The sequence below is a fragment of the Triticum urartu genome, chromosome 4A (assembly GCF_056163025.1).
Source record: "Triticum urartu cultivar PI428250 chromosome 4A, HENAU_Tu73, whole genome shotgun sequence".
Taxonomy (NCBI): Eukaryota; Viridiplantae; Streptophyta; class Magnoliopsida; order Poales; family Poaceae; genus Triticum; species Triticum urartu.
In genome coordinates, this window is record NC_141876.1 from 137,761,063 (window position 1) to 137,833,151 (window position 72,089).

The following is a 72,089-nucleotide window of genomic DNA, read 5'->3' on the forward strand; positions in this document are numbered from 1 at the left end:
ATCATTTACCTACTCGAGGACGAGCAGGAATTAAGCTTGGGGATGCTTGATACGTCTCCAACATATCTATAATTTTTTATTGTTCCATGCTATTATATTATCCATCTAGGATGTTTTATATGCATTTATATGCTATTTTATATGATTTTTGGGACTAACCTATTAACCTAGAGCCCAGTGCCAGTTTCTGGTTTTTTCCTTGTTTTTGAGTTTTACAGAAAAGGAATACCAAACGGAGTCCAATGGACGTGCCAATTTTTGACGATTTTTTATGGACCAAAAGAAGCCCCCGGAGTAAAAGAGTTGGGCCAGAAGAGTCCCGGGCCATCCACGAGGGTGGGGGCGCGCCCTACCCCTCGGGTGCACCGCCCTATCTCGTGGACGACTCGAGAAACTCCCTGACTTGTTCCCGACGCCAAAAATTCCTATAAATACTGAAACCTCTAGAAAATAACCTAGATCGGGAGTTCCACCGCCGCAAGCCTCTGTAGCCACCGAAAATCAATCTAGACCCATTCAGGCACCCTGCCGGAGGGGGCAATCCCTCTTCGGTGTCCATCTTCATCATCCCGGCGTTCTCCATGACGAGGAGGGGGTAGTTCACCCTCGGGGCTGAGGGTATGTACCGGTAGCTATGTGTTTGATCTCTCTCTCTCGTGTTCTTGATTCGCATGATCTTGATGTATCGCGAGCTTTGCTATTATAGTTGGATCTTATGATGTTTCTCCCCCTCTATCTCCTTGTGATGAATTGAGTTTTCCCTTTGATATTATCTTATCGGATTGAGTCTTTAAGGATTTGAGAACACTTGATGTGTGTCTTGCATGTGCTTATCTGTGGTGACAAATTGGATATTCACGTGATCCCCTTGATGTATGTTTTGGTGATCAACTTGCGAGTTCCGTGACCTTGTGAACTTATGCATAGGGGTTGGCACACGTTTTCGTCTTGACAATTCGGTAGAAACTTTGGGGCACTCTTTGAAGTTATTTGTGTTGGTTGAATAGATGAATCTGAGATTGTGTGATGCATATCGTATAATCATACCCACGGATACTTGAGGTGACATTGGAGTATCTAGGTGACATTAGGGTTTTGGTTGATTGGTGTCTTAAGGTGTTATTCTAGTACGAACTCTAGGATAGATCAAACAGAAAGAATAACTTCGTGTTATTTTAATACGGACTCTTGAATAGATTGATCAGAAAGAATAACTTTGAGGTGGTTTCGTACCCTACAATGATATCTTCATTTGTTCTCGCTATTAGTGACTTTGGAGTGACTCTTTGTTGCATGTTGAGGGATAGTTATATGATCCAATTATGTTATTATTGTTGAGAGAACTTGCACTAGTGAAAGTATGAACCCTAGGCCTTGTTTCCTAGCATTGCAATACCGTTTGTGCTCACTTTTATCATTAGTTACCTTGCTGTTTTTATATTTTCAGATTACAAAAACCTTTATCTACCATCCATATTGCACTTGTATCATCATCTCTTCGCCGAACTAGTGCACCTATACAATTTACCATTGTATTGGGTGTGTTGGGGACACAAGAAACTCTTTGCTATTTGGTTGCAGGGTTGTTTGAGAGAGACCATCTCCATCCTACGCCTCCTACGGATTGATAAACCTTAGTTCATCTACTTGAGGGAAATTTTCTATTGTCCTAGAAACCTCTGCACTTGGAGGCCCAAGAACGTCTACAAGAGAAAGGTTGTGTAGTAGACATCACGGTGCTCCAGGATATTTTATACTGCATCTCACTCGGTTGGTGTTAATAATGTGTGTGGGATTTACTTGTTTTTTCATCTTGATTTGAATTACATAATGGGGTCATAGCGGCAATGGACGGTGTTTGAATTGCTAGAACTTTTATGTGCAGTGAACATGCAACTACATGTGTGTCGTAAAAAATTTGGAATTATTCCGGGTTTGTTGACATTTTGTACATTAAATTGGTTTTGTAGCCATTTCAGGTGCACAATTCAAAATTAAAATACATGCACATGCTCCGGTGCACCAACATGAGTTGTAAAATCATATATGCATGTGTCCATGGGTTTATGCTTATGTCCTGATACGTCCATTTTGCATCATGCTTTTATATCGATATTTATTGCATTATGGGCTGTTATTACACATTATGTCACAATACTTATGCCTTTTCTCTCTTATTTTAGAATGTTTACATGAAGAGGGAGAATGAAGGCAGCTGGAATTCTGGGCTGGAAAAAGAGCAAATATTAGAGACCAATTCTGCACAACTCCAAAAGTCCTGAAACTTCACGAATGTCAGTTTTGGAATATATTGAAAATATTGGGCGAAGAAAGCACTAGAGGGGAGCCAGCCACCGTCCACGAGGGCGGGGGGGGGGGGGGGGCGCCCCTGCCTCGTGGGCCACCTGGCAGGCCTCCAATGCCCATCTTCTGGTATAAGGTGTCTTTTGCCCTGAAAAAAATAAGAAGGAAGCTTTCGGGAGAAGCGCCGCCGTCTCGAGGCGGAACCAATCTAGGGCTCCTGCGGAGCTGTTCGGCCGGGGAAACATCCCTCCGGGAGGGGGAAATCATCACCATCGTCATCACCATCGATCCTCTCATCGGGAGGGGGTCAATCTCCATCAATATCTTCACCAGCACCATCTCCTCTCAAACCCTAGTTCATCTCTTGTATCCAATCTTTGTCTCAAAACCTCAGATTGGTACATGTGGGCTGCTAGTAGTGTTGATTACTCCTTGTAGTTGATGCTAGTTGGTTTATTCGGTGGAAGATTATATGTTCAGATCCTTTATGCATATTAATACCCCTTTGATTATGAATATGAATATGATTTGTGAGTACTTACATTTGTTCCTGAGGACATGGAAGTCTTGCTATAAGTAGTCATGTGAATTTCGTATTCGTTTGACATTTTGATGAGATGTATGTTGTCTTTCCTCTAGTGTTGTTATGTGAACGTCGACTACATGACACTTCACCATTGTTTGGGCCTAGGGGAAGGCATTGGGAAGTAATAAGTAGATGATGGGTTGCTAGAGTGACAGAAGCTTAAACCCTAGTTTATGCATTGCTTCGTAAGGGGCTGATTTGGATCCATATGTTTCATGCTATGGTTAGGTTTATCTTAATTCTTCTTTCGTAGTTGCGAATGCTTGCGAGGGGGGTTAATCAAAAGTGGGATGCTTGTCCAAGGAAGGGCAGTACCCAAGCACCAGTCCACCCACATATCAAATTATCAAAGTAACGAACGCGAATCATATGAGCATGATGAAAACTAGCTTGACGATAATTCCCATGTGTCCTCGGGAGCGCTTTCCTTTATATAAGAGTTTGTCCAGGCTTTTCCTTTGCTACAAAAAGGATTGGGCCACCTTGCTGCACCTTTTTTACTTTTATTACTTGTTACCCGTTACGAATTACCTTATCACAAAACTATCTGTTACCAATAATTTCAGTGCTTGCAGAGAATACCTTACTAAAACCGCTTGTCATTTCCTTCTGCTCCTCGTTGCATTCGACGCTCTTAATTATCGAAGGACTATGATAGATCCCCTATACCTGTGGGTCATCAAGACTCTTTTCTGGCGTCATTGCCAGGGAATGAAGCGCCTTTGGTAAGGAAAAATTTATATAGTGTGCTGAAATTTACTATCACTTGTTACTATGGAAAACAATTCTTTGAGGGGCTTTTTTGGGGTATCTTCACCCCGACCAGTAGAGCAAAGAGTTTCTCCTCAACCTACTGAACCTGCTGAAAATGTTTACTTTGAAATTCCTTCGGGTATGATAGAGAAACTGCTAGCTAATCCTTTTACAGGAGATGGAACTATACATCCTGTCGTGGGTTTGTCACGACAGATGTCCTTGTGAAAGGACTTAGTCGTGGAGCCATCGCTATAGGTTAACTCAAAGGGGTTAAACCGGACAAGGGGACATGGGGAGTTTTATACTAGTTCGGCCCCTTCAAGGAAGGTAAAAGCCTACGTCTAGTTTTGATTGGTATTGCTAGGGTTTCAAAGGCCAGGGAGCGAATCCACTTTGTCTGGCTCTTGAGTTGTTGTCTGTCCCTAAACTGCTGCCGGGTCGTCCCTTTATATACATAGGTTGACGCCCGCCGGGCTACAGAGTCCCGAAGCCGGATCATAAACGTGTTCGGTTCGGTCCCTATCCTTCATATCTTACAATACAAGTTACATGACTAGGTCGGTTTACATTTACATGCTTTAACCCGCCTTTGGGCCTTGGGCCTTCGTAAAGCGCCATCATCCTTGCATCTTCTTGGGCTTCTAATCTTCCAGGAGTTAATCCGGCTACGCAAGGCTGGTTTACATCCAGTAGTAATATCCCCAACATTAGGCCCCAGATTGGTTTGAACTTGTTCATGTCAATCTTCTATACTTAGAAAAATTCCTCCCTCATATCTTCACCTTGATCTTGTAAACCGCCGTGACGTCATACTTCAAGATTATGATAAACCGCCCTGACGTCATCCATCCGTTGATGTCGAAGATTACCTTCATTTAATGTGTATTCATTCACCGAAGCGACACCCTTATTAACTTATCCATTTTTGGGCTCCTCGATTCCCGCACTTGCCGTTTCATCGCCTCGCCTTATAAATAGGGGCAGAGGACCCCTTTATTTTCTTTCCACTCTCCTTTCCTCCCTTCTTCTTCCTTGCGACGTCTTCGCACCTGAGCACCGCCGTCATCGCCAAGCCTCGCCTCTGCTTCACCGTCGGCTGCTGCATCGACCTGTTCGCACCAGAATTCCGCAGGACCCCTCCGCTGCTTCCGCAACCGCAGTAAGTCCTTCCCCCCTTCCTTTCTAGATCCATTAGGGTTTCCCTGCTCTTCGCGGTTCTTGAAGTTCATCAGAGCTTTTGGTGTTGTTCTTCCTTGGCCTATAGATGAATACTTCGTACTTATCATATCCCTTGTCGTGATGAATCTTCTGTTACCCTCACAAATCCTTATGCGCAAAGAACTGTTGTAGTCCTTCATAAACTGTTTCGGGTCTTACCCTTTTTAGGTCAAAATATTTTTGCTTTTCTTTCTTACCTTAGATCCGAAATTTTCATATGTCTCTGTGAAATCTGTTTCTCCTCACGCCAACATAGGCGGTTTAACCTTGTATAAGAAATCTATACCATTAGCCCTCTGATAAACCGGAGGAGGCTTTTACCTTCATAGTTATACTCCGGTTTAACAGTGTCTGAGTACTCCTGTCCTGGTATTACCTTTTATCCCTTATTGCATTGGTCTCCGCTTTATGCCATTTCGCATATCAGTATGTTTCTTACTCCATTGTATCTTGCATATCATCATGAGTGATTTATAAACCGGCCTTTCATTTTCAGCTTGTTTGTTTCGCAATGGCCAAACAATTCACTGCTTGCAACTGGGCTCGTTCCCGGGTTACTGAGACTCAGTTGAATGAGATGGTCAGCATCGGCTCCCTTCCTAAGAAAACTGAAATTAAATGGCGAGTTCCAAGAACAGAAAATCCTCCGACCCCAAGGCAGGGCGAGGTGGTGGTCTTTGTTGACCACATAAGCCGTGGCTTCAAACCGCTAGGATCCAAATTTTACCAGGATGTGCTTGCCAATTTCCAACTCCATCCCCAAGATATTGGGCCAAATTCAGTATCCAACCTATGCAACTTCCAAGTCTTCTGTGAAGCATACTTACAGGAAGAACCAACTGCATAGCTGTTCCAGGATTTCTTTCACTTAAACCGGCGCACAGAGTTTGTAAATGGCCCGAACACAGAACTTGGTGGTGTCTCGATTCAAAAGCGGAAAGAAGTTGAATTTCCTCATGCCAAACATCATATCCACCCAAAGGAATGGAACCAAACTTGGTTTTATTGCAGAGACACTTCGCCTGAAGATGAAAATCCCCTTCCAGGCTTTCCTGATCACCGGCTTTCCAATACCCATCCGATGCCGCAATGCTTGAGCTCCGCCGAAAGGGCGAAATATGCCCCTCAACTCGCCAAACTCCTGGTCTTTATGGCCAATGGTTTAACAAGTGTGGATTTCGTGCGCTGTTGGATATCTTGGAGCATGTCGCCTCTAAGCCGGCGTCCCGGTTTAATGTGTGAATATACCGGTGAGGTTGACGACCCTCAACGCCATTGCAACCTTCAATTATCTGATGAAGAAGTCACTGAAGGTGTAAAGAAAATTCTGAATGAATCGGAACTGGCCTGTAGTCAAACCGGTTTGAGTCCCTTCTATGCCAAGAACAAACCGCCTGCTGTAAGCATTATACTTCCTTTTCATCTTTATATTTTTATCGTATGCAACCTGTAATCCTTTCTCCCGTGTATGTATGTATAGGGTGTTGACCCCTTCTGGAAACGGAAAACCGTAGAAAAATGGTAAAACCAACTGGGGATAAAGCGGTCAAACCATCTCGCCCAAAAACCAAAGCTGTCAAACGAACATCAAAACGGAAAACGGCTGACCGGATCAACATGGAGCTTGATGATGACACTGATGATCCGGAAGTTGAGGTAGAACTTGATTCACTTGTCTCTCTTTTCATGCATCTCATTAACAATGATCTTCCTCGGGAGGACGCAGAAGCTAGTCAAGCTGATGATGTAGAGGTAATTACCATTTCCTCCGGTTCAGACTCTATGCCAACACAAAAAACCCGCCAAGCAGTCCAGAAAGTAAGCTTTTCTCATCCTCTTGCTCACTTGGATCCAACTTTTATTTTGAAGACTCAGCAGCATGAAGCTCGCCGGACAACCCGGCACAGTGGCCAACAGGTCACTTCAGCCGGTTTACCTGATACCCCGGTTCGGAAGTGCCGGTCTGAGGTCTCCCCTTCTCTTGACCATTCTTACCCCAAGGCAGGTTATTTCAGACAACCTCTTAATCCATCTGATTCAAATTATCAGGTGACACCTCCCTCATCATCTGGCGAGTCAACAACAACTCAACTCCCTCCTCTGAAAATAGTGGTCGGGTAAGTTGTAAAACCTTTTCCTATAATGCATCATAGAACTTGAACAAGATATTAATCCTCTTATATTTTTTGCAGGGCCAAAGCTAGACCCAGCAAGAAAGCTCGGGTCACCAATCCGCCCGAAGATCCAGCCACTTTTGAAGAAGAACCCAGAGGTGAACCGGAACAAACTTGTGAACCGGAGGGCCTTCATCCTGAAGCTGCCTCTGGTGAACCGCCCCTTCAAGGCCAAAACACCGATGAACCAACTGATGTTGAACCTGCTGCACCTGATGTTGAACCGGCAGAACCAAACCGGGCTAGTCCGATGAGAAATGCTGATGCTCCATTATCACCAGCCAAACATACTGAAGGTCAAGGAGACGATGTCATCATTACTGGAATGGGCCATAGCTCTCCTGGCCATCCCGTCATCTTGGCCCAACATAGTGCCAAAGAAGAGCAAGCTGCTAAGGAAAAAGGCAAGTGGAGCAGCGATTTATCAAGCTATGCTCATTTCAATGCTGAAGAGCTTCACTCTAGCTTCTTGAACTGTCTGCACTCAAACCGGGACTATGAAGCCGGTTTGGTGAACTTAATGAAAGAGTGATATGAGGTAAATTCGTCTCCCTTTGTTTATTGATTCATAGCTGAGGCAGTAGCCCAAGTAGCCCCCAAGGGCGGTTTTATGATGTTAATCATAAACTGGGTCTTTGTAACCAAGATTCATCTTTTAACAATTAGATAACTTTGTGTAGCATAGCCCCCAAAGGCCGGTTTAATTGGGCAAATTAATCCGGGTTTTAATCCATGCATCCACTTTAGAAGAGACGCACATTAGCCCCCAAGTGTCCAGGATAATGCTTGTATTGTTCTGGAGACTTGTATAAAATGCAGCACTTTAGAGCGAACAAGCATTAGCCCCCAAGTATGAAGTGCATAACTTGTTATACGCTTTGTACTTAGAACATATAGACCCTGTTGCTTAATATGCCTTCAATGTTGCAGGCTGAACTGAGGAGCAAAGATGCTTGAAACTCTGACTTGCAAGAAAATGTAAAGTCACAACAAGCAGAGGCTGCAAAAGCCAAAGAGGAGCTGACCCAAACCCTGGCCGTAATGGAGAGGCTGAAGGAATCTTTCAACAAGGATCGGGCTAACTTGGAAACCGAAAAATCTGGTTTAACCAAAAGAGCGGAAGACACCGAGGCAGCCCTGAAACTAGTTGTAGATGAACTAGCTGGTTTGAAACAAAGTCCAAGCTGCTGTCGGCCTTGCGCTTACCGTTGTTCCCATGGCCTACCAGATTATGCTGCTGACCCTTGGCGTTGCCATTCTTCTTTCCTTTCCCTGATTTATCCTCCTCTGAATCCGGGTCCTTGGTATTATCTGAATCTGCGTACTTAACAAAAGCGGCCATGAGTGTTGACATATCATTGCAGTGACGTTTGAGCCTTCCTAATTTCTGTTTGAGCGGTAGGAAACGGCAATTGCCCTCTAATGTTAACACTGCGGTGTACGCATTGATATGATCTGATGAGTGCAAAATCGCTGAGACCCGTTTGACCCAATGGGTTGTGGACTCCCCTTCCTCTTGTACACAAGCGGCCAGATCCATGATTGACATTGGCTGCTTACAAGTATCTTTGAAGTTCTGGATAAACCGGTGCTTCAACTCAGCCCATGATCCGACAGAGTTAGTTGGTAAGCTCTTCAACCAAGTATGAGCTATTCCTTCCAACATCATGGTGAAATATTTAGCACACACTGCCTCATCCACATCTAACATCTCCATTGCCATCTCATAGATTTCCACCAACGCCTCTGGTTGTAAATCGGCGGTGTAATTTGGTACCTTACGAGGTCCCTTGAAGTCCTTGGGCAGTCTCACATTACGCAAAGCAGGGGTGAGACACGGCACTCCCAAGGAACTAAACACCACACCTGGCTCCACTGAAGCGCTACGGTGAACCAGAGTATGTTGTCGTGCTCCGTGTCGAGCTGCTAACTCGGCCTCCCGACGTGCGCGGCCATGGTCCACAACATCCTGCGCATTAGCACCTCCCCCTGCCGGGTTGTTTCCTCGTGGTGAATTTCGCCGACGTGCACTGCTGGACACGGCCGGTTCATCCTCAATGTGTCTGCTATAGCTCCGGCTTGGATGGGGAGTGGAATGAATCCTCTCACAACTGTGTGAGTATGTCTGCTATTGATTTAGTGCTGTTTGAAGGAGATCCCTGGCCCGACGTGCTTCGAACGCAACTGGTGACTCGCCGTCGGTTGGGAGGGCTGCCAGGCGTGAAGCGGCGGCCACAATATTGTCCAACGGGTTGGAGTAATGCCCGGGAGGTGTTGGTACATACTGTGACACCATGTTGTTCTGGCGAGGCGGGTCCATCGTGCGCGGTTGAACCGACGCTCCTGTTCCTGGTGCCTCCGCCCGGTTTAGTATGGGTTGGTTACCAACTCCTGCTCCTGGTGTGTTGAAGAGATTTTGTGTCTCATAAATCGACGGGAGACACGATCGGTACCTTCTTCTCATGACTTCCTTTGAAGCATTCTGATCCAGCCTAATCCGGTAGGCCTGTGCTTCCAATTCAGCCCGTTCTGCAGCCATCCTGGCGTTCTTTGTCGCTAGGTCCACTTTAGCCTGAGCTATCTGATCTTCACCTTTGCAATCTCTGCATTGTGCTGATCCCTGGCCGCTGCATCCACCTCCGCGGCCATCAACGTTGCCAAAGCGTTGAACAAATTAGACAGGACTTGGGCTGGTGGCGGCACAGAGCTTCCTGCCCCTGTCGATGTGGCCGTTGTTGAACCGGAGAGTATTGCTGCGGCGGCCGATGAATGAGGCGCTGATTGTGTGCCGGCCATGAAGATGGCAGCCCGGTTTGGTAGATCAGGGGAATCCGGAATACTGTTGCCCTCGGATCCTCCATCAATCCGGCCGTCCTGTAACTGGTAAAGCGATTCGGTCTCTCCAGAAGACTCATCATCAGAATAGACCACGGTCTCTCCATCGGACACCGGCCCGTCCTCGTATCTCGCTCCATGGATGACACCTACGAAAACGTGCTTTGCCACGGGCTGAACCGGCGAAGAACTTGCACGCCGAGCCATTTCGATGATGTCGATGCAGATGTCCGACTCAGGGGCCGGTTCACCGATCTTGCTGATGAAGATATGAATCCCATCGAAGGGGACCCGGTATCCGTACTTGATTGAATCAGCCTCGGGACCCCATCCTGCATTGTCGATGTAGAGCTTGCCGCGACGACACTTCGTCATCCAGCCCACAACGTATCCCTTAAGTCCATCGAAGTTGCCCTTCAAGAACTCAAAACCATCGTGCGATGGCCCCACGGTGGGCGCCAACTGTCATGGGTTTGTCACGGAAGATGTCCTTGTGAAAGGACTTAGTCGTGGAGCCATCGCTACGGGTTATCTCAAAGGGGTTAAACCGGACAAGGGGACACGGGGAGTTTTATACTAATTCGGCCCCTTCAAGGAAGGTAAAATCCTACGTCTAGTTTTGATTGGTATTGCTAGGGTTTCGAAGGCCAGGGAGCGAATCCGCTTTGTCTGGCTCTCGAGTTGTTGTCCGTCCCTAAACTGCTACCGGGTCGTCCCTTTATATACATAGGTTGACGCCCGCCGGGCTACAGAGTCCCGAAGCCGGATCATAAATGTGTCCGGTTCGGTCTCTATCCTTCCTATCTTACAATACAAGTTACATGACTAGGTCGGTTTACATTTACATGCTTTAACCCGCCTTTGGGCCTTGGGCCTTCGTAAAGCGCCATCATCCTTGCATCTTCATGGGCTTCTAATCTTCCAGGAGTTAACCCGGCTACGCAAGGCCGGTTTACATCCAGTAGTAATATCCCCAACACATCCCGATATGCACCTAATCTATGTGGATGAAGTTTGTGGATTATTTAAGCTTGTAGGTATGCTCGAGGATGTTATCAAGAAGAAGGTCTTCCCTTTATCTTTGAAGGGAAAGGCATTGACATGGTTTAGGCTATGTGATGATACTAGATCGTGGAACTACAACCGATTGAAATTGGAACTTCATCAGAAGTTTTATCCTATGCATCTGGTTCGTCGTGATCGTAATTATATATATAATTTTTGGCCTCGCGAAGGAGAAAGCATCGCTCAAGATTGGGGGAGACTTAAGTCAATGTTATTTACTTCTGTGATCATAATATTGGAAAGAATTAAACGCAACTCTGAATATTGGGAACTCGACGAAGGTAAGGAGTCAGGTATAACAGCTAAGTTTGATTGTGTTAGATCTTTTATGGATACCGATGCTTTTCACTAAATATGGACTTGACTCTGAGATAGTAGCTTCTTTATGTGAATCATTTGCTACTCATGTTGATCTCCCTAAGGATAAGTGGTTTAAATATCATCCTCCCGTTGAAGTAAAAGTAGTTAAACCTATTAAAGTTGAAGAAAAGACTATCACTTGTAATGTTGATCCTATTGTTCCTACCGCTTATATTGAGAAACCATGTTTCCCTGTTAGAATAAAAGATTATGCTAAAGCTTCAACTATGGTTCGTAGGAGTAATTCTAGGACACGTACACCCCCTGAGAAAATTAAAGTTGAACCTAGTATTGCTATGGTTAAAGATCTCTTGGTCGATAATATTGATGGGCATGTTATTTACTTCTGTGATGACGCTGCTAGAATTGCTAGACCCGATACTAAAGATAAACATAGACCTGTCGTAGGCATGCCTGTTGTTTCTGTTCAAATAGGAGATCATTGCTATCATTGCTTATGTGACATGGGTGCTAGTGCGAGTGCAATACCTCATTCTTTATATGAAGAAATTATGCAGGATATTGCACCTACTGAGATAGAAGGTATTGATGTTACTATTAAGCTTGCCAATAGAGATACTATTTCACCAGTTGGGATTGTTAGAGATGTTGAAGTCTTGTGTGGGAAAGTTAAATATCCTACTGATTTTCTTGTTCTTGGTTCCCCACAAGATGACTTTTCTCCCATTATATTTGGTAGACCTGTCTTGAATACTGTTAATGCTAAGATAGACTACAAAAAGAATATTGTTTCTGTTGGTTTATGGGATATGTCTCATGATTTTAATTTTGCTAAATTTCGTAGACAACCCCATGATAAAGAATTGCCTAGTAAAGATGAAATTATTGGTCTTGCTTCTATTGCTGTGCCTCCTAATGATCCTTTAGAACAACATTTGCTAGACCATGAAAATGATATGTTTATGAATGAAAGAAGGGAAATAGATAAAGTATTCTTTAAACAGAGACCAATTTTGAAACACAACTTGCCTGTTGAAATTCTAGGGGATCCTCCTCCAACCAAGGGTGACCCCGTGTTTGAGTGTAAACCATTACATGATACTCTTAAATATGCTTATCTTGATGAAAAGAAGATATATCCTGTTATTATTAGTGCTAACCTTTCAGAGCAGGAAGAAGAGAGATTATTGAAAACTCTGAAGAAACACCGTGCTGCTATTGGATATACTCTTGATAATCTTAAGGGAATTAGTCCCACTTTATGTCAGCACAAAATAAAATTGGAGAAACACGCTAAATCGGTTGTTGATCACCAACGACGGTTAAATCCTAAGATGAAAGAAGTGGTAAGAAATGAAATACTAAAGCTTCTGGAGGCAGGTATAATTTTATCCTGTTGCTGATAGTCAGTGGGTAAGTCCTGTCCATTGTGTCCCTAAGAAGGGAGGCATTACTGTTGTTCCTAATGATAAAGATGAATTGATCCCACAAAGAATTGTTACAAGTTATAGAATGGTAATTGATTTCTGCAAATTAAATAAAGCTACTAGAAAGGATCATTACCCTTTACCTTTTATTAATCAAATGATAGAAAGATTGTCCAAACATACACATTTTTGCTTTCTAGACAGCTATTCTGGTTTCTCTCAAATACCTGTGTCGAAAGAGGATCAGGAAAAGACCACTTTTACTTCCCCTTTCGATACCTTTGCTTATAGATGTATGCCTTTTAGTTTATGTAATGCACCTGCTACCTTTCAAAGATGTATGACTGCTATATTCTCTGACTTTTGTGAAAAGATTGTTGAGGTTTTCATGGATGATTTCTCCATGTATGGAACTTATTTTGATGATTCCTTAAGCAACCTTGATCGAGTTTTGCAGAGATGTGAAGAAACTAATCTTGTCTTGAATTGGGAGAAGTACCACTTTATGGTTAATGAAGGTATTGTCTTGGGGCATAAACTTTCGGAAAGAGGTATTGAAGTTGATAAAGCCAAAGTTGATGCTATTGAAAATATGTCGTGTCCTAAGTACATTAAAGGTAAGAAGTTTCCTTTGTCATGCCGTTTTTTATAGGAGGTTCATTAAAGACTTCTCAAAAATTTCTAGGCCTCTGACTAATTAATCTCTTACAAAAAGATCTTCCTTTTGTCTTTGATGATGATTGTGTAGAAGCATTTGAAATACTTAAGAAAGCCTTGATTTCTGCACCTATTGTTCAGCCACCTGATTGGAATTAACCCTTTGAAATTATGTGTGATGCTAGTGATTATGCTGTAGGTGCTGTTCTAGGACAAAGAGTTGATAAGAAATTATATATTATCCAATATGCTAGTAAAACTCTAGACAATGCCCAGAGAAATTATGCTACTACTAAAAAGAATTTTTAGCAGTTTGTATTTGCTTGTGATAAGTTCAGACCTTATATGTTTGATTCTAAAGTAATTGTTCACACTGATCGTGCTGCAATTAAAAATCATATGGAAAAGAAAGATTCTAAACCTAAACTTATCAGATGGGTTCTCTTGCTACAAGAATTTGATTTGCACATTACTGATAGAAAGGGAGTTGAGAACCCCATTGTAGACAACTTGTCTAGGTTAGAGAATGTTCTTGATGACCCACTACCTATAGATGATAGCTTTCCTCATGAACAATTAGCTGTCATAAATGCTTCTCGTACTTCTCCATGGTATGCTGATTATGCCAATTACATTGTTGCTAAATTTATACCACCTCGTTTCACATACCGGCAAAAGAAAAAGTTTTTCTATGATTTAAGACATTACTTCTGGGATGATCCACACCTTTATAAAGAAGGAGTAGATTGTGTCATTAGACGTTGTGTACCTGAGCATGAACAGGAAAAGATCCTTCGCATGTGTCACTCCGAGGCTTATGGAGGACACCACGCTTGAGAAAGAACTGCACATAAGGTATTGCAATCTGGTTTTTATTGGCCTACTCTTTTCAAGAATGCCCGTAAGTTTGTCTTGTCTTGTGATGAATGTCAAAGAATTGGTAATATTAGTAGAAGTCAAGAAATGCCTATGAACTATTCACTTGTTACTGAACCATTTGATGTTTGGGGCTTTGATTATATGGGACTATTTCCTTCCTCTAATGGGTATACACATATTTTAGTTGTTGTTGATTACGTTACTAAGTGGGTAGAAGCTATTCCAACTAGTAGTGCTGATCATAACACCTCTATTAAGATGCTTAAAGAAGTTATTTTTCTGAGGTTTGCAGTCCCTAGATACTTAATGACTGATGGTGGTTCACATTTTATTCATTGTGCCTTTCGTAAAATGCTTGCTAAGTATGATGTTAATCATAGAATTGCATCTCCGTACCACCCACAGTCTAGTGGTCAAGTAGAGCTGAGTAATAGAGAGCTTAAATTAATTTTGCAAAAGACTGTTGATAGGTCTAGAAAGAATTGGTCCAAGAAACTTGATGATGCATTATGGGCCTATAGAACTGCATATAAAAATATTATGGGTATGTCTCCGTATAAAATGGTTTATGGAAAAGCATGTCACTTACCTCTCGAACTAGAACATAAGGCATATTTGGCCATTAAATAGCTCAATTATGATTTCAAACTCTCTCGGTGAGAAGAGATTATTTGACATCAACTCACTTGATGAGTGGAGAACCCATGCCTATGAGAATGCCAAACTGTTTAAAGAAAAAGTTAAAAGATGGCATGACAAAAGGGTACAAAAGCGTGAGTTTAATGTAGGTGATTATGTTTTGTTATACAACTCTCGTTTAAAAATTTTTGCAGGAAAACTCCTCTCTAAATGGGAAGGCCCTTACGTTATCGAGGAGGTCTATCGTTTCGGTGCCATAAAAATCAACAACTTCGAAGGCACAAAGCCGAAGGTCGTGAACGGTCAAAGAATCAAACATGATATCTCAGGTAATCCCATAAATGCTGAAACTAATTTTATTGACACCGTAACCCCAGAGGAGAATATAAGGGACACTTTCCATAATGTTTCAGACTCCGAAAAGGAATAGGTATGTGGTACGGCAAGTAAACCGACTCCAAAACAGTTCTAATAGCAATTTTTCTCCGTTCTGGAATATTTAAGAAAATAGGAAAATAAGAAGTAGTCCGGAAAGGAAACGAGGCGTCCACGAGGGTGGAGGGTGCGCCCTACCCCCCCCCCCCTCGGGCGTGCCCCCTGCCTCGTGGGCACCGCATGTGCCCTCCGGACTCTGATTTCTTGCACGATACTTCTTTTGGTCGGTAAAAACATTATATAATCTACCGAAGGTTTTGACCACCGTACCACGACACAATCCTCTGTTTTTGTTTTTAGTTGTTTCTACAGCAGATTTAGAGCAAGTTGTCATCTCAAGACCCCAACGGAGAGAGCTATGTCTCACATCTCATTGCTGACCCAAACACCTATGGGGACCTATCTCCTTATGGTCGAACTACGGATGATGAGGAGGATGATCATTTTATGAGGATCGATGATTCAAGATCGGAGGAGGAGGATGTTCCTCTACCTCAACCCGGGGATATGCACATGAAGTTCAAGAAGTCTAGTCTCCCTAAGAGGGCAAACCAGTCTAATAATCGATCTATTCCTTCTTGTTTTCGGCAGAAGAGCAAAGGAGATTTATGTGACAAGATCTTGAAGCTGGAGTTGAAGGTCGATGATTTAAAGGAGGAAATTGCTCTCCTCAACTACAATATGAAAAGGCTGAAGGCACGATTGTCATTACCACCACCATCTTCTTCACCACCAAAGGAGAACAGATTATCGGGTATGGGCACTCCCCTTGGCAACTGCCAAGCTTGGGGGAGTGCCCTGGTATCGTATCACCATCACACTTCTATCTTTACCATTTTTCTTAGTTCGATCCTTTTGATTATATCTTGATCTAGTAGAATAAAGTTTTGTATGATCTAGCTTTGAGTTTTTTGTGTTGATCCTTATCTATGGAATCGAGTCCGTGAGCTATATATAATAAAGATTAGTTTTGAGTCGAGGGCTTGGTTATCCTGCTATGATCTTAAGGGAATAAAAGAAAAAAAGAAAAGAGAAAGAATAAAAAGAAATAAAGAGATCATATTGATCTTATGGAGAGTAATGACTTCACATATAAAGAGTATGATGAATAAAAGTTGTTGAGAGTTGGCAAACATAGTTTTGGTCATCGTTGCAATTAATAGGAAGTAATAAAGAAAGAGAGGTTTTCACATATAAATATACTATCTTGGACATCTTTTATGATTGTGAGCACTCATTAAAATATGACATGCTAAAAAGTTGATGTTGGACAAGGAAGACAACGTAATGGTTATGGTTTCTTATATCCGAAATAAATTATATTGTCATGGATCATCCAACATGTTGAGCTTGCCTTTCCCCCTTATGCTAGCCAAATTCTTTGCACCAAGTAGAGATAGTACTTGTGCTTCCAAATATCCTTAAACCCAGTTTTGCCATGAGAGTTCACCATATCTACCTATAGATTGAGTAAGATCCTTCAAGTAAGTTGTCATTGTTGCAAGCAATAAAAATTGCTCTCTAAATATATATGATCTATATATGAGCTTGTGGTATGGAAGAAATAAAAGCGACGAACTACATAATAAAGGTCCCTATCACAAGTGGCAATATAAAGTGACGTTCTTTTGCATTAAGATTTTTTGCATCCAACCATAAAAGCACATGACAACCTCTACTTCCCTCTCGAAGGGCCTATCTTTTATTTTTGTCTTATACCATATACAAGAGTCATGGTGATCTTCACCTTTCCTTTTTGCATTTTATCCTTTGGCAAGCACGATATGTTGTAAAGATCCGGATATATATAGCTAATTGGATGTGGGTTTTCATAAAGCATTATTGTTGACATTACCCTTGAGGTAAAAGGTTGGGAGGCAAAACTATAAGCCCCTATCTTTCTCTATGTCCGATTAAAACTTCATACCCATAAGTATTGCGTGAGTGTTAGAAATTGGGAAAGACTAAATGATAGTTGAGTATGTGGACTTGCTAAAAAGCTCTTATATTGACTCTTTCCGATGTTATGATAAATTGCAATTGCCTCAATGATTGAGATTATAGTTTGCTAGCTTTAAATGAAGTTTATGATTCATACTCGACATTGTGAATATTGTTACTTTAGAATGATCATGATGCCATCATGTCTATATTTTATTTTATCGACACCTCTATCTCTAAACATGTGGACATATTTTTCGATTTCGGCTTCCGCTTGAGGACAAGCGAGGTGTAAGATTGGGGGAGTTGATACGTCCATTTTGCATCATGCTTTTATATCGATATTTATTGCATTATGGGCTGTTATTACACATTATGCCACAATAATTATGCCTTTTCTCTCTTATTTTATAAGGTTTACATGAAGAGGGAGAATGACGGCAGCTGGAATTCTGGGCTGGAAAAGGAGCAAATATTATAGACCTATTCTGCACAACTCCAAAAGTCCTGAAACTTCACGAAAGTCAGTTTTGGAATATATTAAAAATACTGGGTGAAGAAAGCACCAGAGGGGAGCCAGCCACCGTCCACGAGGGTGGGGGGCGCGCCCTACCCCCTGGGCGCGCCCCCTGCCTCGTGGGCCACCTGGTAGGCCTCCGATGCCCACCTTTTGGTATAAGGTGTCTCTTGCCCTGGAAAAAAATAAGAAGGAAGCTTTCGGGATGAAGCGCCGCCGTCTCAAGGCGGAACCTTGGCGGAACCAATCAAGGGCTCCGGTGGAGCTATTCTGCCGGGGAAACATCCCTCCGGGAGGGGGAAATCATCACCATCGTCATCACCATTGATCCTCTCATCGGGAGGGGGTCAATCTCCATCAACATATTCACTAGCACCATCTCCTCTCAAACCCTAGTTCATCTCTTGTATCCGATCTTTGTCTCAAAACCTTAGATTGGTACCTGTGGGTTGCTAGTAGTGTTGATTACTCCTTGTAGTTGATGCTAGTTGGTTTATTCGGTGGAAGATGATATGTTCAGATCCCTTATGCATATTAATACCCCTCTTATTATGAACATGAATATGATTTGTGAGTAGTTACATTTTTTCCTGAGGACATGGGAGAAGTCTGGCTATAAGTAGTCATGTGAATTTGGTATTCGTTCGATATTTTGATGAGATGTATGTTGTCTTTCCCGTAGTGCTGTTATGTGAACGTTGACTACATGACACTTCACCATTGTTTGGGCCTAGGGGAAGGCATTGGGAAGTAATAAGTAGATGATGGGTTGCTAGAGTGACAGAAACTTAAACCCTAGTTTATGCGTTGCTTCGTAAGTGGCTGATTTGGATCTATATGTTTCATGCTATGGTTAGGTTTAGCTTAATTCTTATTTCGTAGTTGCGGATGCTTGCGAGGGGGGTTAAACATAAGTGGGATGCTTGTCCAAGGAAGAGCTGTACCCAAGCACCGGTCCACCCACATATCAAATTATCAAAGTAACGAACACGAATCATATGAGCATGATGAAAACTAGCTTGACGATAATTCCCATGTGTCCTCGGGAGTGCTTACCTTTATATAAGAGTTTGTCAGGGCTTGTCCTTTGCTACAAAAAGGATTGGGCCACCTTGCTGCACCCTGTTTACTTTTATTACTTGTTACCCATTATGAATTACCTTATCACAAAACTATTTGTTACAAATAATTTCAGTGCTTGCAGAGAATACCTTACTGAAAACCGCTTGTCATTTCCTTCTGCTCCCTGTTGGGTTTGACACTCTTACTTATCTAAAGGACTATGATAGATCCCCTATAATTGTGGGTCATTATGTCCCAAGCAAGAAATGGGGATGAATTTCGAACACCATGGCACCGTGGCTCTCCAACAAACATTGAGGTACTTGCTTTTGTAATTCTAGTAAATCCAAAACTCGTTGAAATTAATGAAACACGGCATGCTATCATGGAGAGGCATCAACATGCCGTGGTAAATTTTTTGTCCCATTTGGGGCAAGTTTGGCTTTAAACTTCTCACAAACCAGAGCTTCTCACAACAAGCCTGATGGTTTCGGTACAGAACGTGCCACCTTTGGGGACGAAACGATATCCGTTGCCTCTTATTGCTTTAGAAAAATAGTGTCAACATAGAACAACAAGAGTGTTGTGTTAAATTTTGGAATTTTTCGGGGTTCATTTGGACATTTTTATACATTAACTGGGTTTTCTAGGAATTTTATGTGCACAATTCAAATTTTAAAAATATGCACATGCTCTAGTGCATATAAATTGGTTGAAAAATCAAATGTGTGTCCTTGGGTGCATGCCTAGGTCCCATGCAAGAAATGGGAATGAATTTCAAAGACCCTGCCATCGTCACTCGGCCCCAAACATTGAGATACTTGGTTTTTAAATTCTAGTAAATCCAAAACTCGTCTGAAATTCATGAAACTTGGCATGCTATCATGGAGCGGCATCAACATGCCGTGGTAAAAAATTGTCCCATTTGGGGCAGGTTTGGGCATAAGCTTCTCACAAACCAGAGCTTCTCACAACAAGCCTGATGTTTTCGATAGGGAATGTTTCACCTTTGGGGATGAAATGATATATGTTGCCTCTTATTGCTTGTTGTGTTAAATTTTGGGTCAACATAGAACGTTTCGATAGGGAACGTTTCACCTTTGGGGATGAAATGATACACGTTTCAATTTTTTCTCTAGGGTCAACATAGAACAACTGGAGTGTTGTGTTAAATTTTGGAATTTTTCGGGGTTTGTTTTGACATTTTTATACACGAATTGAGTTTTCAATGCTTTTATGTGCATAATTCAAATTTGAATTACATGCACATGCTCCAGTGCATATAAATTAGTTGAAAAATCAAATATGTGTCCTTGGATGCATGCTTAGGTCCCATGCAAGAAATGCGAATGAATTTCAAACACCCTGCCGTCGTCACTCGGTCGTAAACATTGAGATACCTGGTTTTTAAATTCTAGTAAATCCAAAGCTCGTCTGAAATTCATGAAACTTGGCATGCTATCATGGAGCAGAATCAACATGTCGTGGTAAATTTCTTGTCCAATTTGGGGCAGGTTTGGGCATAAGCTTCTCACAAATTAGAGCTTCTCAAAACAAGCCTGATGTTTTCGGTAGGGAACGTTTCACCTTTGGGGACGATACAATATCCATTGCTTCTTCTTGATTTCATTTTTTTCTCTAGTGTCAACATAGAACAACAGGAGTGTTGTGTTCAATTTTGGAATTTTTCGGGGTTCGTTTCGACATTTTTATACATTAATTGAGTTTTCAATGCTTTTATGTGCATAATTCAAATTTGAACTACATGCACATGCTCTAGTGCATATAAATTGGTTGAAAAATCAAATATGTGTCCTTGGGTGCATGCTTAGGTTCCATGCAAGAAATGGGAATGGATTTCAAACACCCTGCCACCGTCACTCAACCACAAACATTGAGATACCTACTTTTTAAATTCTAGTAAACCCAAAACTCGTCTGAAATTCATGACACTTGGCATGCTATCATGGAGCGGCATCAACATGCCGTGGTAAAAAATTTGTCCCATTTGAGGCAGGTTTGGGCACAAGCTTCGCACAAACCAGAGCTTCTCACAACAAGCCTAATGTTTTCGGTAGGGAACGTTTCACCTTTGGGGACGAAACGATATCCGTTGCCTCTTCTTCATTTCAAATTTTTTCTCTAGAGTCAACATAGAACAACAGGAGTTTTGTGTTAAATTTTGGATTTTTTTGGGGTTTGCTTCGAAATTTTTATACACTAATTGAGTTTTCAATGCTTTTATGTGCATAATTCAAATTTGAACTACATGCACATGCTCCGGTGCATATAAATTGGTTGAAAAATCAAATATGTGTCCTTGGGTGCATGCTTAGGTCCCATGCAAGAAATGAGAATGAATTTCAAAGACCACGACACTGTTGATTGCTGGCAAAACATTGAGATACTTTGTTTTTAAATTCTAGCAAATCCAAAACTCGTCTAAAATTCATGAAACTTGGCATGCTATCATGGAATGGCACCCGACATGCTGTGGTATTTTTCATGTCCATTCTGAGAGAAGGCGCACTCGAATAACAGCCAACAAAGGCATTTTGAAAAAATAGCTGCCACTTTAATATCTCAAACATTTGTATAATTCAAATCGTGTGCGTTCTATTAACCATTCACGTGAAGCCACATGTCTTGGTTTTAATGGCTATAGGAGGTGTCATGTGGACAGCTGCTTGACTGAACGGGAGGTGTGCGAGCGCAGTCCGGTGAGCAGGCTGACCGGGAGGCGTGCTACCTTGAAGACTTCAACAACGGCATCCCGGAGGACGACAACGACAATGACGGCGCGGCACACCGCCTCCGCCGCCGCCAGAAATAGGTTTTTTGGGGTTTAATACTGTATCTCGAATTCTCGATCATATGAATATAAATTTGCAGTGTGACTGAATGAAAGATATGGTTTGAACGAACTTGCGTTTCTCTCTCTCAATGTACATACTTATCAAACGATTTTCTTTTGAAAATAACGTCAATGGTTTTTAAATATAAAACACTCATCGCAAACTTTTTAGTTAGAACACCCCTATGCAAACCGACAGCTTCCCCAGGAAGCCTAGGGAAAATGTGTTGAGCAAGATTTGTGCAACTCTTGATCGCAAATGTTTTACATAGAACACTCATATGCAAAGTGAGAGCTATGGTCTTTCCCCTTAAGTCATGGGAAAATACGCAGCACAGGATTTGTGCATCCCTTCAACGCAAACGGTTGTTTTGGATGACCCGTGTGCAACCACGTACAAACAATTTGGTAAGATTTGCGTTTGTCATATTGGGTATATTGCCATTTGTCAAACTGGAAAGATTAACATTTGTTGATCTAGTAACAGTGCCATTTGTTATCCTTGTAACACTGTGATTTGTCAAAATATGCAGCTAAAAATCACTAGCACTATCTAATTTTTGCAACTAAAATTCAGTAATTAAGCATAGATTTTATTCATAGATTAAGCAGTCATTCTTTATACAAACAGTTCAACTCGACAGCTGAACGGGCCAAACTTTACCCCAATCTTTGCCAACCACGTACTGAAATAACTAGTTCAACTATATATACTAGCTAATTTTAAGTACGTCGTACAGGTCCACCACATATATAGTCAGATGAACTGAACAAAATAGCCCATAACTACTACTACTACGGAGGGGCTTTGTACTACTTCCGACAGCCTCTCCTCTGCCGAGCGCGCTCAGTAAGAGGTAGAGGAGGAGGAGCCTACCGACGAGCTGGACAACTGCAATACGGTGCCTGCCGCTGCTACAGCTTCAGCGATGCTCACCTCGAACACCCTCTGCCGCTCCAGATGACCCCTCTCGAAGCGGTGGTTCTCCTCGTAGATCTCTTGATTCCTCACCTCTGAGGAGGCGTGTGTCGGGGCCACGGCGACGGTAAGGCTCTTTGTGTGCTCGACAAGGCGCTCCTCCTCCTCCCGCAGGAACTCGGTGTAGCGCGCAAGGTCACCGACGCACGTGCGGGCCTCCACCTCTGCCTCCCGCCTTCGGGCGGCGGTGGCGGAGCGGGTGATGAGCCCGGCAGTCAATGGTCGGCTGGTGGCCAAGGGGGCCGACGATGGGGTGGCAGCCACGACCACCACCTCCTGCCTTCGGGCCACGGCGGCGGAGCGGGCGATGGCCCCGGCTTTCAACGGTGGTGTGGCAGCAACGGCGGCCAGCAACAGCTGTCGACGGGCAGCAACGGTGGAGCGTGTGGTGGGTGTTCCACGCACACCCAGCAGGGACGCCACACGCACTACACTACGCCGGGGACTGCGTCGCCGCCGTGGTGTAGCCTCCCAGCTGGAGCTTTCCTCTTATGAAGGCGGAGTGGCTGAGCGACAACAACGAACCGGTACCATTGGCGATTTTGGGAGAAGCAGACGAGATAATCTACAGGGAGGGAGGGGAAAATGCGACGCAGAACTCGCCGGCCATGAGGGTTTATATAGTAGGCCGGTAAGCATTGGGACTTTGAGGGATTTCACCGAGTCGGGCGGGAAGCTTACGAGGTTGCACGGGAACGGGCTCACCGATAATTCATTGGCGCCACTTCGAGCCACCGTTTGGCCAAAAGAACGCCCCCGCACTGCGCAAGCTTGCGTTGTAAGCCATCTGCGGCAGCGGGGTGACAAGACGTGCGGGAGGAGGACGAAAGGCCACGTACACATACGGTTAATACAAAAAAAATGTTTGCGATTTAATTACCTACTATACCCCCATCCTGGTTTATAAGTAGGATTTAACTAATAAAACACGAATGCATGTCACCAAAGATTATATAGTTGGATTCATATTTCAACATAGTTTCCAATTATATAATTTTTATAACATGCATTACAATTTTGTTGGTTAAATTTAAGGGCAAAGTATGGCACAGAATATAAAGAGGACTGTAGACCAAGATGAAGGTGGTAGCACATGGCCGCTCTCTACGCAGCGACGCAACTGTCGATCGGCTTGTAGACGACCATTTCCTGCATGTTCAACTGCTCTATGTGTGTGGTTGCTTATGGTTGAGGCTATCGCGGCGTGCTCTGCAAGCGTCTCACCACGCATGCTTTGCTCTCGTGTCCCTCCGGGTGCTCTGCCCTCGTCCCTCCACGTGCGCTGCCAGTGTTTGGGGACGACGCACGATCACGCACGTTCGTGTGCATGCGGTTGCGCCGGGCGCGATGCGACGATGCAGTTACCCGCTGCAGAGACTACCATGCGGACGCTCCGAGAATCTAGGCCGCCCAGCCCCCTTTTATTCCGGCAGTCATTTACCTTCATCTCTCGCATCACACGACACAATAAGCACACCCATGACGAAACATATAGAGAGGACATCCAGCGGTTCCAATGGCACTCGATGTGGCTCCAATGGCGCTCCCAGCAGCCGCCGACGACAACGGCGGGCAGTTCACCACGCATCACGTAGTGGACACCCATGTGAGGGGGAAATCCCTCTTGGTGGTGTACACGAACGATCCGGTCTCGATGGAGAGCTCCATCCAAACAATGGTGCAGTTCCTTGCCGAGGACAAGTACCAAGTGGTCGGCTTCGACCTCGAGTACACCATCGGTCATGCCAGGCACGATCAGAAGGTTGTCATCGCCTAGTTGTGCGTGCGACATGACGTCCTCGTCTACCACTACCACCTGACCACAAGGCCTTGCGAGCGTTTCTCCGGGTTTATCAATAGCTCCAACTACAGTTTCGCTACGGTAGACACCACCAACAATCTAAAAGCGCTCAAGGTTTTGGGCTTGAAATGTTAGAATCTTGTCAACATCCAGCACCACTACAAGGTCTGGGGCAGCGACAACAACAAACCGAACTCCCTGGTTCATCTCGCCCCGGCCATCATCGACCCCTACTAAATGAAGATGAAGGATGAGAGCAAGAAGGACAAGATCGCCTGGCACAGTGTTTGGCATGAGAGACTGGATGAACAACACGCCAAGTATGTGGCCAAGGATGCGTACACAAGCTACGAGATGTACAGGCGGATCATTGACATGGGGAAGTGTCCTATTCCCGCCCCAGATGAGGGACCGAGCCATAGAGCAGTGGCAGAAGCATCACAAGAAGTAGATGACTTGACAATCGTTTCTCCTACTTTAGAATGCATGCAATTTATTAAGGTGTGTGCAAATGATCTGTATAGTCACTTATATAATTAGATGTTTATTTCAATTATATATACATGTTATTCTTTTGTAGACAGAGCAAATCACATGGCTTGTTAGCAGCAATCGTCTGTGTTATTATTGGTCCTCGCACACATTTCTGATTACGGACCTGTTTGTCGCATATCACACACATCTTGTTCAGTTGAACCGTTTCCATTGTGTTGCCTAATCACACATAGTTCATCCTAGTGAACTGTATGCCGTATATCGCACACAACCTCATCTGCCTGCCCATTTCTGTTGTTATGCATCATCGCAAATAGTTCTTCTAGATTAACCGTTTGCCACTCATCCCACCCGCAAATCTAATATGAACCGTGTTTTATGTCGCCGCCATCGCAAACGTTTCGCACCTTTTGACGATTTTTTACACCATCGTTTGCGATTATTGCATCGCACACAGTTTCGTCGAAGGGTCTCTGATTCGACTGTCGCGTCTGGACCATCTTGCAGTAGTGTACGTACGCAGTCCGTGTAGTTGCTAGCATCATCTTTCAACTTAGCTTTCTCTAGGAACGCATTAAAATTCAGGGGAATGGTAGCACGGGCCATTGATCTACAACATAGATATGCAAAACTATTAAGACTAAGTTCATGATAAATTAAGTTCAATTAATCAAATTACTAATGAACTCCCACTTAAATAAACATCCCTCAAGTTATGTAAGTGATACATGATACAAATCAAATAAACCATGTTCGATCATCACGTGAGATGGAGTAGTCTTCAATGGTGAACATCTTTATGTTGATCATATCTACTATATGACTCATGTTCAACCTTTTGGTCTGCAGTGTTCCGAGACCATGTATGTACATGCTAGGCTCGTCAAGTTTAACACAAGTATTCTGCATGTGCAAAGCTGTCTTACACCCGTTGTATGTGAATGTAGAGTCTATCACACCTGATCATCACAAGGTGCTTCAAAACAACAAACTTTGGCAACGGTGCATACTCGGGGAGAACACTTTTATCTTGAAATTTAGTGAAGGGATCATCTTGTAATGCTACCCCCGTTCTAAGCAAAATTAGATGCATAAAGGATAAACATCACATGCAATCAAATATATGTGACATGATATGGCCATCATCATCTTGTGCTTTTGATGTCCATCTCCAAAGCATTGTCATGATCTCCATCATCACCGGATTGACACCTTGATCTCCATCGTTGAGTCAGGGTCATCTCGCCAACTATTGCTTCTACAACTGTTGCTAATGCATAGCGATAAAGTAAAGCAATTACATGGCGCTTGCACTTCATACAATAATTAAGAGATAACCCTAAGGCTCCTGTGGTAGTCGATATTACAAAACATGATCATCTCATACAACAATGTATATCACATCACGTCTTGACCATATCACATCACAACATGCCCTGCATAAACAAGTTAGACGTCCTTTACTTTGTAGTTGCATGTTTTACGTGGCTGCTACGGGCTTCTAGCAAGAACCATTCTTAACTACGCAAAAACCACAACGGTGATTTATCAAGTTTGCTATTTTAACCTTCTTCGAGGACCGGGCGTAGTCAAATTCGATTCAGCTAAAGTAGGAGAAATAGACACCCGCCAGACACCTTTATGCAAAACAAGTTGCATGTCAGTCGGTGGGACCAGTCTCATGTGCGTGGACATGTAAGGTTGGTCCAGGCCGCTTCATCCCACAATACCGCCGAATCAAATTAGACGTTGGTGGTAAGCAGTATGACCATCACCGCCCACAACTCCTTTGTGTTCTTCTCGTGCATATCATCTACGCATAGACCTGGCTCTAATATCGATGTCTACTATGCAACTTTATTCTTGTAGACACGTGTTGGGCCTCCAAGCGTAGAGTTTTGTAGGATAGGAGCAATTTTCCCTCAAGGATGACCTAAGGTTTATCAATCCGTGAGAGGTGTAGGATGAAGATGGTCTCTCTCAAACGACCTTGCAATCAAATACAAGAAATCTCTTGTGTCCCCAACACACCCAATACAATGTCAATTTGTATAGGTGCACTAGTTCGGCGAAGAGATGGTGATACAAGTGTAATATGGATGGTAGAAATATATTTTATAATATGAATAAATAAAAACAGCTAGGTAGCAAATAGTAAATGGGCACAAAAACGGCATTGCAATGCTTAAAAACAAGGCCTAGGGTCTGTACTTTCACTAGTGCAATCTCTCAACAGTGCTAATATAATTGGATCATATAACCGTCCCTCAATGTGCAACGAAGAATCACTCCAAAGTTCCTATCTAGCGGAGAACATAAGACGGAATTGTTTGTAGGGTACGAAACCACCTCAAAGCTATTCTTTATGATCAATCTATCACTGGTGTGTGTCGGCCCTAAACAAACGGTTTTTAACCCCTTTCCGCGATGTCATTTGGAACCGTCGCCAAGTGAGTGTGGGCGATAGGGGGGTCCTTCCCACAAGACCCAGAAACCATCGGGGATATGCCCTCCTGGCACACACATTCGGCAAAATGAGGTCATGTGCGACCAGCGAGCACTCAAATACGGAAATACATACAGTAGAGCTAAAAAATACAGTTATATGGTGAAATTGTTTCCGGTCGCAAGTACATCCCACACAGTCAGTCCCCGCTAAACATTTCTGTTCGTATGCACATCCCACAAAGTCGCTCCAAGGAAAACGTTTCTGTTCACAGGTACATCACACACAATTTTTCCCGTTAAATCGTTTGCGTTATTGAATGTATCACACACGGTCCGTAGAAGAAACTGTGTGGCAAAGGCTGTCCATCACACACAATTTTTATGTGGTAAACATTTGCGCAAGGTGGCCTAACGCAAACAGTTTTCAAGAGAAAGTCATGTGTGATTGTTCATTGATCCAACAAGGTTTATTCCTAGAAACTGTGTGTGTTGCCTGAGGTCATCGCCCATGATATTATTTCAACAACCGTTTGCAATAGCAAAACCCAATTAGCATGCAAATTCGCCATTAGCAGGCTAATTATCCGATTATTCATAATCCATTTATTAATCTAATTGACAATTCATATTAAGCACATAATATATTTCATTTCCATATTAAGGAAGCAGAATTTCATAACTGAAATACATCAGAGTACAACATGATATAGCTTCAGCACTCAGCTACCCCATTACACAACTACACCAGCAGCAAGTTCCACGTGCAACATGTAGAACCTTTCAAAATTAACATCATAGACGGTATATAGACAGATGCATCTCATCTGGAAAACTGCTGAAGTGGAAGGTGAATATTGAGCCTTCATTCATGTTAAAGGTATTTGCAACTTTAGGCCAGTGCCTGTGGATGATTGACCGTCCGTCCTTTGTTCTCTTCAGGAACACTTCAATATTTAACCGTGGGTGTTGTATGAAAACCTTCCTCGCCTCCTGAGCATAGAGGTGTTTGAGAGGTAATCATCAGTGACCTGCTTTGGAAAGGCCTGAAAACAAGGATATGCATAAATATCTTTTCTATACTGAAAATGGGGCAAAGGAATAAAAAAGGCAAGGTATAATAGTTAGTACCATCTTGTAGTGAACTGATGTCTTCTTCATTGTGCGGACAAAGATCTTGGTGTTTTTTGTCGCTAATTTTTTTATCATAACAATCTTTTTGAGTTTCTTGATTTGATTGATATTCATGGACAACTCATTTCCCCATATGCAAAAAGGGTCGAACAGTGGGTCAAAACCTCTGATAGCAGGACCTACATGTGCAAGACCAAATTGTTTAAAACCTAAATATTAGAATGGTTCCTGCAATTGCACAATAATGTGCTATTATACAACGGACCATGCACGTGCTAACCTCGATTGTAAACCTCAGTGCTTCCCATTGTTTCCCTACAACACATATAAGGTAGTCAGTCATCAGGTTAAGTAAGGGTTCGCATGCTATCAGTAAAATATGTTGATGAAAAATAAGCACATTGCAGATTCATCAGATTAATTCAAGCCACACAGAAAACCCATTTACCCAAACCAAGCATGATTAAGAACTAGGAAATATAGCACTTGTATATGTTTCTCATGTATTAAGTGCAGCCAAATTCGATTTATTCTTCACATGCACAACAATACAAAATTCTACCCACGACAATTGGACATTGCATTGCAGAATTGAACCAAGCAGTTAACTAAACACCACAACAAATGAACCAAACATTAACTGAGCACCACATTGCACAATATAACACACTCCTAATAGAAGATCAGACAGTTAACCAAACAGTTAACTACAGCCAATTGTAGCAATTATATTTGTTTCTCCTGTATTGACTACAGCCAAATTCAATTTATTCCTCACATGGTATACAATAACAGAATGCACCCACAATTTTGTAAAGATAAATTCGATTTATTTCTCACACGGAAGACAATACAAAATTGCAGCCTGAAGAACTAAACATCATATTTGCATAACTGAACCAAATAGTTAATTGAAGACAACAACTAATTAACAAAACAGTTAATAAGTGAGCACCACACTGCACGACATATAGAACATATACACTAGAGCAACAAATTGCATAGTAAAATTAGATAACACAATTCACTAGAATTTGTGAAGGAAAGGCGGGAGCAGCACACGCAACAGGTAAACCGAGCATGCTTAACCGGCGTAGCTAGCAAATGGCAAGGTGCTTCTTCAAGATCTAGGGGTCGGCACGAATGGCAGCCATCGCGACCTCATCCGCGCATGTGGGCCGCGATTTGCTTCTCCGCTGCCAAATGCTCCTTGAGGTCCTGGCTATACTGTGTGCACCATGGCTTAGGCCGGCGCTTATTTGGTGGAGGGGTCGGTGATTTAGGTGGAAGGTGTCGCGCTCGCGCCGGCGGTCGGGGTATGTGGGATGTGGAAGGAGGAGGATGGGGGTCAGGTGTGAATTACCTTCCTGGATAAAGGTGCCTGAGTAGCGAGAAGGAGGGTCGCCGACGAGGAGGCGGCGCTGCAAGCAAGGAGTGAAGGTTTCAACTTGGAAAGGAAGGCAGAAAGAGGGGAAATGTGGCTTTTGGTAGGGGGAGGGGGCGGGGAGTTAGATATTTCCGCGAAAGCCGAAAATTTGGAATCGCTTCAGCAAAAAAACTGGCGCGCAAAGTGTCATCAGACACGGCCCCTTATTCAGAACTGTGTATGATATGTGGACATCACAAAAGATTCAGATAGCTTAACCCGTGTGTGATGAGTTTGAATGTCAAAAGTTTTGGTTCGAATTTCCATGGTTACAGTGGTCATCCGCCTCATTATATAATTTGGGTACACAAAGGAGACTACAACACACCCACACTTCTTAATCGAGCAAGTTCAGCAATTAAACAGAGCTAGCTGACCTAAACATTACTCTAACAAATTAAAGACTGGCGCTCTTAATTAAACAAAACAAAGAGTACTACTATGGCTGGTGCTCGTCGTTCTCTGCCGCCGCCTCCATGTCCAGCTCGTGCCCGACGGTCTCCTAGGGAAGGGGCTCCATGGCATCCATCGCACCATACTCGGCAAGCATCTCGCCATTCGCGTCCGCCATCTCTTTGGAAAAGGCCTCCACAAGCTAGGCATGGGCCGACGTGATCTAGGCATGGACGGGCTCCGTCGTCGCAAGGTATGCGACGGAGGAACGGATGGTTGCTCGAACGCTCTCGGCGATTGCTAGCTCTTCGGCCGTGGGTTGCCGATCGTTGTTGGAGAAGCTTCGTTCAATTTGTGCGGTGACCGCCAGGAGCTGGGCATGGGCGGCCTCGACATGGTCGTGGGCAGCCTCCATCAGGGCTAAGGCCACCGCTGCGGAACGTACAACTGTCGTGCCGCTTTCGCCAATTGCTACCCCCAAGGCAGATGTTGCTGCCGCCACATGAGAAGCAACATCGGCCATTTGGGCTGCCTTTGCCGCCCGGTCGCAGATTGCGGCCGCGCTCATGCACCTTGTTAGCACGCGCATGGCGGCTGCGCCGCGCTCTCGCCGGAGTGGGCCACCGATGTTGTCCTCACGATGCGGGTCCATGTGCCCATCTTTCACCGGCGACGATTGAACAGTGAAATGATATTTGGGGAGCAATCTAGTGTGCTTGAGATGCCGGCTATGGACTGTAGCCGACTGATAACCCACAAGTATAGGGTATCGCAACCGTTTTCGAGGGTAGACTATTCAACCCAAATTTATTGACTCGACACAAGGGGAGCCAAAGAATATTCTCAAGTATTAGTAGCTGAGTTGTCAATTCAACCACACCTGGAAACTTAATATCTGCAGCAAAGTATTTAGTAGCAAAGTAGTATGATAGTAGCGGTAACGGTAGCAAAAGTAATAGTTTTAGTTTTATAGTGATTGTAACAGTAGCAACGGAAAAGTGAATAAGCGAAGAACAATATGTGAAAAGCTCGTAGGCAATGGATTAGTGATGGATAATTATGTCGGATGTGATTCCTCATGCAATAGCTATAACATACGGTGACACAGAACTAGCTCTAGTTCATCAATGTAATGTAGGCATGTATTCCGAATATAGTCATACGTGCCTATCGAAAATAACTTGCATGACATCTTTTGTCCTACCCTCCCGTGGCAGCGGGGTCCTATTGGAAACTAAGGGATATTAAGGCCTCCTTTTAATAGAGTACCAGACCGAAGCATTAACACTTAGTGAATACATGAACTCGTCAAACTACAGTCATCACTGGTAAGTATCCCGATTATTGTCACTTCGGGGTTAACGGATCATAACACATAATAGGTGACTATAGACTTGCAAGATAGGATCAAGAACTCTCATATATTCCTGAAAACATAATAGGTTCAGATCTGAAATCATGGCACTCGGGCCCTAGTGACAAGTATTAAGCATAGCAAAGTCATAGCAACATCAATCTCAGAACATAATGGACACTAGGGATCAAACCCTAACAAAACTAACTCGATTACACGATAAATCTCATCCAACCCATCACCGCCCAGCAAGCCTACGATGGAATTACTCACGCATGGCGGTGAGCATCATGAAATTGGTGATGGAGGAAGATTGATGATGGCGATGGATTCCCCTCTCCAGAGCCCCGAACGGACTCCAGATCAGCCCTCCCGAGAGAGATTAGGGCTTGGCGGCGGCTCCATAACGTAAAACGTGCTGAATCCTTCTCTCTGATTTTTTCTCCCTGAACATGAATATATGGAGTTGGAATTGAGGTCGGTGGAGCACCAGGGGGCCCACGAGGCAGGAGGGGCGCGCCCAGGGGGTAGGCGCGCCCCCACCCTCATGGACAGGGTGTGGGCCCCCTGGCCTTGATTCTTTCGCCAGTACTTTTATATATTCCAAAAAATATTCTCCGTTGATTTTAAGGTCATTCCAAGAACTTTTATTTTTGCCCAAAAATAACACCATGGAAATTCTGCTAAAAACATCGTCAGTCTGGGTTAGTTCCATTCAAATCATGCAATTTAGAGTCCAAAACAAGGGCAAAAGTGTTTGGAAAAGTAGATACGTTGGAGACGTATCAACTGCCCCAAGCTTAAACCTTTGCTTGTCCTTAAGAAATTCAGTTGACAAACTGAAAGTGATAAAGGAAAACTTTTACAAACTCTGTTTGCTCTTGTTGTTGTAAATATGTAAAGCCGGCATTCAAGTTTTCAGCACAGATTATGAACTAACCATATTCACAATAACATTTCGGTCTCGTGTTTACTCATATCAATGGCATAATCAACTAGAGAGCAATAATAATAAATCTCGGATGACAACACTTTCAAAATGATCATAATATAATATAACAAGATGGTATCTCCCTAGCCCTTTCTGAGACTGCAAAACATAAATGCAGAGCAGCCCTGAAGAGCAAGGGCTAACTGGAAATTGTAATTCATGGTAAAAGTGATCCAGTCAAGTCATACTCAATGTAAACTAATAATAATACATGCAAATGGCAGCGGTGCTTTCCAACTGGTGCTTTTTAATAAGAGGATGATGACTCAACATAAAAGTAAATGGATAAGCCCTTCGCAGAGGGAAGGAGTGATTTGTAGAGGTGCCAGAGCTCGATTTTGAAATAGATATGAATAATATTTTGAGTGGTATACTTTCATTGTCAACATAACAACCAAGAGATCTCGATATCTTCCATGCTACACACATTATAGGCGGTTCCCAAGCAGAATGGTAAAGTTTATACTCCCCCACCACCAACAAGCATCAATCCATGGCTTGCCCGAAACAATGGCTACCTCCAACTAACAACAATCCTGCGGGAGTTTTGTTTGTAATTATTTTGATTTGATTTGAGCATGGGACTGGGCATCCCGGTGACCACCCATTTTCTCATGAGTGAGGAGCGTCGTCCACTCCTCTTGAGAATAACCCACCTAGCATGGAATATACAGACAGCCCTAGTTCATGCATGAGTTATTCGAGCATACAAAACATATTTTTTATTTGAAGGTGTAGAGTTTGGCACATACAAATTTACTTGGAACGGCGGGTAAATACCGCATATAGGAAGGTATTGTGGACTCATATGGAATAACTTTGGGGTTTATGAAGTTGGATGCACAAGCAGTATTCCCGCTTAGTACAAGTGAAGGCTAGAAAGAGACTAGGAGGCGACCAGCTAGAGAGCGACAACAGTCATGAACAAGCATTAAAATTAATCAACACTGAATGCAAGCATGAGTAGGATATAAATCACCATGAACATAAATATCGGTGGAGGCTATGTTGATTTTGTTTCAACTACATGCGTGAACATGTGCTAAGTCAAGCCACTCGAATCGTTCAAAGGAGGATACCACCCTATCATACCACATCACAACCATTTTAATAGCATGTTGGCACGCAAGGTAAACCATTATAAACTCCTAGCAAATTAAGCATGGCATGAGCAACTATAATCTCTAATTGTCATTGCAAACATGTTTCATCCATAATAGGCTGAATCAGGAATGACGAACTAATCATATTTACAAAAACAAGAGAGGTCGAGTTCATACCTGCTTTTCTCATCTCAATCAGTTGATCATATATCGTCATTATTGCCTTTCACTTGCACAACCGAATAGCGTGGCTAATAATAATAGTGCACGTGTAAGCTGGAATCTGCAAGCATTCAATACAAGGGAGAAGACAAGGTAATATGGGCTCTTTGTTAGATCAACAATAATGCATATGAGAGCCACTCAACATTTTCGTCATGGTCTTCTCCTCTCGACCCCCAAAGAAAAGAAAGGAAACAAAACTATTTACACAGGAAAGCTCCCAACAAGCAAAAGAAGAACGAGAAATATTTTTAGGTTTTCTTTTAATTATTACTACTACAAGCATAGAAAGTAAACTAGCTAAAAGCTACAACTATTTTTTTTTTCTTTAGGTTTTTCAAACACACAAGAAGAAAGCTTAAAAAGAAAATAAACTAGCATGGATGATACAATGAAAAATTATGAGCACCAACAACTGGCATGAGTGTGTGAACATGAATGTAATGTCGGTAAGAGATACATACTCCCCCAAGCTTAGGCTTTTGGCCTAAGTTGGTCTATGGCCACGGATCAAAACTGCTCTCTCCGGTGTACCGAGGAGGGTCTTCGTGATGCCACTGGTCTTCTCCGGATCCCACTGATAAACAGAATGACGGTGAGGATCAGATAGTGGCTCCGGCTCTGGAGTTGATGTTAGGCTCTGGTATGCTTGAACGGCCTCCGGCAAAACAAAGTACGCGCCTGAAAATATGTTGAATAAAGAGGGAGCATGCAAGGTAATAGTCTCAAAGTGATTCTTATCAAACATCAGTCTATAGTTAAGCATCTTCTTCTTATTCTTAACAATAAAATCATGTGCTACCATGCTCTTATAATCTAGAAAAATATGAGGCAGCAACTTTTCCTCTTTCTCATAATGCCTAATAGGTATATTAAAGTGTGCAGCAAGGTGCGAGCCAAAGATGCCTCCAAAGATGGGACCCTTTGTACGGTTCAGATTTAACCGTTTAGCAACAATAGCGCCTAAACTAAAAGTGGTATCACGAAACAAAGCATGGTGCAAAATAACAATATCAGGGGCACTAAGGTTTCCACAGTTCCCGCGGCCAATTAAGCATCTACTACCAAATATTGCAAAGTAACGTAGAATAGGAAAATGTATGCTAGTAATTCTTGCATCGGAAACCTTCCTCGTCTCCCATACAGCGATCATATCAATAAACCCTTCCACATCATTACGATGTGATTCCTCTATGATGCCCTCAAAGGGAAACTTGCAAACCCCACAAAAGTCGTAAAGTGACATCTCCTTATACTCATCATACAAATAAAAATCCACAGAAGGTGGCGACCTCCTACCATGGAAATGACAATTTTGCACAAAAATATTAGTGAGCAAGAGATATTGTTCAAGCTGGTCGTGGAGGAAGTTGGTGAGGCCTGCATTCTTAGCCAAATAATAAAAATCTTCATAAATCCCGGCTTCTCTCAAGAACTCATCACAAGGCCATTCACAGTGCCGAACTTCCGCAGTACGAGGGATATTATATTTGGGCTTCTTATTCTCTTCACTTTGCTTATCCTTCGAGCTTCGGCTCGAATAGCCCCTCAAAAATCTCTTCATCTTTTTCTGAAAATTTCTGAAATTTTTAGTAACTTAAAATAAGAGTGAACCAAACTCAACAAAATTGATAGCAACTACTCCTACAAGTGTCTAGAAGCTATATCATGCATTAAAACTACTTTTGACCACATAAATTTGACATGCAAGCTTAAGAATAGGGTCACCTAAGCAGCAAAAATTTGCAATAAATAAAGCACTAGAACAAAAACTAATTGGACCATTAGAGGAGTCACATACCAAAGAACAATCCGCCAAAGCAGTTTTGTGAATGGAGCTTTGATCAAGGAGATCGAAAATGGCAGCAAGATGAGCTAGAACACGGGTTTGAGCTTGTGGATGAATTTTTCTGGAGGAAGATGAAGTGTGTGGGTGCAAGAATAAGTGGAGGGGGCCCACGTGGGGTCCACAAGGCAGGGGGCACGCCTAGGGGGTAGGGCACGCCCTCAACCCTCATGGGCACATGGTGGGTCCCCCTGGTGTGTTCTCAGTACCAATAATTCTTAAATATTCTAGAAAAAATCATATTAAATTTTCAGGGCATTTGGAGAACTTTTATTTTCGGGGTATTTTTTATTGCAAGGATAATTCAGAAAACAGACAGAAAATACCATTTTTTACTTTATTTAATATAAATAACAGAAAGTAAAAAGAGGGTACTGAAAGTTGTGCTTTCTGACTTCATCAATCTCATGCTCATCAAAAGGAATCCACTAACAAGGTTGACCAAGTCATGTTAACAAACTCATTCCGAATCGCATGAAACCGGAGAAATTTGGAATAACACTAGGTTACCTCAACTGGGATATGCACATCCCCAACAATAAGAATATCATATTTCTTCTTGACAGTGGGAAGAGGAAATTCAAAACCTCCAATAGTGATTGTTGGAATTTTTCCAATAGAATTGATACTGTGGACTTGAGGTTGTTTCCTCGAAAGGTGTACCGTATGCTCATTACCATTAACATGAAAAGTGGCACTGCCTTTGTTGCAATCAATAACAACCCCTACAGTATTCAAAAAGGGTCTACCAAGGATAATCGATATACTATCGTCCTCGGGAATATCAAGAATAACAAAGTCTGTTAAAATAGTAACATTTGCAACCACAACAGGCACATCCTCACAAATACCGACAGGTATAGCAGTTGATTTATCAGCCATTTGCAAAGATATTTCAGTAGGTTTCAACTTATTCAAATCAAGTCTACGATATAAAGAGATAGGCATAACACTAACACTGGCTCCAAGATCACATAAAGCAGTTTTAACATAGTTTCTTTTAATGGAGCATGGTATAGTTGGTACTCCTGGATCTCCAAGTTTCTTTGGTATTCCACCTTTAAAAGTGTAATTAGCAAGCATGGTGGAAATTTCAGCTTCCGGTATCTTTCTTTTATTAGTAACAATATCCTTCATGTACTTAGCATAAGGGTTCATTTTAAGCATATCAGTCAAACGCATACGCAAAAAGATAGGTCTAATCATTTCAGCAAAGTGCTCAAAATCCTCATCATCCTTTTTCTTGGATGGTTTAGGAGGAAAAGGCATGGGTTCCTGAACCCATGGTTCTCTTTCTTTACCGTGCTTCCTAGCAACGAAGTTTCTCTTATCATAATGTTGATTCTTTGATTGTGGGTTATCAGAACCAACACCAGGTTCAATCTGTACATCATTATCATTGCTAGGTTGAGCATCAACATGAACATCATCATTAACATTATCACTAGGTTCATGTTCATTACCAGATTGTGTTTCAGCATTAGAAATAGAAATATCATTGGGATTCTCAGGTGTGTCAACAGTAGGTTCACTAGAAGCATGCAAAGTCCTATCATTTTTCTTCTTCTTCTTAGAAGAACTAGGTGCATCAACATTAGTTCTCTGAGAATCTTGCTCGATTCTCTTAGGGTGGCCCTCAGGATACAAATGTTCCTGAGTCATATTACCCCCTCTAGTCATAACTCTAACAACATTATCATTTTTCTTATTATTTAATTCATTGAGCAAATCATTCTGAGCTTTAAGTACTTGTTCTACTTGAGTGGTAACCATATAAGCATGTTTACTAATGAGTTTAAGTTCACCTTTAACTCTAGACATATAATCACTCAAGTGTTCAATCATATAAGCATTACGTTTCAATTGTCTACCAACATAAGCGTTGAAGTCTTCTTGCTTAACCATAAAGTCATCAAACTCATCCAAGCATTGGATAGCAATTTTAGTAGATAGGATTACACATTTATCAAATATATAGAGAGAATTTACCTTTACTACCTGTTTCGGGTAATCAAGACCATGTATTTCTTCAATAGGTGGTAAATTCTTAACATCTTCAGCTTTAATACCTTTTTATTTCATAGATTTCTTTGTCTCTTGCATATCTTCATGACTGAGAAATAGAATACCCCTTTTGTTCGGAGTTGGCTTAGGAGTTGGTTCAGGAAGTGTCCAATCATTTTCATTACTCAACATATCATTCAATAACAATTCAGCTTGATCAACAGTTCTTTCCGTGAAAACACAACCAACACAACTATTCAGGTGGTCTCTGGAAGCATCGATTAGTCCATTATAAAAGATATCAAGTATTTCATTTTTTTTGAGAGGATGATCAAGCAAAGCATTAAGTAATTGGAGAAGCCTCCCCAAGCTTGTGGGAGACTCTCTTCTTCAATTTGCACAAAATTATATATTTCCCTTAAGGCAGCTTGTTTCTTATGAGCGGGGAAATATTTAGCAGAGAAGTAATAAATCATATCCTGGGGACTACGCACACAACCAGGATCAAGAGAATTAAACCATGTTTTAGCATCACCCTTTAATGAGAACGAAAACAAGGATAAAGTAATAGCGAGTTTTCTCATAATTAGTGAACAGGATGGCTATATCATTTAATTTAGTAAGATGTGCCACAACAGTTTCAGATTCATAGCCATAAAAAGGATCAGATTCAACCGAAGTAATTAACTCGGGGTCGACAGAGAAATCATAATCCTTATCAGAAATGAAGATAGGTGAAGTAGCAAAAGCAGGGTCATATTTCATTCTAGCATTCAAAGACTTTTCCTTAAGCTTAACTAATAATTTCTTAAGACCATATCTATCATTGCAAGCTAAAATGTCTCTAGCAGTTTCTTCATCCATAACATAACCCTCAGGAACAACATCCAATTCATATCTAGGGGGAGAATCTTCATCATCACTTTCATCAATATTATCAATGTCAATAATTTCATTCTGTCTAGCCCAAGCAAGTTGTTCATCAAGAAATTCTCCTAGTGGCACAGTATTATCAAGCATAGACGTAGTTTCATCATAAGTATCATGCAAAGCAGAAGTGGAATCATCAATAACATGCGACATATCAGAATGAATAGCAGGAGTAGGTGTCGCAAGTTTACTCAAAACAGAAGGTGAATCAAGTGCAGAGCTAGATGGCAGTTCCTTACCTCCCCTCGTAGTTGAGGGAAAAATCTTGGTTCTTTCATCTTTCAAGTTCTTCATAGTGATCAGCAGATATAAATCCCAAGTGACTCAAAGAATAGAGCTATGTTCCCCGGCAACGGCACCAAAAAATAGTCTTGATAACCCACAAGTATAGGGGATCGCAACAGTTTTCGAGGGTAGAGTATTCAACCAAAATTTATTGATTCGACACAACGGGAGCCAAAGAATATTCTCAAGTATTAGCAGCTGAGTTGTCAATTCAACCACACCTAGAAACTTAATATCTGCTGCAAAGTATTTAGTAGCAAAGTAGTATGATAGTAGCGGTAACGGTAGCAAAAGTAATAGTTTTGGTTTTATAGTGATTGTAACAGTAGCAACGGAAAAGTGAATAAGCGAAGAACAATATGTCAAAAGCTCGTAGGCAATGGATCGGTGATGTGATAATTATGTCAAATGTGATTCCTCATGCAATAGTTATAACATAGGGTGACACAGAACTAGCTCCAGTTCATCAATGTAATGTAAGCATGTATTCCGAATATAGTCATACGTGCTTATGGAAAAGAACTTGCATGGCATCTTTTGTCCTACCCTCCTGTTGCAGTGGGGTCCTATTGGAAACTAAGGGATATTAAGGCCTCCTTTTAATAGAGTACCGGACCAAAGCATTAACACTTAGTGAATACATGAACTCCTCAAACTACGGTCGTCACCGGTAAGTATCCTGATTATTGTCACTTCGAGGTTAACGGATCATAACACATAATAGGTGACTATAGACTTGCAAGATAGGATCAAGAACTCTCATATATTCATGAAAACATAATAGGTTCAGGTCTGAAATCATGGCACTCGGCCCCTAGTGACAAGCGTTAAGCATAGCAAAGTCATAGCAACATCAATCTCAGAGCATAATGGATACTAGGGATCAAACCCTAAAAAAACTAACTTGATTACATGATAAATCTCATCCAACCTATCATCGTCCAGCAAGCCTATGATGGAATTACTCACGCACGGCGGTGAGCATCATGAAATTGGTGATGGAGGAAGGTTGATGATGCTGATGGCCACGGATTCCCCTCTCCGGAGCCCCAAACGGACTCCAGATCAGCCCTCCTGAGAGAGATTAGGCCTTGGCGGTGGCTCCGTATCATAAATCACGATGAATCCTTCTCTCTGATTTTTTCTCCCCGAACGTGAATATATGGAGTTGGAGTTGAGGTCGGTGGAGCACCAAGGGGCCCATGAGGCAGGGGGCATGCCCAGGGGGGTAAGCGCGCCCCCACCCTTGTGGACAGGGTGTGGGCCCCCTGGCCTTGATTCTTTTGCCAGTATTTTTTATATATTCCAAAAATATTCTCCTTTGATTTTTAGGTCATTCCAAGAACTTCTATTTCTGCACAAAAATAACACCATGTCAATTCTGCTGAAAACAGTGTTAGTCGGGTTAGTTCCATTCAAATCATGCAAGTTAGAGTCCAAAACAAGGGCAAAAGTGTTTGGAAAAGTAGATACGTTGGAGATGTATCACCGACGCAGCTTCTCGTGTAAGCCATAGACGTACTATACACCGACGGTGCTTCAGGATATTTTGTGATGCATCTCACACGGTTGCTGATAATAAACTGTGTGCGGTCTCCTTGATTTTTCATCTTGATTTGAATTACATAATGGGGTCACAACGGCAATGGATGGTGTTTGAATTGCTAGGCCTTTTATCTGGAGTGAACATGCAACTATATGTGTGTCGTAAAAGAATTGGATTTATTCAGGGTTCGTTTGAACATTTAATACATTAAATTGGATTTCTAGCCATTTCAGGTGAACAATTCAAACTTGAGCTACATGCACATGCTCCAGTGCATATAAATTGGTCGAAGAATCAAATCTGTGTCCTTGGGTGCATGCTTAGGTCCCATGCAAGAAATGGGAATGAATTTCAAACACCAAGGCACCGTTGATTTGTAGAGGTGCCAGAGCTCGATTTTGAAATAGAGATGAATAATATTTTGAGCGGTATACTTTCATTGTCAACATAACAACCGAGAGATCTCGATATCTTCCATGCTACACACATTATAGGCGGTTCCCAAGCAGAATGGTAAAGTTTATACTCCCCCACCACCAACAAGCATCAATCCATGGCTTGCCCGAAACAACGGGTGCCTCCAACTAACAACAATCCTGGGGGAGTTTTATTTGTAATTATTTTTATTTGATTTGAGCATGGGACTGGGCATCCCGGTGACCAGCCATTATCTCGTGAGTGAGGAGCGGAGTCCACTCCTCTTGAGAATAACCCGCCTAGCATGGAAGATACAGACAACACTAGTTGATACATGAGCTATTCGAGCATACAATACATAATTTTTATTTGAAGGTTTAGAGTTTGGCACATACAAATTTACTTGGAACGGTAGGTAGATACCGCATATAGGAAGGTATTGTGGACTCATATGGAATAACTTTGGGGTTTATGAAGTTCGATGCACAAGCAGTATTCCCGCTTAGTACAAGTGAAGGCTAGACAGAGACTGGGGAGCGACCAGCTAGAGAGCGACAACAGTCATGAACAAGCATTAAAATTAATCAACACTGAATGCAAGCATGAGTAGGATATAAATCACCATGAACATAAATATCGTGGAGGCTATGTTGATTTTGTTTCAACTACATGCGTGAACATGTGCCAAGTCAAGCCACTCAAATCGTTCAAAGGAGGATACCGCCCTATCATACCACATCACAACCATTTTAATAGCATGTTGGCACGCAAGGTAAACCATTATAAACTCCTAGCAAATTAATCATGGCATGAGCAACTATAATCTCTAATTGTCACTGCAAACATGTTTCATTCGTAATAGGCTAAATCAGGAATGATGAACTAATCATATTTACAAAAACAAGAGAAGTCGAGTTCATACCAGCTTTCTCATCTCAATCAGTTGATCATATATCGTCATTATAGCCTTTCACTTGCACAGCCGAATAGTGTGGATAATAATAGTAGTGCGCGTGCATTGGACTAAGCTGGAATCTGCAAGCATTCAATACAAGGGAGAATACAAGGTAATATGGGCTCTTTGTTAGATCAACAATAATGCATATGAGAGCCACTCAACATTTTCATCATGATCTTCTCCTCTCGACCCCCAAAGAAAAGAAAGGAAACAAAACTATTTACACGGGAAAGCTCCCAACAAGCAAAATAAGAACGAGAAGTCTTTTTGGGTTTTCTTTTAATTATTACTACTACAAGCATAGATAGTAAACTAGCTAAAAGCTACAACTAATTTTTTTTGTTTTTCTTAAGGTTTTTCAAACACACAAGAAGAAATCTTTATAAGAAAATAAACTAGCATGGATGATACAATGAAAAATTATGAGCACCGACAACTGGCATGAGTGTGTGAACATGAATGTAATGTCGGTGAGAGATACATACTCCCCCAAGCTTAGGCTTTTGGCCTAAGTTGGTCTATGGCCACGGATCAAAACTGCCCTCTCCGGTGTACCGAGGAGGGTCTTCGGGGTTCCACTAGTTGGCGATCTCCTCCGGATCCCACTGATAAACAGTCTGATGGTGAGGATCAGATAGTGGCTCCGGCTCTGGAGCTGATTTCAGGCTCTGGTATGCCTGAACGGCTTCCGGCAAAACAAGGTACGTGCCTGAAAATATATTGAACAAAGAGGTTGTAGGCAAGGTAATAGTCTCAAAGTGATTCTTATCAAACATCAGTCTATAGTTAAGCATCTTCTTCTTATTCTTAACAATAAAGTCATGTGCTACCATGCTCTTATAATCTAGTAAAATATGAGGCAGGAACTTTTCCTCTTTCTCATAATGCCTAATAGGTATATTAAAGTGTGCAGCAAGGCACGAGGCAAAGATGCCTCCAAAGACGGGCCCTTTGTACGGTTCAGATTTAACCGTTTAGGAACAATAGCACCTAAACTAAAAGTGGTATCACGAAACAAAGCATGGTACAAAATAACAATATCAGGGGCACTAAGGTTTCCACAGTTCCCGCGGCCAATTAAGCATCTACTAGCAAATATTGCAAAGTAACGTAGAACAGGAAAATGTATGCTGGTAATTCTTGCATCAGAAACCTTCCTCGTCTCCCCTACAGCGATCATATCAATAAACCCTTCAACATCATTACAATGTGGTTCCACTCTGATGCCTTCAAAGCGCAACTTGCAAACCCCACAAAAGTCGTAAAGTGACATCTCCTTATACTCATCATACAAATAAAAATCCATAGAAGATGGCGACCTCCTAGCATGGAAATGAAAATTTTGCCCAAAAATATTAGTGAGTAAGAGATACTATTCGAGCTGGTCATGGAGGAAGTTGGTCAGGCCTGCATTCTCGGCCAAATAGTAAAAATCTTCATAAATCTCGGCTTCTCTCAAGAACTCATCACAAGGCCATTCACACGGCCGAACTTCCGCAGTACGAGGGAGATTATATTTGGGCTTCTTATTCTCTTCACTTTGCTTATCCTTCGAGCTTCGGCTCGAACAGCCCCTCAAAAATCTCTTCATTTTTTTTGAAAATTTCTGAAATTTTTAGTATCTTAAAATAAGAGTGAACCAAACTCAACAAAATTGATAGCAACTACTCCTACAAGTGTCTAGAGGCTATATCATGCATTAAAACTACTTTTGACCATATAAATTTGACATGCAAGCTCAAGAACAGGGTCACCTAAGCGGTAAAATTTGCAATAAATAAAGCACTAGAAAAAAACTAATTGGACCATTGGAGGAGTCACATACCGAAGAACAATCCCCCAAAGCAGTTTTGTGAATGGAGCTTTGAGCAAGGAGATCGACTATGGCAGCAAGATGAGCCAGAACACGGGTTTGAGCTGGTGGATGAATTTTTCTGGAGGAAGACGAAGTGTGTGGGTGCAAGAATAAGTGGAGGGGACCCACGTGGGGTTCACGAGGCAGGGGGCACGCCCAGGGGGGTAGGGCACGCCCTCCACCCTCGTGGGCACATGGTGGGTCCCCTGGTGTGTTATCAATGCCAATAATCCTTAAATATTCTGGAAAAAATCATAATAAATTTTCAGGGCATTTGGAGAACTTTTATTTTTGGGGTATTTTTTATTGCAAGGATAATTCAGAAAACAGACAGAAAATACCATTTTTACTTTATTTAATATAAATAACAGAAAGTAAAAAGAGGGTACAGATAGTTGTGCTTTGTGACTTCATCCATCTCATGCTCATCAAAAGGAATCCACTAACAAGGTTGATCAAGTCTTGTTAACAAACTCATTCTGAATCGCATGAAACTGGAGAAATTTCGAATAACACTAGGTTACCTCAACTGGGATAAGCACATACCCAACAATAAGAGTATCATATTTCTTCTTGACAGTAGGAAGAGGAAATTCAAAACCTCCAATAGTGATTGTTGGAATTTTTCCAATAGAATTGATATTGTGGACTTGAGGTTGTTTCCTCGGAATGTGTACCGTATGCTCATTACCATTAACATGAAAAGTGGCATTGCCTTTGTTGCAATCAATAACAGCCCCTACAGTATTCAAAAAGGGTCTACCAAGGATAATCGGCATACTACCATCCTCGGGAATATCAAGAATAACAAAGTCCGTTAAAATAGTAACGTTTGCAACCACAACAGGCACATCCTCACAAATACCGACAGGTATAGCAGTTGATTTACCAACCATTTGCAAAGATATTTCAGTAGGTGTCAACTTATTCAAATCAAGTCTACGATATAAAGAGAGAGGCATAACACTAACACCGGCTCCAAGATCACATAAAGCAGTTTTAACATAGTTTCTTTTAATGGAGCATGGTATAGTTGGTACTCCTGGATCTCCAAGTTTCTTTGGTATTCCACCTTTAAAAGTGTAATTAGCAAGCATGGTGGAAATTTCAGCTTCCGGTATCTTTCTTTTATTAGTAACAATATCCTTCATGTACTTAGCATAAGGGTTCATTTTAAGCATATCAGTCAAACGCATACGCAAAAAGATAGGTCTAATCATTTCAGCAAAGCGCTCAAAATCCTCATCATCCTTTTTCTTGGATGGTTTAGGAGGAAAAGGCATGGGTTCCTAAACCCATGGTTCTCTTTCTTTACCGTGCTTCCCAGCAACGAAGTTTCTCTTATCATAATGTTGATTATTTGATTGTGGGTTATCAGAATCAACAGCAGGTTCAATCTGTACATCATTATCATTGCTAGGTTGAGCATACATGAACATCATCATTAACATTATCACTAGGTTCATGTTCATTACCAGATTGTGTTTCAGCATCAGAAATAGAAATATCATTGGGATTCTCAAGTGTGTCAACAGTAGGTTCACTAGAAGCATGCAAAGTGCTATCGTTTTTCTTCTTCTTCTTAGAAGAACTAGGTGCATCAACATTAGTTCTCTGAGAATCTTGCTCGATTCTCTTAGGGTGGCCCTCAGGATACAAAGGTTCCTGAGTCATATTACCCCCTCTAGTCATAACTCTAACAACATTATCATTTTTCTTATTATTTAATTCATTGAGAAAATCATTCTGAGCTTTAAGTACTTGTTCTACTTGAGTGGTAACCATAGAAGCATGTTTACTAATGAGTTTAAGTTCACCTTTAACTCTAGACATATAATCACTCAAGTGTTCAATCATATAAGCATTACGTTTCAATTGTCTACCAACATCAGAATTGAAGTCTTCTTGCTTAACCATAAAGTCATCAAACTCATCCAAGCATTGGATAGCAATTTTAGTAGACGGGATTTCATATTTGTCAAATCTATAGAAAGAATTTACCTTTACTACCTCTGTCGGGTTAAAAAGACCATGTATTTCTTCAATAGGTGGTAAATTCTTAGCATCTTCAGCTTTAATACCTTTTTCTTTCATAGATCTCTTTGCCTCTTGCATATCTTCAAGACTGAGAAATAGAATACCCCTTTTGTTTGGAGTTGGCTTAGGAGTTGGTTCAGGAAGTGTCCAATCATTTTTATTACTCAACATATTATTCGATAGCAATTCAGATTGATCAACAGTTCTTTCCCTGAAAACACAACCAGCACAACTATGCAGGTGGTCTCTGGAAGGATTGGTTAGTCCATTATAAAAGATATCAAGTATTTCATTTTTCTTGAGAGGATGATCAAGCAAAGCATTAAGTAATTGGAGAAGCCTCCCCCAATCTTGTGGGAGACTCTCTTCTTCAATTTGCACTAAATTATATATTTCCCTTAAGGCAGATTGTTTCTTATGAGCGGGGAAATATTTAGCAGAGAAGTAATAAATCATATCCTGGGGACTAGGCACACAAACTGGATCAAGAGAATTAAACCATGTTTTAGCATCACCCTTTAATGAGAACAGAAACAAGGATAAAGTAATAATGAGTTTTCTCATCATTAGTGAACAGGGTGGCTATATCATTTAATTTAGTAAGATGTGCCACAACAGTTTCATATTCATAGCCATAAAAAGTATCAGATTCAACCAAAGTAATTAACTCAGGGTCGACAGAGAAATCATAATCCTTATCGGAAATAAAGATAGGTGAAGTAGCAAAAGCAGGGTCATATTTCATTCTAGCATTGAAAGACTTTTATTTAAGATTAACTAATAATTTCTTAAGATCATATCTATCATTGCAAACTAAAAAGTCTCTAGCAGTTTCTTCATTCATAACATAACCCTCAGGAACAACAGGCAATTCATATCTAGGGGGATTATCTTTATCATCACTTTCATCAATATTATGAGTGTCAATAATTTCATTCTCTCTAGCCCTAGCAAGTTGTTCATCAAGAAATTCACCTAGTGGCACAGTATTATCAAGCATAGAAGTAGTTTCATCATAAGTATCATGCAAAACAGAAGTGGAATCATCAATAACATGCGACATATCAGAATGAATAGCAGGAGTAGGTGTCGCAAGTTTACTCAAAACAGAAGGTGAATCAAGTGCAGAGCTAGATGGCAGTTCCTTACCTCCCCTCGTAGTTGAGGGAAAAATCTTGGTTCTTTCATCTTTCAAGTTCTTCATAGTGATCAGCAGATATAAATCCCAAGTGACTCAAAGAATAGAGCTATGCTCCCCGGCAACGATGCCAGAAAATAGTCTTGATAACCCACAAGTATAGGGGATCACAACAGTTTTCGGGGGTAGAGTATTCAACCCAAATTTATTGATTCGACACAACGGGAGCCAAAGAATATTCTCAAGTATTAGCAGCTGAGTTGCCAATTCAACCACACCTAGAAACTTAATATCTGCAGCAAAGTATTTAGTAGCAAAGTAGTATGATAGTAGCGGTAATGGTAGCAAAAGTAATAGTTTGGTTTTCATAGTCATTGTAATAGTAGCAATGGAAAAGTGAATAAAGCGAAGAACAATATGTCAAAAGCTCGTAGGCAATGGATCGGTGATGGATAATTATGTCAGATGTGATTCCTCATGCAATAGTTATAACATAGCGTGACACAGAACTAGCTCCCATTCATCAATGTAATGTAGGCATGTATTCTGAATATAGTCATACGTGCTTATGGAAAAGAACTTGCATGACATCTTTTATCCTACCCTCCCATGGCAGCGGGGTCTTGTTCGAAACTAAGGGATATTAAGGCCTCCTTTTAATAGAGTACCGGACCAAAGCATTAACACTTGGTGAATACATGAACTCCTCAAACTACGGTCGTCACCGGTAAGTATCCTGATTATTGTCACTTCGAGGTTAACGGATCATAACACATAATAGGTGACTATAGACTTGCAAGATAGGATCAAGAACTCTCATATATTCATGAAAACATAATAGGTTCAGATCTGAAATTATGGCACTTGGGCCCTAGTGACAGGCATTAAGCATAGCAAAGTCATAACAACATCAATCTTAGAACATAATGGATACTAGGGATCAAACCCTAACAAAATTAACTCGATTACATGATAAATCTCATCCAACCAATCACCGTCCAGCAAGCCTACGATGGAATTACTCACGCACGGCGGTGAGCATCATGAAATTGGTGATGGAGGAAGGTTGATGATGACGATGGCGACGGATTCCCCTCTCCGGAGCCCCGAATGGACTCCAGACCAGCCCTCCCGAGAGAGATTAGGGCTTGGCGGCAGCTCCGTATTGTAAAACGCGAAGAATCCTTCTCTCCGATTTTTTTCTCCCTGAACGTGAATATATGGAGTTGGAGTTGAGGTCGGTGGAGCACCAAGGGGCCCACGAGGCAGGGGCACGCCCTGTGGGGTAGGCGCGCCCCCACCCTCGTGGACAGGGTGTGGGCCCCTGTCCTTGATTGTTTTGCCAGTATTTTTTATATATTCCAAAAATACTCTTCGTTGATTTTCAGGTCATTCCAAGAACTTTTATTTCTGCACAAAAATAACACCATGGCAATTCTGCTGAAAACAGCGTCAGTCTGGGTTAGTTCCATTCGAATCATGCTAGTTAGATTCCAAACCAAGGGCAAACATGTTTGGAAAAGTAGATACGTTGGAGACATACGCACCTTCTCGCGTAAGCCCTAGGTGTACTATACACCGACGGTGCTCCAGGATATTTTATGCTGCATCTCACACGGTTGCTGATAATAAACTGTGTGCGATCACTTGATTTTTCATCTTGATTTCAATTACATAATGGGGTCACATTGGCAATGGATGGTGTTTGAATTACTGGGCCTTTTATCTGGAGTGAACATTCAACTATATGTGTGCCGTAAAAGAATTGGATTTATTCAGGGTTCGTTTGAACATTTAATACATTAAATTGGATTTCTAGCCATGTCAGGTGAACAATTCAAATTTGAACTACATGCACATGCTCCAGTGCATATAAATTGGTCAAAAAATCAAATATGTGTCCTTGGGTGCATGCTTAGGTCCCATGCAAGAAATGGGAATGAATTTCAAACACCAGGGCACCATTGATTGCCGACAAAACATTGAGATGCCTGGTTTTTAAATTCTAGTAAATCAAAAACTTGTCTGAAATTCATGAAACTTGGCATGCTATCATGGAGCGGCATCAACATGTCGTGGTAAAATTTTTGTCCCATTTGGGGCAGGTTTGGGTATATGCTTCTCACAAACCGGAGCTTCTCACAACAAGCATGATGGTTTTCGGTAGGGAACGTCCCACCTTTGGGGATGAAATGATATCCATTGCCTCTTATTGCTTTCAAATTTTTTCCTCGTGTCAACATAGAACAACAGGAGTGTTGTGTGAATTTTTGTGATTTTTCGGGGTTCGTTTGGACATTTTTATGCATTAACTGAGTTTTCAATGCATTTATGTGCATAATTCAAATTTGAACTACATGCACATGCTCCAGTGCATATAAATTGGTCAAAAATTCAAATTTGTTTCCTTGGGTGCATGCTTAGGTCCCATGCAAGAAATGGGAATGAAATTCAAACACCAGGGCACCTTTGATTGCGGGCAAAACATTCAGGTGCCTAGTTTTTATATTCTAGTAAATCCAAAACTCGTCTGAAATTCATGAAACTTGGCATGCTATCATGGAGCGACATCAACATGCTGTGGTACAAATATTGTCCCATTTGAGGCAGGTTTGGGTATATGCTTCTCACAAACCGGAGCTTCTCACAACAAGCATGATGGTTTTCGTTAGGGAACGTCCCACCTTTGGGGACGAAACGATATCCATTGCCTCTTATTGCTTTCAATTTTTTTCTCATGTCAACATAGAACAACAGGAGTGTTGTGTGATTTTTTGTGATTTTTCAGGGTTCGTTTGGACATTTTTATGCATTAACTGAGTTTTCAATGTATTTATGTGCATAATTCAAATTTGAACTACATGCACATGCTACAGTGCATATAAATTGGTCGAAAAAAATCAAATTTGTGTCCTTGGGTGCATGCTTAGGTCCCATGCAAGAAATGGGGATGAATTTCAAACACCACGGCACCGTTGATTGCCGCCAAAACATTGAGATGCCAGGTTTTTAAATTCTAGTAAATCAAAAACTCGTCTGAAATTCATGAAACTTGGCATGCTATCATGGAGCATCATCAACATGCCGTGGTACAAATTTTGTCCCATTTGGGGTAGGTTTGGGTATATGCTTCTCACAAACCGGAGCTTCTCACAACAAGCATGATGGTTTTTGGTAGGAAACGTCCCACCTTTAGGGACGAAACGATATCCATTGCCTCTTATTGCTTTCAAATTTTTCCCTCATGTCAACATAGAACAACAGGAGTGTTGTGTGAATTTTTGTGATTTTTCGGGGTTCGTTTGGACAATTTTATGCATTAACTGAGTTTTCAATGCATTTATGTGCATAATTCAATCTTGAACTACGTTCACATGCTCCATTGCATATAAATTGGTCAAAAAATCAAATATGTGTCCTTGGGTGCATGCTTAGGTCCCATGCAAGAAATGGGAATGAATTTCAAACACAAGGGCACCGTTGATTGCTGGCAAAACATTGAGATGCCTGGTTTTTAAATTCTAGTAAATCAAAAACTCATCTGAAATTCATGAAACTTGGCATGCTATCATGGAGCGGCATCAACATGCCGTGGTAAAAAAATTGTCCTATTTGGGGTAGGTTTGGGTATATGTTTCTCATAAACCGGAGCTTCTCACAACAAGCATGATGGTTTTCGGTAGGGAACATCCCACCTTTGGGGACGAAACGATATCCATTGCCTCTTATTGCTTTCAATATTTTTCCTCGTGTCAACACAGAACAACAGGAGTGTTGTGTGAATTTTTGTGATTTTTGGGGGTTCGTTTGGACATTTTTATGCATTAACTGAGTTTTCAATGCATTTATGTGCAAAATTCAAATTTGAACTACATGCACATGCTCTACTGCATATAAATTGGTTGAAAAATCAAATATGTGTCCATGGGTGCATGCTTAGGTCCCATGCAAGAAATGGGAATGAATTTGAAACACCAGGGCACCGTTGATTGCCGGCAAAACATTGAGATGCCTGGTTTTTAAATTCTAGTAAATCCAAAATTATGTTAACCATTCACGTGATGCCACATGTCTTGGTTTTAATGGCTCTAGGAGGTGTTGTGCGGAAAGCTGCTTGACCTTGACTGAACAGGAGGCGTGCGAGCGCCGCCCGGTGCGTAGGCTGACCGAGAGGCGTGCAAGCTGTCCTCGAGTGTGCAGGCTCACCGGGAAGCGTGCGGGCTTTACGCTGGGCAGGCTCACTGGGAAGCGAGCCCTTTGACTTCCATGGCCGCCCACCTTGCTCGCATCCTCTCCATTAATGGTGCCCAAGCCGTAGTTTAATTCGCTTTTTAAATATAAAACACTCATCGCAAACGTTTTAGTTAGAACACTCGTATGCAAACCGACAGCTACCCAGGAAGCCAAGAGAAAATGTGCCGAGCAGGATTTCTGCAGCTCTTGATCGCAAATGTTTAGATAGAACACATGTATGCAAAGTGAGAGCAGCGCAGGATTTGTGCATCCCTTCAACGCAAACGGTTGTTTTGGATAACCCGTGTGCAACCACGTACAAACAATTTGCTAAGATTTGTCAATCCTTGTAACACTGCTATTTGTCAAAATTCAGTAATGAAGCATAGATTTCATTCATAGATTAAGCAGTCGTTCTTAATTTATACAAATAGTTCAACTCGACAGCTGAACCGACCAATTTTTTCCCCAATTGTTGCCAACCACGTACTGAAATAGCTAGTTCAACTATATATACTAGCTAATTTTAAGTATGTTGTACAATTCCACCACATCTATAGTTAGATGAACTGAACAAAATAGCCCCTAAATACTACTACTACGACGGAGGGGCTTTGTACTACTTCTGGTTGCCTCTCCTCTACCGAGTGCGCTCAGTAAGAGGTGGAGGAGGAGCCTACCGACAAGCTGGGCAACCGTAATGCGGTGCCTACCGCTAATGCAGCTTCAGCGATGCTCACCTCGAACGCCCTCTGCCGCTTCAGATAACCCCTCTCGAAGCAGTGGTTCTCCTCGTAGATCTACTGATTCTTTGCCTCTGAGGCGGCGTGTGTCGCGGCCATGGCGGCGATAAGACTCTTTGCGTGCTCGATGAGGCGCTCCTCTTCCTCCCGCAGGAACCCGGTGTAGCACGCAAGGTCGCCGATGCACGTGTGGGCATCCACCTCCGCATCGCGCCTTCGGGCGGCGGTGGTGGAGCGGGTGATGACCTCGGCGGTCGACGATGGGCTGGCGGCCACGGCTGCCGACGACGGGATGGCGGCCACGACCACCACCTCCCGCCTGCGGGCCGCTGTGGCGGAGCGGGTGATGGCCATAGTGGCCGGTAGTGGGGTGGCGGCCACGACGGTCACCTCTCGCCTTCGGGACGCGGCGGCGGAGCGGGCGATGGCCCTGGCTTTCGACGGTGGTGTGGCAGCAACGACGGCCGGCAATAGCTGCCTACAGGCACCGACGGCTGAGCGTGTGGTGGGTGTTCTGTGCACACCCAACAGGGACGCCACGCGCACTACACTACGCCGGGGACTGCGCCGCCATGGTGTAGCCTCCCAGCTGGAGCTGTCCTCTGATGACAACGGAGTGGCTGAGCAACGATGACGGACTGGTGCCATTGGCGATTGTGGGAGAAGTAGACGAGATAAGCTACAGGGATGGAGGGGAAAATGCGACGCAGGACTCGCCGGCCGTGAGGGTTTTTAAAGCAGGCCGAAGACTACTTCAGATTATAGGGCGGGCTTTTCTACCCATTGACAGGGACCGATCACTGTGTTTGACCGTTCTTGGTATTCAGACCTTGGACTTTTTCGCTAGGAGCTGATCCATTCTTTAAAGCATTGGGATTTTGGGGGATTTCACCGAGTCGGGCGGGAAGCTTGCGCGGGAACCTGCGAGGTTGCGCGGGAACGGGCTCACCGACGATTCATTGGCGCCACTATTTGGAAAAAAGAACGCCCCCGCGCGCTGCGCAAGCTTGCGCTGTAAGCCGTCTGCGACAGCGGGGTGAAAAGACGTGCGAGAGGAGGACGAAAGGCCACATACACATATAGTTAATAAAAAAACGTTTGTGATTTAATTACCTACTATACCACCGTCCTGGTTTATAAGTATGATTTAACTAATAAAATACGAATGCATGTCGCCAAAGATTATATAGTTGGATTTGTATTTGAACATAGTTTCCAATTATATAATTTTTAAAACATGCATTAACATTTTGTTGGTTAAATTTGAGGGCAAAGTATGGCACGGAATATAAAGGAGACTATAGACTAGACGGAGGTGGTACCACACAGCCGCTCTCTACGCAACAATGCAACTGTCGGCCGCTTGTCGGCGACCACTTCCTGCGTGTTCAACTGCTCTATGCGTGTGGTTGCTTGCGGTTCAGGCGGTCGCGGCACGCTCTGCTCACGTCCCGCCACGTGCGCTCTGCTCTCGCGTCCCTCCGGGTGCTCGGCGCACGATCACACACGTTCATGTGCAAGAGATTGCGCCGGGTGCGGCGCGACGATGCAGTTACTCGCTGCAAAAACTGCCATGCGGATGCGCCGACAATCCATGCCTCCCGACCCCCTTTTATTCCTGCGGCCATTTACCTTCATCTCTCGTCTCACATGACACAATAAGCACACCCACGAGGACACATACAGAGAGGACATCCAGCGGTTCCAATGGCGCTCCCTGTGGCTCCAATGGCGCTCCCAGCGGCCGACGACGACAACGGCGGGCAGTTCACCACGCATCACACAGTGGACACCCACATGAGGGGGAAGCCCTGATACGTCTCCGTCGTATCTACTTTTCCAAACACTTTTGCCCTTGTTTTGGACTCTAACTTGCATGATTTGAATGGAACTAACCCGGACTGACGTTGTTTTCAACAGAATTGCCATGGTGTTATTTATGTGCAGAAACAAAAGTTCTCGGAATGACCTGAAACTTCACGGAACATCTTTTCGGAAATAATAAAAAATCCTTGCAAAAGATGAATACCAGGGGGCCCACACCCTAGCCATGAGGGTGGGGGGCGCGCCCCCTACCTCATGGGCCCCCTGGAGCTCCTCCGACCTCGACTCCAACTCTATATATTTGCTTTCGAGGAGAAAAAAATAAGGGAGAAGGATTCATCGGGTTTTACAATACGGTGCCGCCGCCAAGCCCTAAAACCTCTCGGGAGGGCTGAATTGGAGTACGTTCGGGGCTCAGAAGAGGGGAATCCGTCGCCATCGTCATCATCAACCATCCTCCGTCACCAATTTCATGATGCTCACCGCCGTGCATGAGTAATTCCATCGTAGGCTTGCTGGACGGTGATGGGTTGGATGAGATTTATCATGTAATCGAGTTAGTTTTGTTAGGGTTTGATCCCTAGTATCCACTATGTTCTGAGATTGATGTTGCTATGACTTTGCTATGCTTAATGCTTGTCACTAGGGCCCGAGTGCCATGATTTCAGATCTAAACCTATTATGTTTTCATCAATATATGAGACTTCTTGATCCTATCTTGCAAGTCTGTAGTCACCTATTATGTGTTATGATCCGTTAACCCCAAAGTGACAATAATCGGGATGCTTACCGGTGATGACCGTAGTTTGAGGAATTCATGTATTCACTATGTGTTAATGCTTTGGTCCGGTACTCTATTAAAAGGAGGCCTTAATATCCCTTAGTTTCCGCTAGGACCCCACTGCCATGGGAGGGTAGGACAAAATATGTCATGCAAGTTCTTTTCCATAAGCACGTATGACTATATTCAGAATACATGCCTACATTACATTGATGAATTGGAGCTAGTTCTGTGTCACCCTAGGTTATGACTGTAACATGATGAACCGCATCCGGCATAATTCTCTATCACCGATCCATTGCCTACGAACTTTCCATATATGAAGCATAGCTCTATTCTTTGAGTCACTTGGGATTTATATCTTCTTATCATTATGAAGAACTTGAGAGATCTAAAAACCAAGATTTATCCGTCAACTACGAGGGGAGGTAAGGAACTGCCATCTAGCTCTGCACTTGATTCACCTTCTGTTTTGAGTAAGCTTGTGACACATAAACCTGCTTCTGCTATTTGTTCTGATATGTCACATGTTATTGATGATGCCACTTCTGTTATGCATGATACTTATGATGAAACTACATCTATGCTTGATACTACTGTGCCACTTGGTGAATTTCTTGATGAACAACTTGCTAGGGTTAGAGAGAATGAAAATATTGAATCTGATAATATTGACGAAAGTGATGATGAAGACTCTCCCTCTAATGAATATGAATCACCTGTTATTCCTGAGGGTTATGTTTTTGAAAAAGAAGCTGCTCTAGCTATTTTAGCTTGCAAAGATAGATACGAACTCAAGAGGTTATTAGCTAAATGGAAGCAGCAATCTCTTAATGCTAGAATGAAACCAGACCCTACTTTTGCTACTTCACCTATCTGTGTTACTGATAAGGATTATGAATTCTCTGTTGATCCTGATATAATTACTTTGGTTGAATCTAATCCTTTTCATGGCTATGAATCTGAAACTGTTGTGGCACATCTTACTAAATTAAATGATATAGCCACCATGTTCACTAATGATGAGAGAACTTGTTACTTTTATATCCTTAAAATATTTCCGTTCTCATTAAAGGGTGATGCTAAGATATGGTTTAATTCTCTGGATCCTGGTTGTGTGCGTAGTCCCCAGGATATGATTTATTACTTCTCTGCTAAATATTTCCCTGCTCATAAGAAACAAGCTGCCTTAAGGGATATATATAATTTTGTGGAAATTGAAGAAAAGAGTCATCCACAAGCTTGGGGGAGGCTTCTCAAGTTACTTAATGCTTTGCCTGATTATCCTCTTAAGAAAAATGAAATACTTGATATCTTTTATAATGGACTAACCGATGCTTCTAGAGATTACCTGGATAGTTGTGCTGGTTCTGTTTTCAGGGAAATAACACCGGATGAAGCTGAAATTCTATTGAATAATATGTTGACAAATGAAAATAACTGGGCACTTCCTGAGCCTATTCCTAAACCAACTCCGAAGAAAAGAGGTGTTCTATTTCTCAGTCCTGAAGATATGCAAGAGGCAAAGAAATCTATGAAAGAAAAAGGTATTAAAGCTGAAGATGTTAAGAATTTACCTCCTATTGAAGAAATACATGGTCTTAATTTACCGCCTGTTGAAGAAATATATGATCTTAATCCTTCACCTATTGAAGAAACTCATGGTCTTGATAACCCGACATAGGTAGTAAAGGTAAATTCTCTCTATAGATATGATAAAGCTGAAATCCCATTTACTAAGTTTGCTAGCCCATGCTTAGATGAGTTTGATAAATTTATGGTTAAGCAAGAAGACTTCAATGCTTATTTTGGTAGACAATTGAAATACAATTCAAATATGCTTGAACACTTGGGTGATTATATGGCTAATGTCAAAGGTGAACTTAAACTTATTAGTAAACATGCTTCTATGGTTACCACTCAAGTAGAACAAGTACTTAAGGCTCAAAATGATTTGCTCAATGAATTGAATAGTAAGAATAATGATTATGCTGTTAGAGTGGCTACTAGAACTAGTAAAATGACTCAGGAACCTTTGTATCCTGAAGGCCACCCTAAGAGAATTGAGCAAGATTCTCGGAGAAATAATATAGATGCACCTAATCCTTCTAAAAGGAAGAAAAAGAAACATGATAAGACTTTGGATGCTTCTAGTGAACCTATTGTTGATACACCTGAGAATCCAAATGATATTTCTATTTCTGATGCTGAAACACAATCTGGTAATGAACTTGAAACTAGTGATAATGCTAATGATAATGCTCATGTTGATGCTCAACCTAGCAATGATAATGATATAGAAATTGAACCTCCTGTTGATCTTGATAACCCACAAACAAAGAATCAACGTTATGATAAGAAAGACTTTGTTGCTAGGAAACATGGTAAAGAAAGAGAACCATGGGTTCAGAAACCCATGCCTTTTCCTCCCAAACCATCCAAGAAAAAGGATGATGAGGATTTTGAGCGCTTTGCTGAAATGATTAGACCTATCTTTTTGCGTATGTGATTAACTAATATGCTTAAAATGAATCCTTATGATAAGTATATGAAAAAAATTGTTACAAATAAGAGAAAGATACCGGAAGCTGAAATTTCCACCATGCTTGCTAATTATACTTTTAAGGGTGGAATACCAAAGAAACTTGGAGATCCAGGAGTACCCACTATACCATGCTCCATTAAAAGAAACTATGTTAAAACTGCTTTATGTGATCTTGGAGCCGGTGTTAGTGTTATGCCTCTCTCTTTATATCGTAGACTTGATTTGAATAAGTTGACACCTACTGAAATATCTTTGCAAATGGCTGAGAAATCAACTGCTATACCTGTCGGTATTTGTGAGGATGTGCCTATTGTAGTTGCAAATTACTATTTTAACAGACTTTGTTATTCTTGATATTCCCGAGGACGATAGTATGTCTATTTTTCTTGGAAGACCCTTTTTGAATACTACAGGGGCTGTTATTGATTGCACTAAAGGCAATGTCACTTTTCATGTTAATGGTAATGAGCATACGGTACACTTTCCGAGGAAACAACCTCAAGTTCATAGTATCAACTCTATTGGCAAAATCCATCGATTATATTTGGAGGTTTTGAATTTCCTCTTCCTACTGTCAAGAAGAAATATGATATTCTTATTATTTGGGATGTGCACATCCCCGTTGAGGTAACATAGTGTTATTCGAAATTTCTCCGGTTACATGTTATTCGGAATGAGTTCGTTAACAAGACTTGATCAACCTTGTTAGTGGATTCCTTTTGATAAGTATGAGATGGATGAAACTTGAAGGCACAACCTTCTATACCCTCCTTTTACTTTCTATTATTTGTATTAAATAAAATAAAAATAGTATTTCTCTGTCTGTTATCTAAATTATCCGTGCAATATAAAAATACCCCAAAAAATAAAAGTTCTCCAAATGCCCTGAAATTTAAATATGATTTTTTCTGGAATATTTGAGAATATTTGGCACTAAGAACACAGCAGGACGGGCATCCACCTAGCCACGAGGGTGGAGGGCGCGCCCTACCCCCTGGGCGCGCCCCCCTGCCTCGTGGGCCCACGGTGGCCCTCCTCCACTTATTCCTGCACCCACACACTTCTTCTTCCTCCCACAAACACGAATATCCAACTCAAGCACGAGTTCTAGCTCATTTTGCTGCGATTTTCGATCTCCTTGCTCAAATCACCTCTCACAAAACTGCTTGGGGAGATTGTTCCTTGGTATGTGACTCCTCCATTGGTCCAATTAGTTTTTGTTCTAGTGCTTTATTCATTGCAAATTTGTGCTGCTTAGGTGACCCTGTTCTTGAGCTTGCATGTCAAATTTATATGGTCAAAAGTAGTTCTAATGCATGATATAGGCTCTAGGCACTTGTAGGAGTTGTTGCTATCAATTTTGTTGAGCTTGGTTCACTTTTCTTTGAGGTTACTAAAAAATTAAGAATTTTTCAGAAAATAATGAAGAGATTTTTGGGGGCTCATCGAGCCAAAGCTCAAAGGAAAAGCAAAATGAAAAAGCAGAGAAGCCCAAGTATAATCTGCCTCGCACCGCGGAGGTTCGGCCGTGTGAATGGCCTTCCGATGATTTCTTGAGAGCAGCCAGGATTTATGATGATTTTTATGAATTGGCTGAGAATGCAGGCCTCACCGCCTTCCTCCACGACCAACGCGCACAGTATCTCTTACTCACCAATATCTTTGTGCAAAACGACCATCCCTTTCGAGGGCACAATAGAGGAACCACATCGCGGCGATGTGGATGGGTTTATTGATACCATCATTGTAGGGGAAATGAGGAAGGTTTCCGATGCATGAATCACTAGCATACATTTTCCTGTTTTACGCTACTTTGCAATATTTGCTAGTCGTTGCTTAATTGGTCGCGGAAACTGTGGAAACCTTAGTGTTCCTGATATTATTATTTTGTTCCATGGTTTATTCTCTGACAACTCTGTTAGTATGGGCGGTATTATTGCTAAATGGTTAAGTCTGAACCGTACAAAGGGCCCCATCTTTGGAGCCATCTATGCTTCACGTCTAGCTGCACATTTTAACATACCTATTAGGCATTATGAGAAGGAAGAAAAATTGTTGCCCACTGTTTATCTAGATTATAAAAGTATGGTGGCACACCATTTTATTGTTAAGAATAGGGAAGGGGAGCTTAAATACAAATTGTTCTTTCATAAACATCATCCTGAGACTATTACCTTGCCTGCTCCTTCCTTGTTTGATTTATCTGCAGGCTAGTACCTTGTTCCGTTAGAGGCTATTCACGCCTACCGGAACCCTACATCAGCCACAGAGCCAGAGTTGGAACCACAAGTTGATCCTCCACGACAGTCTAATTACCATTGGGATCCGGAGATGATTGCCAACCAGTGGCAATCAGAGTCTTCTTCATCGCAGTACGACCCCAACTGACTGAGATGAGAAAAGCTGGTATGAACTCGACCTCTCTTGTTTTTGTAAATATGATTAGTTCATCGTTCCTGATTCAGCCTATTATGAATAAACATGTTTGCAATGACAACTAGAGATCGTAGTTTCTTGTGCCATGCTTGATTAGCTAGGAGCTTATAATGGTTTACCTTGCATGCCAACATGCTATTAAAATGGTTGTGATGTGGTATGATAGGTTGGTATCCTCCTCTGAATGATTTAAGTGACTTGACTTGGCGCATGTTCACGCATGTAGTTGAAACAAAATCAACATAGCCTTCACGATATTTATGTTCATGGTGGATTATATCCTACTCATGCTTGCATTCGGTGTTGATTAATTTTAATGCATGATGATTGTTGTCGCTCTCTAGCTGGCCGCTTCCCAGTCTTTTGCTAGCCTTCACCTATACTGAGCGGGAATACTGCTTGTGCATCCAACTCCATAAACCCCAAAGTTATTCCATATGAGTCCACCATACCTACCTATATACGCTATCTACATGCCGTTCCAAGTAAATTTATATGTGCCAAACTCTAAACCTTCAAATAAATATCCTGTTTTGTATGCTCGAATAGCTCATGTATCAACTAGGGCTGTCTGTATCTTCCATGTTAGGCAGGTTATTCTCGAGAGGAGTGGACTCCGCTCCTCACTCACGAGAAAGTGGCTGGTCACTGGGATGCCCAGACCCATGCTTTATGCAAATCAAATCAAAATAATTGCAAACAAAACCCCCTGGGACTCTTGATAGTTGGAGGCACTCGTTGTTTTGAGCAAGCCATGGATTGATGCTTGTTGGTGGAGGGGGAGTATAAACTTTACCATTCTGTTTGGGAACCACCTATAATGTGTGTAGCATGGAAGATATCGCCATCTCTTGGTTGTTATGTTGACAATGAAAGTATACCGCTCAAAATATTATTCACCTCTATTTCAAAACCGAGCTCTGGCACCTCTACAAATCCCTGCTTCCCTCTGCGAAGGGCCTATCTATTTACTTTCATGTTGAGTCATCATCCTCTTATTAAAAAGCACCAGTTGGAGAGCACCTCTGTTGTCGTGGAATTGTCACGGCAGATGTCCTTAGTGTCAGGACTTAGTCATGAGGCCAACGCATCTATGTGGTAGCTTGAGAGGGGTTGAGCGGGATGAGAGACGCGATGTTTTACCCAGGTTCGGCCCCTCACGGTGGAGGTAAAAGCCTACATTCTGCTTCATTGATATTCATGATGATGATCACGGTTACAAAAGTGCTCTATCTCGAGAGCTATTGTCTAAACCTAACTTGTCCAACTTGTGAAAATTGTGGATCTTTTCCCTTTTGGGGAGCCCTGCCCCTCCTTATATATGTTGGAGGGGTGGGTTACATGTAGAGTCCTATTAGGATTAGGACTAGTCTATCTCTAATACAAACCAGATACAAGTCCAGGTCTTAACTCCTTGTAAGATAAACATTCCTCATGCCTTTCCTCTTAAACCGGCCCACCATTAAACGTGAACCGGCCTTCTGGGCCTTGGGCCTTGTCATCCGTCTGTCCCGCATGCCGGATCACCAGTGAGTCATAATGACTAGGTGGGTTGCTTGTAAACCGCCAGGTCAGGGCGGGTCGCCAGTAACTCGCCAAGTGTCAGCGGGGTCTTCAGATAAACCGCCAAGTCCTGGCCGGGTTAACTTCCGCCGGTTTACGCCGCGGGGTATATCCCCGACATTAGCCCCCAGTTTAATTTGGATTTATCCATGTTAAACCGATCCTGTAAAACAAACACAAGAACAAACTTGGCAGATTATGCTCTGGGTTAAGAATTCTTGTAAGCCGGCACCTGATCATCCTTAATTCCTTGTCATTTCCTTCTTCTAGAAAATCCAGGCCAATAAGCCAGCTTCATACTCAATTTGCTGTCATTGGTCTCTCACAGAGAAATATTGTGAAGAATAATCCACTTGAGTCGGCTTCCAAAGCGCCGGTTTAAGAAATATGGGTCTTGACATACTTATCTGATATTCAACCGGTTTGAAGAAAAACTTGCCGGTTTAATATTACCAAAATGGCCGGTTTATAAATATTGATGGCACCGGGTCATAATTGTTGTCGACACCGGGTCATGTAATTGATCTTCCCGATTTGCTCAAAACTGTTAAAATGAAGATGTTCCTCCTTTATATGCATAATACCTGTAGCCCCCAAGTCTTAAGAGGAAAACATAGTGATAACTTAAGACTTGCTCCAATAAGTGTTTCAACCTTGAAGAAATCCGGTTTGTTCATCTCAATCATATAAACTGAATACTCCATATATGTAGCCCCCAAGTGTCGGGTTGTCATGCTTGCAGCAAACTGGGACTTGTAATTGCTTATAAAAACTTCAATCAGTGTAACCCCCAAGGGCCGGGTCATTATGAAATAATGAGCAGGGACTTTGTAAATATAATCATGTAGATTTTAGCAGTGATGTGTAGCCCCCAAGGGCCGGCTTAGTAAGATAATACTGAACCAGGACTTGATATATACTTCGATGAAAATAACATCTTATAATGTAGCTTCCATCGTAGGGCTTGAACCCACGTCCACAAGGTTAAGAGCTTTGTTCTTTACCAACTGAGTAATGGATCCTTCAATATTATGGACGAAAACTTGTGTACCTTGAATTGTTGACAGGAGCAATTGGTAGCCCCCGAGGGCCGGCTCATTATAATATGATGAGTCGGGTCTTCAATAAGACTAGTAAAAATGACTTTGCATTAGCCCCCAAGTGTCATGGTGCATGCTTGCAGCGACATGAGACTTGCATATTTGATATAACCTTCAGTTGAATAATGTAGCCCCCAAGTGTCATGGTGCATGCTTGCAGCGACATGAGACTTGCATATTTGATATAACCTTCAGTTGAATAATGTAGCCCCCAAGTGCCGGGTCGTGAGCCTGCAGCGACTCAGGACTATTCCTTCAATTGTAAAATAAACCATATGCATTGATAATATAATAGCCATTGCGCTAAAGCGACTTTGAAAACCTCAATAATACCGGTTATTAATAACCATAATAAAATCTAGCCATGTTGGCTATTCAAGATAACATAATCCGGTATGAAAACCTTATTCATTCAACGTCATAATGAAAATTCAGCCAAACTTGGCTATTTGAATAATATAACCAATGATTTATAAGCGCATGATTCCAATGGCGCAATCCAAATATATATATATTGGCGACTTATAGTCCAAAGCCAGGCCGGTTTAACAAACCTGTTTCTGCATACAACAAGTTTAAAGTGTCCTGGCGGTTTACTGCCGAACGGGTCATAATGCCCAACATATAACCCGGGTTTATAACCAAGGCTGTACTTAAAAATAATCAAATATGAAATATATCATACCTGTGACATTGAATCACATTGTTGGTTGTACCAACTTTTTGTAGTAAGGGTGATAATCCCAATCTTGAGTACTGATAACTCCTTCCATATTGTTCCGGTTTATGATAAAACCGTACCGGGTTGTGATAAACACCGGATTAACCACATATAATACTGGTGACTCGTAGTCAAACCAGACCAGGCTGTTAGTCTCCGGATTATAACTTGATCGTGTACTGACAACTTGTAATTGAAAGCCGAGCCGGGTTGATAAACACTGGTTTACTCCATAATAGGATGGTAACAGAAAATCAAACCGGGCAGATAGTCTCCGGATTAAGATTTGACTATGTTCCATCAATTTGTAATTGACAGTTTGAACCGGTTTAAAACTTTGTCGGTTTAAAAACGCAACAAAAAGAAAGAAATATCTATCAAAGAAAATTGTGTAGCAAAGGCAATGATAAAACCGTTTGCAAAAAGAGGCTTATCTGAGCCCATCAGATGGCGTTACCATGGTTGGACACGACCAAGCTCCCGATAGGTGTAGCTATGGTTCAAGTCAGCCAAGTCCCCAAATGAAACCGTGACATTTATGCCGATCAAGAGGCATGGCAATGGTTCGGGTTCGACCAAGCCCCCAAGTGATTATGTGGCCTTAGGCCGATCAAGAGGCGTGACTGGTTCAGACGTGACCAAGTCCCCAAGTGATCTAGTGGCTCTCGCCTATCAAGAGGTATTGCATTGGTTCGGACACGACCAAGCCCCCAAGTGATATAACATGATGCTTTTGAAAAGCTAACTCAAGGGGTAAACCGGAGGCCGCTTTAGAACCACTCCGTGTAACCACACATGATGTAAAATAACAGAGACCCCGCTTTATGAAGCAGAAGCCCCCATGTGATCAATAATATGTCAGGCCAGTAAGGCGGGATACCCATGTTTGAACCGCACATCATGGCAGTAAGTCCTCTTCGGCAACTTTTAACTTTTTGCAAGAGATAAATTCTTCTTGAACCGGGATTTTGAACCGGATATTGAGAGCTTCAAAGCTTTATGGGAGACATCTTTCCCTTGAACTGGATTTTAAACCGGAATCTTCATTTTCAACCGGAAAATTTTCTGACGGCCTTTAAACTCAAACTTGCAAGAAATTAATTCCTTTTTGAACCGGACATTGTTAAACCGGATTTGAGCGCTTCAGAGCTTTGTGGGAGAACAGATTTCCCTTGAGCCGGATTTTAAACCGGAATCCTTTCTGATGACCCGGATCTTCTTCATTGAGCCGGGATTTTGTAACTATCATATACTTTCTAAGCCGGAAATTTTCTGACGGCCTTTAAACTTTCATCAATATAACAGTAGCCTCCGGGACCGGGTTATCCTTCCCTCCATCGTCCTGGGGTTCTTAAATTTGCTGAAACTGGCAAGATTAGCTGAGTCATGTCATCGTAGCCCCCGAGTCTCAAAGGTGACTCGAGGAGTTGGCTTGAGACTCTCCATATTTGACCGTGATATAAACCGGCATAACTTGTATATCATTGGCGTTGATAGCACGATGTGAATCCATAGAAGGTTGAGGTGACTGCGGCGGTTTGCAAATGATCCCATATGAGCCGTATCAGCAACTCAGCCAATAGTGTCTTCCAACTGGCGATTTGAAGTTAACCAAAACTGTAGTGGCGGCGACTTGTGCGCCTGCCCATTGAACCATCCAGTGCAAACGGCGGTTTGATGATAATTTGTCTCCAATTTGAAAGAAAACCGGGCTACCCAAACTGTGACTTGCTCATACCCAATAAACAGCTCATGCAGACGGGTGCGGCATTGTAAACCAGGCCGTGAGAGACGGACGACAAACGCGATCGCAACATCAGAGGCATCTCGGATAGATGAATCGGCCGTGGCATTGTAAACCGGTGCGGACAGGGAAGATCGGCACCGGTGTCGTAAACCGGCACGGACGGGCGGGTTAATCGCAGGCTGGTCCCGGCAAGCTGATGTAAACCCACGTATAGACCATGTTTACAATGAATAATTATCCTGTATATCAAAAAATACAGCCCAAAGTAATTGTTCTTTTGACAAAAAACAATACGTTTCATAAATGGATTTAGATAGATGTCACCTGATACGTTAGGCCGGAATTTATCCGCCGCTGTGAAGCTAAAATCAACCATGGATAAGTCACCCGCAGGAGCAAACGGATGAACCGGCCACGGCGTTGTAAGCCGGTGCGAATGGGCGAGTTGGCCGTGGCGTGGTAAGCCGGTGCGGACGGACAAGTTGGCCCCGACGCTGATGAAGCGGGGGACGGCGACTTGCCCATGTAGCCATCCAGCAGCATGGCACGGACCAACCCTAGTGCAATAATCTTAGCGCGCCCCTTTGCGACACCATTGTAACAAATAATGGTTCTGCCCAAAAATAGCAAAGACCAGAGTAATTGTTCTTGGAGAAACATTATTTATGCAAATAAAATATGTAGGAAGGATAGCACCTTGTAATATTATGCAGTGCCGGTAGGCTGGCTTGTCGCGGGCACCACGAGGCACACAGTACGCCGTGCTCCCGTTAGTCTCCATGATTTGATTGATCTGACTCCGAATCACTGATCCGCCTTGCAACAGCGCACTGCTCCTGGACCGCGGCGGCACCCACGGGTCGATGATAGTGGGGTCAACGGAAGTAGAGGCGACCCAGCGTGCGCCAGTTCAATGCACAGCAGCGGCGACAGTAGGACCCTAGCTGGCTTACAACGAAGGTGAGACCGCTCACGACGAGGGCGATTTGACGCGGTGGACGGACTTTGATAGTGGTGTCTCTCTGAACAATAGTGGTGGATATGCATGGCACCCACGGGTCGATGATAGTGGGGTCAACGGAAGCAGAGGCGACCCAGCGTGCGCCGGTTCAATGCACAGCAGCGGCGACAGTAGGACCCTGGCCGGCTTACAGCGAAGGTGAGACCGCTCACGACGAGGGCGATTTGACGCAGCGGACGGACTTTGACAGTGGTGTCTCTCTGAACAGTAGTGGTGGATTTGCATTCATTACTGTTAGTTTACATTGAGTATGACTTGACTGGATCTCTTTTACCATGAATTACAATGTCTAGTTAGTCCTTGATCCTTAAAGGTGCTCTACAATTATGTTTTGCGATCTCAGAAAGGGCTAGCGAGATACCATCTTGTTATATCATATTATGATTGTTTTGAGAAAGTGTTGTCATCCGAGATTTATTATTATTGCTCGCTAGTTGATTATGCCATTGATATGAGTAAACATGAGACCTATGCGTTATTGTGAATATGGTTACTTCATAATCTTTGCTGAAAACTTGAATGCTGGCTTTACATATTTACAACAACAAGAGCAAACAGAGTTTGTAAAAGTTTTTCTTTATCACTTTCAGTTTGTCAACTGAATTGCTTGAGGACAAGCAAAGGTTTAAGCTTGGGGGAGTTGATATGTCTCTGTCGTATCTACTTTTCCAAACACTTTTGCCCTTGTTTTGGACTCTAACTTGCATGATTTGAATGGAACTAACCTGGACTGACGCTGTTTTCAGCAGAATTGCCATGGTGTTATTTATGTGCAGAAACAAAAGTTCTCGGAATGACCTGAAACTTCACGGAACATCTTTTCGGAAATAATAAAAAATCCTTGCAAAAGATGAATACCAGGGGGCCCACACCCTGGCCACGAGGGTGGGGGCGCGCCCCCTACCTCATGGGCCCCCTGGAGCTCCTCCGACCTCGACTCCAACTCTATATATTTGCTTTCGAGGAGAAAAAAATAAGGGAGAAGGATTCATCGCATTTTATGATACGAAGCCGCCACCAAGCCCTAAAACCTCTCAGGAGGGCTGATCTGGAGTCCATTCGCGGCTCTGAAGAGGGGAATCTGTCACCATTGTCATCATCAACCATCCTCCATCACCAATTTCATGATGCTCACCGTCGTGCGTGAGTAATTCCATCATAGGCTTGCTGGACGGTGATGGGTTGGATTAGATTTATCATGTAATTGAGTTAGTTTTGTTAGGGTTTGATCCCTAGTATCCACTATGTTCTGAGATTGATGTTGCTATGACTTTGCTATGCTTAATGCTTGTCACTAGGGCCCGAGTGCCATGATTTCAAATCTGAACCTATTATGTTTTCATCAATATATGAGAGTTCTTGATCCTATATTGCAAGTCTGTAGTCACCTATTATGTGTTATGATCCGTTAACCCCGAAGTGACAATAATCGGGATACTTACCGGTGATGACCGTAGTTTGAGGAATTCATGTATTCACTATGTGTTAATGCTTTGGTCCGGTACTCTATTAAAAGGAGGCCTTAATATCCCTTAGTTTCCGCTAGGACCCTGCTGCCATGGGAGGGTAGAACAAAAGATGTCATGCAAGTTCTTTTCCATAAGCACGTATGACTATATTCAGAATACATGCCTACATTACATTGATGAATTGGAGCTAGTTCTGTGTCACCCTAGGTTATGACTATTACATGATGAACCGCATCCGGCATAATTCTCTATCACCGATCCATTGCCTACGAGCTTTCCATATATTGTTCTTCGCCTATTTACTTTTCCGTTGCTATTGCTATCATCACCACAAAATACGAAAAACATTACTTTTGCTACCGTTACCCTTTGCTATCGTTACCACTACTATCATATAACTTTGCTACTAAATACTTTGTTGCAGATATTAAGTTTCCAGGTTTGGTTGAATTGACAACTCAGCTGCTAATACTTGAGAATATTCTTTGGCTCCCCTTGTGTTGAATCAATAAAGTTGGGTTGAATACTCTACCCTCGAAAACTGTTGCAATCCCCTATACTTGTGGGTTATCAAGCCCCTCTCGGTGGTGTACACGAATGATCCGGTCTCGGTGGAGAGCTCCATGCAAACTATGGAGCAGTTCCTTGCCGAGGACAAGTACCGAATGGTCGGCCTCGACCTCGAGTACACCATCGGTCATGCCGGACACAATCAGAAGGTTGCTGTCACCCAGTTGTGCGTGTGACATGACGTCCTCATCTACCACTTCCACCTTGCCACAAGGCCTTGCAAGCGTTTCTCCAGGTTTATCAAGAGCTCCAACTACAGTTTCGCTACGGTGGACACCACCAACAATCTAAAAGCACTCAAGGTTTCGGACTTGAAATGCCCGAATCTTGTCAACATCCAGCACCACTACAAGGTCTGAGGCGGCGACAAAAGCAAACTGAACTCCCTGGTTGACCTCGCCTCGGCCATCATCGACCACTACTACGCGAAGATGAAGCAAGAGAGCAATACGGACAAGAATGCCTGGCACAGTGTGTGGCATAAGAGACTGGATGAACAACATGTCAAGTACACGGCCATGGACGCGTACACAAGCTACAAGATGTACAGGCGGATCATTGACATGAGGAACTGTCTTCTTCCTGACAAAGACGAGCGATCGAGCCACATAGCAGTGGCGGGAGCGTCACAAGAAGTAGATGACTAGACGATTGTTTCTCCTACTTTAGAATGCATGCAATTGTTTATTGACGTGTGTGTGAATTATTTGTATAGTCACTTATGTAATTGGATATTTATTTCATTTATATATGTATATATACATGTTATTCTACTGTAGATAGAGCAATTCACACGGCTTATTAGCAGTAATCGTTTGTGTTATTATTGGTCTTCGCACACATTTTAGATTACGGACCTGTTTGCCGCGTATCACACACATCTTGTTCTGTTGAACCATTTCCATTGTGTTGCCTAATCACACACAGTTCATCCCAGTGAACCGTATGTTGTATATCGCACACGCCTTCATCTGGCTGCCCGTTTCTTTTGTGCCTCCTCATCCCAAACAATTAATTGAGCTGAACCGTATGCCCTACATCGCACACGCAACTAAATTCTGAACCGTGTTTGATGCATCTGTCATCACAAACGTTTTGCACCTTTTTGACGGTTTTTTACACCACCATTTGCGATTATGGCATCGCACACAGTTTCGTCGAAGGGTCTCTGATTGTAGTGTCGCATTTGGACCATCCTGCAGTAGTGTATCCTAGAGTTCATACTAAGATAACATGAAACTATTCTTCCCGATTGATCTAACCAAGAGTTCGTACCAAAATAACACCAAAGCAAATTTAGATTCATAATATTCAATCCAACACAAAGAACTTCAAAGAGTGCCCCAAGATTTCTACCGGGGAAACAAAGAAAAGAACGTGCATCAACCCCTTATGTATAGATTACCCCAATGTCACCTCGAGAATCCGTGAGTTGAGTGCCAAAACATATATCAAGTGAATCAATACTATACCCCATTATCACCACGAGTATTCAATTGCAAGACATATATCAAGTGTTCTCAAATCCATAAAAGTATTCAATCCGATAACAACGAAATCTCAAAGGGAAAAACTCAATTCATCACAACAAGATAGAGAGGGGAAAACACCATATGATCCGACTATATTAACAAAGCGCGTGATACATCAAGATCATGACATCTCAAGGACATGAGAGAGAGATATTAAACACATAGCTACTGGTACAAACCCTCAACCCCGAGGGTGGACTACTCCCTCCTCATCGTGGTGGCCGCCGGGATGATGAAGATGGCCACCGGAGATGATTTCCCCCTCCGACAGAGTGCCGGAACGATGTCTAGATTTTCTTTCGGTGGCTACAGAGCCTTGCGATGGCGGAACTTTTGATCTAGGTTAACCCCGAGGGTTTTTGGAATATTTGGGAATTTATAGAGAGAAGAGGGGGTGCGGGAGGCCACCGAGGTGGGCACAACCCACCGGGGCGTGCCTGGGCCCCCAGGCGCGCCATGGTGGGTTGTGCCACCTCGAGGCATCCCCAGGTGCTTCTCTGGCCCATCCTGGGTGTTCTGGTCCATAAAAAATCTCCAAAAAGTTTCGTGGTGTTTGGACTCCGTTTGATATTGATTTCCTACAATGTAAAAAACAAGCAAAAAACAGCAACTGGCACTGGGCACTGGGTCAATAGGTTAGTCCCAAAAAATGATATAAAGTTGCTATAAAATGATTGTAAAACATCCAAGAATGATAATATAATGGCATGAATACTTCATAAATTATAGATACATTGGAGACGTATTAGATGCCACTGTAGGGGAACGTTGCATGGAAAACAAAAAAATTCTACACACACGCAAGATATATCCATGGAGATGCATAGCTATGAGAGGGGGAGAGCATCTTCATACCCTTGAAGATTGCTAAGCGGAAGCATTTATCAATGTGGTTGATGTAGTCATACACCTTCACGATCCGTCCCAATCAAGTACCGAACGTACGATACCTCCGTGTTCAGCATACGTTCAGCTCGATGACATCCTCGCCTTCTTGATGCAGCAAGAGAGGCGAAGTCGTAGATGAGTTCCGGCAGCATGATGGCATGGTGATGGTGGTTGTGAGAACAATCTCCGCAGGGCTTCTCCAAGCACAATGGAAACTATGATGGAGGATAAACTAGAGGGAGCGGGGTTGCCAGCACACGACTTAGTGAATCTTGATGTGTCTTGGGTGCTAGCCCTCCCCTCTATTTATATGTTGAGCCCTGGGTCAAAATTTGGAGTAAAAGCCTCCTGAAAGTCGGTTTTTCCCGAAAGGCAAGAGTCCTTCTCGGACTCCAGGACCAGACGCTAGGGTTCCCGGCGTCTGGACCCAGACGCTAGGGTCCCTGGCGTCTGGCCCCTAGCCTCCGCAAAACTTCCTTGCGCACTTTCCAAAAACCTCGTGGGTTTTACCCCTTAGCCCAAATAAAGTTTTCTTGCACCAGAACATTTCAGGAAACATCTGAAACCCCTTCCAGAGACCAAACACTATTATCCCATATATCAATCTTTACCTCCGAACCATTCTGGAGCTTGTCGTTATGTCTATGATCTCATCCGGGACTCCAAACAACATTCGGTCACCAACATACATAACTCATAGAATACTATATCATCAACGAACATTTAAGCGTGCGAACCCTACGGGTTCAAAAATGATGGAGACATGACCGAGACGCTTCTCCGGTCAATAACCAATAGCGGGACCTGGATGCCCATATTGGTTCCTACAGATTCTATGAAGCTCTTTATCGGTCGAACCTTTATGAAAACATATGTAATTCCCTTTGTTCGTTGGTATGTTACTTTCCCGAGATTCGATCGTTGGTATCTTCATACCTAGTTCAATCTCATTACCAGCAAGTCTCTTTACTCGTTCCATAATACACCATCTCGTAACTAACTCCGTAGTCACTTTGCTTGCAAGCTTCTTGTGATGTGTATTACCGAGAGGGCCCAGAGATACCTCTCCGATACACGGAGTGACAAATCCTAATCTCGATCCATGCCAACTCAACAGACACCTTCGGAGATACCTATAGAGCATCTTTATAATCACCCAGTTATGTTGTGACGTTTGATAGCACACAAGGTATTCCTCCGGTATCCGGGAGTTGCATGATCTCATAGTCGAAGGAATATGTATTTGACATTAAGAAAGCAATAGCAATAAACTGAACGATCATATGCTAAGCTAACGGATGGGTCTTGTCCATCACATCATTCTCCTAATGATGTGATCCCGTTATCAAATAACAACTCATGTCTATGATTAGGAAACCTTAACCATCTTTGATCAATGAGCTATTCTAGTAGAGGCTCACTAGGGACACGGTATTTGTTTATGTATCCACACATGTACTTAAGTTTTCAGTTAATACAATACTAGCATGAATAATAAACCTTTATCATGATTAAGGAAATATAATAACAACCATTTCATTATTGCCTCTAGGGCATATTTCCATAAAAAAAAGCACTCAAACCTGAATCGTATCCCAAATTGCAAATCCACGTCCAAGTCTAGCCCAAGAGGACAATGATCGAAAGTCGTCGTACTTTCCACCAACAGGAAACAAGATGGGAACAAATACTCTGAAAAGTATTGCTCTTGTCTTCGTCATTGACGATGAGATTAAAACCTCTGAAAAGTATCCAGGGACCCACATGTAGACCCCGCACCTCATGCAGCTCACTGATATGTCTCTGTCGTATCTACTTTTCCTAACGCTTTTCCTCTTGTTTTGGACTCTAATTTGCATGGTTTGAATGAAACTAACCCGGACTGAC